Source organism: Saccostrea echinata, unplaced genomic scaffold (assembly GCF_033153115.1).
Source record: "Saccostrea echinata isolate AGI-Se365-2 ecotype Australia unplaced genomic scaffold, CSIRO_AGI_Sech_v1 ptg000038l, whole genome shotgun sequence".
Lineage (NCBI taxonomy): Eukaryota > Metazoa > Mollusca > Bivalvia > Ostreida > Ostreidae > Saccostrea > Saccostrea echinata.
The window spans coordinates 651,494-723,582 of NW_026889787.1; the positions used below are offsets into that span (position 1 = coordinate 651,494).

General features: G+C 34.2%; 4 protein-coding genes and 1 long non-coding RNA gene across 5 annotated transcripts; all 5 read left to right on the forward strand.

The window, feature by feature from the left end:
* Window positions 1-5,306: 5,306 nt before the first annotated feature.
* On the forward strand, window positions 5,307-27,911 carry LOC133200272 (uncharacterized). Its single transcript, XR_009722910.1, has 3 exons — window positions 5,307-5,390; window positions 5,502-5,734; window positions 27,811-27,911. It is a non-coding gene; the product is annotated as an uncharacterized LOC133200272 (long non-coding RNA).
* Window positions 27,912-30,753: 2,842 nt separating this feature from the next.
* Window positions 30,754-33,654, forward strand: LOC133200316 (THAP domain-containing protein 11-like). Its single transcript, XM_061336134.1, has 4 exons — window positions 30,754-31,050; window positions 31,842-32,025; window positions 32,859-33,054; window positions 33,618-33,654. The coding sequence occupies exons 1-4, from the start codon at window positions 30,754-30,756 to the stop codon at window positions 33,652-33,654; spliced, it is 714 nt and encodes a 237-aa protein (XP_061192118.1).
* Window positions 33,655-33,822: 168 nt separating this feature from the next.
* On the forward strand, window positions 33,823-34,741 carry LOC133200317 (uncharacterized). The gene has a single exon (XM_061336135.1). It carries the CDS (start codon window positions 33,823-33,825, stop codon window positions 34,735-34,737), a length of 915 nt encoding a protein of 304 aa, XP_061192119.1. The 3' UTR covers window positions 34,738-34,741.
* Window positions 34,742-40,693: 5,952 nt separating this feature from the next.
* LOC133200273 (uncharacterized) lies at window positions 40,694-47,433 on the forward strand. The gene is made up of 2 exons (XM_061336085.1): window positions 40,694-43,421; window positions 45,600-47,433. The coding sequence occupies exons 1-2, from the start codon at window positions 43,256-43,258 to the stop codon at window positions 46,574-46,576; spliced, it is 1,143 nt and encodes a 380-aa protein (XP_061192069.1). The 5' UTR covers window positions 40,694-43,255; the 3' UTR covers window positions 46,577-47,433.
* Window positions 40,911-41,519, forward strand: LOC133200319 (uncharacterized). Its single transcript, XM_061336136.1, has one exon. It carries the CDS (start codon window positions 40,911-40,913, stop codon window positions 41,517-41,519), a length of 609 nt encoding a protein of 202 aa, XP_061192120.1.
* Window positions 47,434-72,089: the final 24,656 nt, after the last annotated feature.

The window sequence follows — 72,089 nt, forward strand, 5'->3', positions numbered from 1 at the left end:
GGCAAATATGCTCCTTTTTGCGCTATGGTACATTTGATATGACCTTTTTTTGCACTGAAATTGTCTTAATCATAAATCAAATCTTCGAAGTTTTTTCTCCAATATTGAATATGCAAAAAAAAAAAAAAAAAAAAAAAAAAAAAAAAAAAAAAAAAAAAAAAAAAAATCATGTGACAAAATATACTATCATTCTTTCTTAAAAGAGACATATTAAACTTGCGACAAAGAAGAAGTTTCAAATTGCTTTGCATAATTGATTGTTTTACCTTTCTGTACTTAGAATATGTCATTTTTCTGACATTAAAAATCTAACAAGCAAGATTTTTTTTTAAGTCTTAACGTTTTGCTGAATTTAAGTAGATTGATCAAAGTTATCTCATATATTCAGAAAGGAAAATCAAATGTGGGGGGTCTTAGTGTATTTTTTTTTTCTAGATATTACTAAAAATATGTTGTTTTAAGTTAAAAATGAACTTCAATATGATGCATAATTTTGGAAATAAAGCTCCAGGCTAAGATCTGAAATAGTCTGCCTCTTCATCAAATCTCAGGTTCGAACACCCTTAATGGAGTTCGGACATTAAGAATCTATAAGTTTGGCTTAATGGTGGCTTAATGGTGATTTAAAGATTGTCTAGAAGCTACCATTAAACATCTATAAATCACCATTTATCCACTATTAAGCGACCTTTAAGCAACCATTAAGGACTTTGAGGTGACTTAATGGTAACTTAAAGGGCGTGTATTCATTACATAAGATAGTTCAAAGGTGCTTAATGGTAACATAAAGACAACCATTAAGCCATCATTAGGTACCTATGAGCAACCATTAACCAAAGCTTACAGAAAATATTTCATCTTCTGACCCGAATAAAGTATTTTCTCCACCCTGCTGAAAATGACATTTCATAAAGAATCATGGTGACATATTTATTCTGTTGTCCACACAAAATATTGCATCAACATATATTGCTGGTTTTGTGGAGATACACCGATTAATATATCGTCTAGTCAAAAAAAAAAAAAAAACTTTCACATTTTGTTTTGATAGCTATCTCAAAATGACGAGATAATTTATTCTGTGTTATGACTGAATTATTCTGCTTCTTCATAAATACAAGCACAATAAATGTTTAATACATGTACATCCTATAAACAGATGACGTTCTGGAATGGGGTGAGGGGGCCTCGGTCATTTTTGCTGTAACGTACAAGTTAATTTGATAGTTAACAATTTCTTGAACGAGGCAAGCGTTTGATAAACAAAGTGATGAAACTAAGACACCAACAGTCTAAGTTATAGCAACCATTTGCAAGTTTTATTGTATATACAATGACTTTGTCAGCAAATTCAATCTATTATGAAGTTGAGTGCTGATTTTCGTTTTTCATATCTAATTGTTAGGCCATTTTTTCATCGAATTGACTATGAATATTCTGTATGCCAGATCTCATTTCATATCATCGTAGTGCAATCCGATGAAGTACGTTTACTTTTGTAACATTTCAGTTTTGATTTCACAAATGCATGCACTATATCTGATGAAAATAGTTACAAGACATGTTTTTTTAACTTCATACTTCTTACAATTTTCTGCTTCTCAAGCAACTGGAATTTCTAAAACAGTTTTCTATTATTTTTTTTTTTAATCTTCATCATTTAATACCAAATAATTATAAGTAACCTTATATCGCACGTTTTTGAGAAGCATTGCATAAATAACTGTAATATTATGTATGAATGAAGAAAAAAGTTCTTGTATGAACAGTTGGGAACATGTAGAAAAGCACTAAACTTCCGTTTGAATCTGGAATCTCTATAGCTAAATATGGAAATTGAAAAATACCTTCAAAAAAAAAATGAGAAAAAAGAAAGAAAAAATATTTTAAAAATATACACAAATCACTGAATATCAACATTTATAATTATCTAAATTAAATGCATGAAATGCATTTAACCAGATGACTTTTTCAAAATACATTATTATATAAAAAAAGAGGGGTAAATTAAAGAAAATAAAATGCTAATTATTCATAACGAAGATTACAATAAAACACTAATTTCTGTGAATAAATTAACTTTAAATACATTACATTTATAAATACTTTATAAATGGTTATTATTCTAAAAGATTGATAATTTATATATTTTATCTATATTTTCTTTCATAAAGTATATCAGATAAATAATTTCGCTGTAATTCATCTTAGAACAAAGATACTTTTTATGCGTCTGTAATAAAAGATTCGGGAATCTATAGTTTTTTCACTGTCCGTCTGTTTATCTGATTGTTTATCTGTCTGTTCATTATCATGATACATGTACCTTTTTTTGAGTATGAAAATATTTGGACCTCTTGACCTTGACCTTGAAAATATCAAAATTTAACCTTAGCCATAGTTTTTGCTTAGTTTGGTTAGGGCTTTCATACTTCACCTGTGTATTTTTTGTCACATGACCTTGACTGTTTGACTTTGACCTTAGACTTTGACTCATTCAGAAAAAAAACCCTTTTTGAATAATTAGAGCTGGGTCTTTAATAATTCATATGTGTATTCTTTGTCATAAGACCTTCCTTTGGAAACTAGACCCTTTGACCATAGAGTGTGACCTGTGTATGAAAAGCAATAACCTTGTCTATAACTTCTTAACTTTTGGAGCTTGGGCTTTCATATTTTATAAGTTTATTTGCTGAGACAAGTCCTTTCCTTGGGCAACAACTTTTTTGATTTGTTACTCTTGGAGTTTAACTTGCATTTCAGAAACCTTATCCTTCGCCATAGGCTCCCATACGCCATAGGCTACCATTCGCTTCACAAACACCTTTATCAATCCTCTTTTATAATTAAGCAAATTCACACATATGCCTACTTACCCAGGGGGTGAAAAATAGGGACAGTGCATAGTAAATAGTTCAGCATAGTAATGACTGCATTTTTTTTATTTCCTATTTGATAGCAGGAAAAAAGGTGGGGTATATAAAAAAGAAGATTCTCTAATAGATGACCAATATTTTTATGATCCTCCTTTGACATTTCTTCTATTTTTTAATCTTGGCTTTTTATTAGCAAATGTGAAACATAAAATCATGTTTCTACAATTCAGTTTGGCAGCATATCTTCATTTTTTCAATCAATTCAATCACATAGTTTGACAAAAGAAATTCTGAAGTTGATTTTTTTTTTACATAATATTTTTTTCAGTTAAAAAAAGACATTTAAGGGAGCCGACTGGGGTTTTATTGTGTGAAAACTACTATAGAGAAACTCTTTAATTTTATACAATATGTACCTTACATTGACTTCAGTACACATGCCAAGTTTAGTGAAAATCTACCATCTGGTTATATTCTAGGGACCATCTCAAAATACAGGTGCATTTACTATAGGATTATATAGGAAAATACCATTTTTACTTCGGAGCAAATTATACAAATGCTACTATAGACTTTTTGCTCGAATTATATTATTTGATAGGTAATACTATATTGTACATTTTATGCAAGAAACACAAAATTCTACCGTCTGGTTTCCAGAGGGGACATCTCAAAATGTCAAAATTCATGATATTTTCCTGTTTTTATGGAGTACAACAAAACATGACAGATACCACAGATTTACATAAAAAATAATCAAAATGATTGTGAGATTCTCAATTTCCTATATTTAAAATTTCAAGAGCCTGTATTTTATACTTTTTATTTTATGGCATAATTAATGACCCCGCTTAAAGAACTTCAGTTATTCATTACGTCAAAAACACACTATTACGACGTCTATCTACCCATCATTTGAAAAATCGTTAAAAAAATCGGTTATTTAAAAACGTAATTAGATTTTTTATCCTAAGATTTCCTAAAATTGTTAATTTTTTATAAATTATGTAAAAATAGTTGCTTTAAAATAGTAAATACGCTTTATTTTACTATGCTGCGCGAAGTATTGCGCAATGAAAACCCCAGTCGGCCCCCTTAAGTCTTTGTAACAGTATTTAATTAAAGTAGGGCACTCTTTTTGCCAACGCATATCAATTTTAGGGCATTTCAGAAAAATGCAACCATTTAAGTTGATTACATTTGACTGGTGTTTCAACAAATACCATGCACCAACAAGTTAGAAGTCAAAATGTCAAAATTTATTCTTATGAAAATAAAGTTAATCTGGCAAATAAATAATGAATTGCAAAAGGAAAAAGAAGCTTGTAAAAATCCCATTAGTTACAAAATATATTCTAAATATCGTCATTTTTGCTGAATGAATAAATCTATCTGATGCAAGGAATTGTTAATAACTAGAGCGAAGAGTCTCTTGGTAATGAATCAGGTTTCATTTTTCGAACCATTTTGAATGCATTAGTTGTTTTCGGGTATGTTTTATAAACTTAGACAATTATTCCCTAAGATGAAGTCAAGGGGTGTAAGTCAGGTGAGTGCTGGGGCCAAATTCAATGGATTTGAAAGAGTTGAAATGTCCTCCAAACATATGTTCTAACCAGTCCAAGGTTTAAGATTCAAAATAGCATCCGATATACACTTGACTTGCTCAATTTTGAGTCGCATTTGTTCACAAGCTCAGTTATTTTTCAAAAGGATTTCATGTGAGTCTCTAGAACAATGCTCTTTAGTTACATTCTAAATGTTTTCATTTGTTTTAATTGTCTTTTTCTTTCAATTTTTCCTTTTTTTTTTTTTTTTTTTTTTTTGATCATTTACTATTCTCTTAGCTTAGAAATTATACAGATTTATACAACTTCCACTTTGTATTACTAAGTAAGTTTTTTGCATGCTGTAAACATTATTTTCATTGTCCTAATCACAGAGACTGGTGGCATGCTTTGATAAAGTAGTTTCGGAACTTCTGATGATTGCTTCTTATTAAACCCCACATTAAGAATGAAATTATCTTTTTTTTTATCAGTGATGTTAAATATGACATCATCATTAATTCAAATGATAATTATTTCTTAATTTTTTGTTATTAGTAAAAACTTTAAGCCTTTTAGCATAATTTTATATGGAACTTTCACAAGTTTCTGTTTGCATATGAATAAAGTGAGAAAAGTAAATGGTTGCATGTTTTCTGAAACACCCTGTATACGGTTTGCAATTTTTTTTTGTGGCGAAAAATGTATCTAATGACTTACGTTCAACAGATTCTGATTATTATATTCTATTTATAACAACTGTGGGAAAATGATTTAAATCATATTTTTTTAATGTAGAAATTGAATCTTATTATTTAACAAGAGGTGATAATGTAGTAAAGAACTACTAAGAACAGGAAAATTGTCACTTTTTTCAGAACATTTCCAGATGCTGTGATATTCAAACCCAAGCATGGGGTATCTGAAGCATTCCCAAATTCTTTTTCTATGCCTGCTTATAACTTTCGTAAGTTTTATTTACTTAGCTTTGTTAAAATTATTAGATTGTAAAATGTAATGGAAAACTTTTTTTTTAACTCATGACTTAACTTCAAAGCATATTGTTAAAATCTTGTAGCTCACTTTCTTGGCTGCTCAGCGCTGTCCTTTGTCCGCCAGAACAGAACAAATTGTAAAGAAATGTCCAGAAAATGAAGAAGCTACAAATACTAGTGCAGAGATAAAAAAAATGTGAAAGGCTTGCAGAACAGCAGACTTGTACAAGTCCATCAAAGTTCAAGTATCATTGCCTTCCTACTGATCTGTCAGGAACACTAGTTGAAGTATGTGCCGTTGAAATATACATCCATGGTGAGTAAAATTATGAATACTAGATAGAAAAAGATACAAAAAACATGATTTAGTGATTTCATTTGTAACCAGTTTATACATGAATGCTACGTGAAAAAATATATATGCTAGTTTTTTGGTCACCTAGTCACTTAGGTGACCTATTGCTATCTGTTTTTGTCCGTCGTCGTCCGTCGTTCTTCGTGTGTTAACATTTGAACATTTTCAGGTTCTGAAACCTTATCCTTCGCCATAGGCTCCCATACGCCATAGGATGAACCAATTTCAGGCAATTTTAGCATATGGCATCTATTTGTGAAGGGAAACAAAGTTTGGGGGCTGAGGGGTGGGGCTGAAACCACCAAAATTAATGCCATCTTTAAAATTTTCATCTTTACTCCTGGACATCAAACAGTCGCACTGTTGGCATGATTGTAATAAGCAATGAGCCCTCTACCAAACTTGTGAAATTCATGGCCCCAGGGTAAGGGGTTTTGGTGCTAGGGCGGGGCTATATAGTTCATATAGTGAAAGTGCATTATTTCTTTGAAAAATTTTCTTCTCTACTCTTAGGTATTATTGAAACAATTGAAATACATAGTTGTCATTAGCAAGAGCGACTCTATCAAAATTGTGAAATTCATAGCCCCATGGTTTTGCTGCTGGGGTGGGGCTATATTAGTAGATAATACAGTAAAAGTGCATTATTTCTTTGAAAATCTTCTTCTCTATTCCTGGGTATTATTTAAACAATTTAAATACATAGTTATGATAAGAAAGGATGCCTCTTCCAAAGTTGTGAATTCAATGGCCCCTGGATCAGGGGTTCTGGTTTTAGGACGGGCTCTACTTATTAAATAGTGAAAATGCATTAATTCTTTAAAAATCTTCTTCTCTTCTCTTTTCTTCTCTGCTTCTGGGTATTATTTAAACAAACTAAGTACATTGTTATGATACGCAAGGATGTCTTTTCCAAAATTGTGAAATTCATGACCCCAGGGACAGTGGCTCTGTTGCTGAGGGGGTGGGGGGTGGGGGGCTATATAGATCCTATAGTGAAGGTGAATTATTTATTTGACAAGGTTCTTCTCTGCCCCTGGGTATTATTTAAACAAACTAAGTACATTATTATGCTCTGATGAAAAGGGAATGGGGTTACTCTATTGATTATATAGTGAAGATGCAAGATTTCTTTCAAAATATCCTTTTCTGCTTCTGGTTAAAAAAGCAAAGAAGTTAAGTGTATGGTTATGATGAGCAAGAGTCTTTCTTCCATAGTATTGAATTGCATGACCCTTGGGGCAGATATGCTGGTGTAACGGTGGGCAACTTGATAATATAGTGAAAATGCATTAATTCTATTAAATAATCCTGTCTGCTGTCAGAGACAAAAAGAGAAAAAGTTTTCATAAGGAAGGGCATTTTTACCAGATTTTTGAACATCTGGACCATTTGGTCAAGTGTTCTGGTCCTGGCCAGGGCTCTGTTACTTTGTATTATTAGAGTTACTCCCCTTTGCCATTTAGTTTTGATAATTGATCACTGTAAATAATGTATTTGAAAGGTTAATAGAACAAGCATTCTGAGAATATTGCATTAGCAATACTAGTCCCCTACCGGCAAGTGTAATCTGGTTCCCGTTAAGAATTAAAAATGCCATAACTCTGTCAGAAATTAATGAACCGGGACGAAATGCAAACTTGATCTATAACTAATCAAGGTAAAGCCACATACCAAAAATCAGCTCAATATCTACAAGCGTTTAGAAGAAAATTGCGGAAAACCCTTAAAAATTGAAAAGGCCGTAATTCCGTCAAAAATCAATGAAGCGGAAAGAATGATCTGTAACTCATCAAGATACACTCACATACCAAAAATCAGCTCAATATCTGCAAGCGTTTAAGAAAAAAGTGCGGAAAACCAAGTGGGACAGACAGACAGACAGACAGACAGACGGACAGACAGACGGACGGACAGACTCAGAGGAAACCTATAGTCCCCTCCGGTTTCACCGGTAGGGGACTAATAGGAGAATTATGCAAGAATTTCTATTGTATAATACAAAAAGTACTTTCATATTATTGAGGATTAGGTAGACTTGTAAGTAATAGATAAAGAAAAATTAGATAAAAATAACTTGTCTTATTAAATGTTCATTAAAGGCCAAGAGAGGCCAATGTAAGAGTTTTGAAGAAGGAATTAAAATAGAACAGAAAAACTGATAAATTGTTAATATACTGTATGGTGATAGTGATAAATGGGGAATAGATTAGAACCTAATTCATGAACTGTTAATGGATACTAGACTGATTATTTTGTTGATCCCGATCTCCCTATTTTTCTTGCTTTTAGGCAACAAAGGTTCACCTTTCAGTTCATTTTATACTCTATGGATCCTCTAAATTGTTGTATTATACTCAGGTGACCGTTAATGCCCTTGGGCTCTTGTTTATTATGAAATGGTTTACCTAACTTTTATTATTACATGTAAGATCTATGTATTACACTAAGGATTGTTAAAATGTAGAAAATAACAAAAATTTAAATTGCCACATTTTGAGATGATTTATCTAACTTGTGTCAGTATGTTCTAGATATTACACTTAGGATTGACAAGTCATGTAGAGATTAACACAAAGTGTCATAATATAGGACATCAAACTCATCCAGAGAACAAAATAATTGGAAAAAAATTCCTGAGCATTGATATTCTCAATTTTTACACGTTTTTGTCTTCTTTTAAAGACTATAACAAAGATCTGAAAAGTAAATTATCAGAAAAAAAAATCATTGATTTGAATTTTCAATGAATCCAAGCCAAAAAAACGAGATATACTTATCGCTTTCATAACTGAAGTATTAAAATACCTTTGCATAGAAAAAAATAGATATCAAAAAAATGAATTATTTAATGGCTATCAAATTTTCACTGGACGATCATTTGGAATTTTGACTTTAAAAACCTCACATTTTTTAGAACTAAATGAATTTATTTACATATCTGTTAAACTTATTAACTAAGGATTTGCAAATCTTAGGAAACTCGTAAAATTATTTTGGATTTGAATATATGTAAATTACAAAATACTTTTCCTGTTTAATTTTCAAAATAATCTTTTTATTTTAATCTATTTTACAAAAGAAAACAGAGAAGTTAGGGGGAAGAAGGACATAGACCTGAAAACATTTTCTTATTCATTTGTATTCATATTTTGTATATTACTTATTTAATACGTCCCACATATTATAAAGCAGTTATATCATTAGCTATCATATCTTCTTTAGAGATATTGATTGACAAATAACATGCCCTACAGAGTTGATGTGTAGTTTTGATTCTTTATGCTTACAGACCCATTATTCCGTCCATAATGAAAATTTTTAAGCATAGATAAAACATCTGTAAGTGGACATGTATCTTTCAAAACAGGGACAGAATATGGTTTAAAACTACCAAAAGGTCCATGGGCTACATTGCTCAACTAAGCACTTCGGCTAGGACAAAGCAGAAATCAGTTCAGAATTCAAAGTTTTAATATAAATGTGGTTCCTTGGGAATGGGGAGGGAGATGTGATTTTAACAAACTGGAATCTACAATACCTAAGTATCATTTGAATTATAACGACACTTAATGGTTTGCTGTTCATAGGTAGCAAATTTTTATTGTTATTTTACTTATCACAAGATGAAACACTTCCTATAAGCTTGGCCTTGCTGTTCGAAGGAAGCACCTTTTTTTGTTATATCCTTTATCACAAGATTAAACACTTCCTCTAAGCTTTGTTTAATGGTGGCTTAGAGGTCCTTAATGACGACTTAATGGTTATCTTTAAGTCACCATTAAGCACCTTTAAGCTATGTTTAAGTAATAAATACACCACAATTAAGTTACCATCATGGCATCTTAAAGTCCTTAAAGGGTTCTTTAAAGTAGCTTAATTTTAGTTTATAGCTGCTTAATGGTAGGTTCTAGACAATCATTAAATCTTCATTAAGCCATAATTAATCCAGACTAATAGGTGCTTAATGTTCAAACACTAAGCTACCATTAAACCACTATTACATCATCATTACTCAGTCGATAAAACTGCTTGAATGGGTAAAATATTATCTTTATAATAATTTATGGGGTCAAAGGCTGGTAAAGGTCTCGAGGGATGCAACTGATGTCACTAAGTTACACTACCAAAACCTCGAGTTAATGCCTACCGTCTCAAATAGGTTCTGCCAGCTAGTCACATGTCACACCTCCTCGTGGTGACCCTGGAAATGCCTTCAGTAGCTGAGTGACAGTGGCAAAAGGCGAGTCTCCAGCGCCTTTAAATAACTGGAACCCGTGACTAGGGGAAGCAAAACCCCAACAGAAAACCACCAGTCCTCCGGGTCCAGGGTGTTTTGCATAGGGTTAGCAGTCCTATCATGTAAAAACTCTCAACGCTACAGAAACCAGAGCAACAGAAGAAGAAATCCAACGCTTGACTCAGGGAGAAGCCTCACCTAGAGGTCGTAAGACGCAGACTGGTGAAAGCCGTATGGAAACCAGTCAGCCGAAAGTTCTCCTTACGATGAAAGCAGCAACAAGAATAGGAACCTGGAATGTGCGAACCATGTTTGAAACAGGGAAGGCAGCCCAGGTAGCCAGAGAGATGAGGAGATACAACATCCAACTACTTGGAATATAAGAGAGCAGATGGAATGGAACTGGCATGTCTTCATTGACTAGCGGAGAAAAGATCATATACTCTGGACATGCAGATGAAAACCATGAACACACTGAAGGAGTTGCCATCATGATGTCACCAGCTACTGCCAAGGCACTGATTGAATGGGAACCAATCTCAGCAAGGATTATGACAGCAAGATTCCACTCCAAAGGAAGAGAAGTAACTGTAATCCAATGTTACTCACCAACAAACACTGCAGATGAAGAAACAAAAGAAGATTTTTACACAAAACTGCAGGCAGCAGTGGACAAGGCACCAAGGCGAGACATGAAAATCTTGATGGGTGACATGAATGCCAAGATAGGTTCAGACAATTATGGGAAAGAACTCATCATGGGTACCCAGGCACTTGGAAACATAAATGAGAATGGAGAGCTGTTCACAGATTTCTGTGCATTCAATGACCTTGTGATAGGAGGAAGTGTATACCAGCACAAAAACATCCACAAAGAGACTTGGATCTCCCCTGATGGAAAAACCAAGAACCAGATAGACTTTATTACTATCTCAAGGAAGTGGAGACGCAGCCTCCTTGATACAAGATCAAGAAGAGGGGCTGATGTAGCTTCAGACCACCACCTAGTACAAGGCACTATTAAAGTCAAGTTGAAAGCCTTCAAGGACAACTGTGACAGACCACACATCAAGTTTAACACCCAGAGACTTCAGGAAAAAGGCACAAGAGACACCTTTAGCATCACACTGAAAAACAGATTTGAGGTCCTTAACAACGTCTGTCAAGTAACACCACTAGAAGAACATTGGAACTCCATCAAAGACAACTGGAAAGACACATGCGAAGAGATCCTAGGGAAAAGAGAAAAGCAAGACAAGGAATGGCTTTCAGGAGACACATCGAAACTGGTTGAGTTAAGAAAACTTCTCAAACAGCAGATTATGAGCTGTAAGGAGGAACAAAAGAAACAAGAATTAAAAGACAGACACACTATCCTAAACAATGAAGTAAAGAAAAGTGCAAGGAAAGATAAAAGACACTTCTATAATAAGCTAGCTACAGAAGCTGAGGAAGCAGCAGAGAAAAGAGACTTCAGTTCCATGTACAAAATCACAAAAACCCTGGCTGGGAAGAGACCACCACAGACCATGCCAGTAAAAGACAAGCAAGGCAACGCTATAACAAAGGAAGAAGACCAGAGAAAGCGCTGGGCAGAACACTTCAGAGAACTCCTAAATCGCCCAACACCAGAAACAACACCAAACATACCACCAGCAGACTCTGAACTAGCAGTGATCACCGCCCCTCCCACAAGGGCTGAGACCATCAAGGCTCTGAAGAAACTAAAGAGTGGGAAAGCAGCTGGGCCTGATGGAATTCCTCCAGAAGCCCTTAAGGCAGACATAAAGACTTCAGCAGATATGTTACTACCTCTCCTGCAGAAGATCTGGACAGAGGGGAAGGTACCAGCTGATTGGAAAAAAGGACGTTTAGTGAAGCTACCCAAGAAAGGAGACCTGGGACAATGCAAGAACTGGCGCGACATCATACTCCTCTCTGTCCCAAGCAAGATCCTGACAAGAATAATACTGGAAAGACTCAAAGATGCTATAGAAGAACGACTTCGTCCAGAAGAGGCAGGCTTTAGAAAGGACAAGTCCTGTACAGACCAGATCGCCACTCTACATATAATAATCGAACAGTCACTGGAGTGGCAGTCAACACTGTATCTGAACTTCATCGACTTTGAAAAGGCCTTTGATAGTGTTGATAGAAAAGTCATCTGGAAACTACTACAGCATTATGGAACGCCTCCTACCTTTATCAACCTCATACAACAATTGTATGACGAGGCAACATGCCAAGTCATCCACAATGGAAAGCTTACAGAAGCGTTTGAGGTGCAGACAGGGGTTAGACAAGGCTGTCTACTGTCACCAATGATTTTTCTAGTGGTAGTAGACTGGATCATGCGGGAAACAACTAGATATAGCAAGACAGGAGTCCAGTGGACTTTCACTCAGTGTTTGGAAGACCTCGACTTTGCAGACGATCTATGCCTTATGTCCCAGAAGTATGAGCATATGCAGCTCAAGACAAATAGGCTTGCAAAGAAAGCAGCAAAGACAGGTCTACAGGTGAACATTGACAAGACAGAGGTAATGCGGCTCCAAAACAAACAGCAAACACCAATTACGCTTGGAGAGCACAAACTGAAAGATGTAGACTCCTTTACATACTTAGGCAGCATCGTCACAATCACTGGTGGAACAGACGAAGACATAAAAGCAAGAATTAATAAAGCGAGACACGTCTTCATCACCCTCAAGAGCCTGTGTGGAAATCAACAGCACTGTCCACACCCATAAAACTCCGCATCTATAACACCAATGTCAAGTCTGTGCTCCTCTACGGATCTGAAACATGGAGAGTCACCAACACCACCTCCAACAAACTACAAACCTTCGCAAACAGATGTCTGCGCCACTTACTAAACATCAGATGGCCAGAAAATATAAACAACAAGAACCTGTGGGAAACAACAAACCAAGACCCAATCACTAAACAAATAGAAAGTGGCGGTGGATTGGACATACCTTCCGAAAACCATCGGGAGACATTACACGCCAAGCACTCGAGTGGAACCCCCAAGGCAAACGGCGAGTTAGGCGTCCCATGACAACTTGGCGAAGGTCATGTGAAGAGGAAATCAGACAGTGTGGACATAGCTGGGAACAATTGAAAAAGGCTGCTCAAAACAGAGTGCGATGGAGGACTGTTGCCGAGGCCCTATGTACCACCAGGAACCAAAAGGAACCATAATAATAATTTATTCTCACAAATTATCACTGTCGACTTTACACATTTATTAGTTTGGCAAAAATTAATCTAAAAGAAAGAAAATGTATTGAAAAAATAATAAAAAATTAAACAGAAAAAAGAAACCGTCCCCGACAGGACTGGAACCAACGTCTTTTGGATTAGAGGGCGAACGCTTTTTTCCTTAAATCTTTTATTGGTGAACATAAAATATAGATAGATTTATAAACATCTCTTTAAAGTCTATAAATCAAATAAAAACTTAATAAGCATAATCAAACAATAAATAATAAAACATCTTCAGTCAGTTTTACTAGGGGATTTTTATGCAAACATTTCCTTTTTCTTTTTAACAATGCATTATTTGGGCAAACGCTTTCACCACTAGGCTATCGGAGCTGTTATTTTTTTTTTTTGGGGGGGGGGGGGGTTGTGGGGGGTGGGGTGGGAGGGGGGTATAAAACCTTTAATTTACAAGGTCATATAATCGACCATAGAACTTACGATATTTGACTTTAGATAAGATAAAAGAGAAATGTATGTTTCATCTTCAATTTTAACTCCTTTATATCATTATGGGTATCAAAATATTTTTTTATTTATTTATTTATTTATTTATTTATTTTTTTATTATTATTATTATTATTATTCTTTTTTTTTTGGCTTACAATCATAATACGGGCAATTGAGTCACTGTAGTCACCTATTGTTATCCGTTTTCGTCTTCGTCATGTCGTCCATCGTCAGTCGTGCGTCTTACGTCGTGTGTTAACATTTGAATATTTTCGGCTTCTTCTCCGAAGCTGCTGAACCAATTTAAGTTAATTTTTGCATATGGCATGTATGGGTGAAGGGGAAAAAGAATTATGAATTTTATGGTCCCTGTCCCCCTGGAGCCTGAAGGATGGGGCTTAAACCATCAAAGTTAGTGCTCTCTCTCTAAAAATCTCCTTCTCTACGCCTAGACATCAAGCAGTCAAATTGTTGGCATGATTGTGAGAAGCATTGCCCTCTCTACCAAAATTTTGAAATTCATGGCCCCTAAGTTAGGGATGGTTCTTGCGTTTGCGTAGCTCTAATGATTATATAGTGAAAATGCATTGATTCTTTAAAAATCTCCTCCTCTGCTGCTGGGTTTTTAGCCGATGAACTAAGAACATAGTTTTAATGAGGAAGAGTGTCACTTCCAGAATTGTGAATTTCATGGCCCCTGGGTCAGGGTTGCCGATGTTAGGGTTGGGCTCTAATGATTAAATAGTGAAAATGCATTAATTCAGTGAAAATCTTCTCCTCTGCTCCTAGGTATTTAGCAGATAAACTAAGAACATAATTATTATGAGGAAGAGTGCCTATTCCAGATTTCTAAATTCCATGGCCTCTTGCTCAGTGGTTCTAGTGTAAGGGCGGGGCTCTATTGAATATATAGTGAAAGTGCATTAATTAATTAATTAAAACTTCTCCTCTGCTCCTGGGTATTAAATCATTTTACTATGTACATGCAGTGTAGCTATGATGATAAAGGGTGCTTTTTCAAGAATTGCTAATTTAAAGGCCCCTGGATCAGGGGTTCAGGTGTTAAGGTGGGGCTCTAATGATTTTATAGTGGAAATGCATTAATGCTTTGAAAATCTACTGCTCTGACCCTGGGTATTATGCCGATGATCTAATTATATAGTTATGATGAGAAAGAGTGCTTCCTCAATAGTTGTGAATTTCAAGGCACCTGACTCAGGGGTTCTGGCGTTAGGGCAGGACTCTAATGATTATAGTAAAAATGCATTTATTATTTGAAAATCCTCCCCTCTGCTCCTGGGTATTATTTTGATGATCTAAGTATATAGTTATGCCGAAGAAGGGTGCCTCTTCGAAAATTGCGGAATTAATTCATGGTCCCTGGATCAGGGGTACTCTGTGTGTTGTGTGTGTGTGTGGGGGGGGGGGGGGGGGCTAATGATTATATACTGAAATTGAATTAATGCTTTGAAATCTGTCTTTGGGACTAATCAAAGATTTATGATGAGGAAAAATGCCTTTTGCAAAATTGTTAAATGTGATCCACGGGTCAAGGATTCCTGTTGCGTGGGGCACTACTGATTTTATAGTGGAAATGCATTTTTTTTCTTTGTTCCTCAGCTCTGCCTCTGGGAATTCATTAATCAAAGCATGTTAAGAGTATAGTTATGATGGGCAATGGTGCCTCTTTCACAATTGTAGATTTCATCGCCTCTGGTTTAAAACACAAACCGAATTCAATTATTGGAAAGTTGTTGCGTCAATATCAGGTGACCTATTAGGCCCTTGGGTCTCTTGTTTTTAAAAATAATTTGTTATATGCTTGGGATAAATTTCAAGTTGTGTAAAAATGATTGATCATCAAATTCTGTCACTGTAAGTTGCGTATAATTCCCTGTTAGCTGACCAAGGACTGGCGGGGGGGGGGGTGGGGGGAGGGGCACCTAATTAAGGTCGATATATTGTTCATTGATAATTTTACCCCGCTTCCCAATGTGTATAAATCTTGTCGGACGTCATGTTTAATCTGATCGGCTGTTTTTCTGAAAATAGATTTAAAAAGAACAATCATTGAAGACCGACTATATTTTGATGAATACTTGATTCTGCTTTAAGTTAAAAGAAAAAAAGTTAATGGCACTTATCCATAAATTAATTCAAATTATTCATGATGGAATATTCAATGATTGAAAATATAATCTATACTATATATACATCTCTCTCTCTCTCTATTGACATTAATCCACCATTAAACTGCAGATTAAAGGTTGATTAATGGTCGCTTAAAGACGTTTGGACATTAAACACCTAGAAGCTGCAGCTTTAAGGTAGCTTAATGGTGGCTTAGAAGAATTAACTTCTATAAGCCACCATTTAATCACCATTAAGCCACCATTAAGCGATTGCTTAAAGATCGTCTTTCGTCCTGTGTATATTCCTTTGTATAGCTATCATCCAGGGATAGGACAATCTTTATCAGTAATTGCAGGCAGCTGTATTTTTGATTCGTGTTTGCTGTATAATCATGATTAATCAGTAATCATTCATTTTTATGATTACAAGTAATCGTAAGTTAATCAATTTCTCTGAAAAAAAGGTCTGTAATCATTGTTACTTTTCAATACGCTTATGATTACAATGGTATTCATTCTTGAGATTCATTAACTAATTTTTAGTCTAGAAATGTGTCAATATATAGGTAAATGTACATTTATTATCTTCAGATATAATTAAGACTATGTACATTTACCATGCAGAGAGCATTTTCAAAATATTTGTAATTTACTTTATGCCAGAGATGTGTGTATTTATCAACTCAATTTTTTAATTTAATCGTCTTAAAGAAGAATATCTAATTTAACTATTGTATGCATTTTGTTGATCTGAGTTCGTATAAAATGTATATTGCTATGAATCTTTATACAACTATTTTTTTATGAAGACAAGTGTAACTATATCATAATGAATTAGCAGTAAGAATTATACAGGTATGCACCGAGTGAGCTTATTTTGGTGAAGTACCCAAGCTTTCAAATTGCTAATTCGTGTAAAAATATATAGTAATTAGAAGTTCACCTGCCAACAGTCACTTCCAGATTGAATTCTTTAAATTTCAACTATAATTATATGTATCTTGATTAATAAATCAGGCTTCTTCTTTATAATGGTAAGACTAAGATATTAATATGAAACAGAACTCAAATGATGACATTTATATCAGAATTCGTTTTTTAATAAGGCCAAACAAAAAAAAAATATGTTTGTTTACTGTTACATGCTGAAATAAAATATGGTCGATAGGTAGGATTTTTTTTTATTTATTGTTTTTTTTTAATATACACAAATTTACATGAATTTGTTGAATTACAAAACGGCTTTACCATTCTGTGGTGCTTTACTTTTATATGGGCGATAGACAAGATCTTTCTTGCCAACTGCTTTACAACCTAGGGGTATGCAATTAAAAAAATCAAGTACTAGCCCACGGACCAGTAACAGCAATAAAGTTACTAACCCCAAGTAAAACATTACTAGCCTAAATATAGGGGCAAAATGTGAAAACTAATATTGAAAAAAAAAAGCTCATTGTTGAAAAAAGTCAGGGTCCTAAGGTCATTCCTTTTAAAACTAAAGTTTAATTCTTACAAGTGATATTGAATCAAATATTATCATAATATTATGATAGAAAATAAAAATTAATTTAAAGAAATTATCTTTCATTTTCTGAATATAATGCATTGGCTAATCTAAAATGAAGCGAACATCATATTGTTTTCATTTCAAATCATTAAATACACTGGAAATATATTATTGGTTAATCACATAACACTTATCTATCAGTTGATTGAGTGGTCATAAATAATTTAATGAGATATCTGCATGCATTTACCATAAACAGAGGGATTAAGGAAATTCGGATTAGAAAAAAAAGATCGTTTTTAGAAGTAAATAAGTCAGGTAGTACTGGAAACTGGATAAAATTATGGAGATTTATGAACAGCAGGAGCATGCTGTCTGGAAAATTTTCATTGGTTTGAAATTAAATAGCAAAACAATGAGTGAAAATACCGTTTGTGTTTTTCATGTATTACATGCATAGTTTTTTTTACTATCCAAAAAAAATGGTAGCACCGGGCGCCGAGCGATGCTAATTGCACACCCCTGCAACTACAAAAATGTATCACACAACGATAATCAAATTGCAACGAACACGTTCTTGGATTGAACTCGTCATTTTGTTTTTGTACTTTCAATTTCAATTTCAATTTCAAACGCTTGACCGGTTAAGATAAATGTAAAAGTTAAACTGACCGGCCAGTGACTTCCGGATTTTTACGACGAACAAAAATTTGGGTCGGCGATTAAAAATAGGGTCGGTCGGTCAACCGTAAACAAACAGTTTTTTTTTTTATTATTATTAAGCATCATAATTGAAGTGATCAAGTCAATCAGAAGAGTGGATACATGTAGATAATGATTGAATAAAGCTCACCATTTATATCTTGAACATCTTATTCTTACTAAACGTATGAGCATAAAATATTTTTTTTTTAATTTCTGTAATCTAGAGTAATCAGATGTAATCCTGATTACTTAAAAGAAAAGTAATTTTATGTAATCAATAACTTTGAAAAATGGAAGTAATCAGCTTGCAATCGATTACTTTTAAAATGTAAAATAATTGTAATTTAATCGAGTACTTTTGAAAGTAATTAACCACATGCAACCCTGCTATGATACCCTGTTATGGCCCCTCTATGGACCTGGGGGTAATGATTTTAAACTAAATTTGAATTTGCAATGCCTGAGGATGCATTTATATTATTATGACAATTCAAGAATTTGCTGTTCTTGAGAAGAATTCTAGAGATTTTTTTCTATGTTTTCCTATTTAAAACTTTTACCGTCCTCATCGTGGCCCCATCCTATCCCAGAGGGCCATGGTTTGAACAAACACTACACTGCCTAAAGATGCTTTCATAGAAATACATGTATGACCAATTCAGTCGCGTTACCGTGTGTTTGTCATCCCTTGAAATGATAATTTCTGTTTTTCCCTATTTTTGTTCTTGCGAAATGTTAAATTGATATATAATCCTTAATCTGATAAAGTTCTGAAATCCAAACTTGCAAGATGTGTGTACAAAAATTTATATCAAAACAATCTACATGAAATTAGATTTTTGTTTCAATTATGAATTTGATATTTGGAATAATTTTAACCCTTCATAGTAAATTGCATTATCTTCATGTGCGTCACAAAACCAGTCTCGTTTTCAGAAAATACGTTTTATGATAAAAAGACATACACACGTAGAGCATGTTTTGGTATTCAAGAAAACACAAAATGACATTCAGTTTCTATATTTAAGCAAATTTGCAAGAAAAGATATTTTCTATGTTGGAGAAATACCTTATAATATAGTTTTATTATTAGTTTTCATAAAAAAGAATTGCATTCGAAAAAAGTACAGTGGCGCCTTGTTAATCCGGACACCTTTGTTCCCAGCAAAATTGTCCGGATAAATGAAGCGTCCGGATAAGTGATTCGACTTTAAAAATACCTTCTAAAATGTACACATTAAGTTATCAAATAGAATAACAAATAGCTGTGATACCTTTTATGCCTCTACTTTAATGTTCTAAAACAGAAATCAGTATGCATGCATAAAGAGATGGACAAAAAAGATGTACATATGAAGTTTACATGATAAAACAAATACAATGTAGCACACTACACAATTATGTACTTATCAACTGCACTAAATATTTTATGAATACAGGTATACATATTCACAGTGAGAAAGCACTAAATTTTCACTAGCACACTTCACTAAGCACAGTTAGAAATCCACATTTATCACATACTTATCACAAATCACAGAGTACTTTCAAGAAATCTGTTATCTTCTTCTGACGTGAGTCCCGGTCGAGTCTTTCACAGATTATTTTCTTCATTATCCAGAGTTGCTCAAGGGATCTAGTGTTGAGTTCTGCATCCTCTGTTGTCGTTGTTTTCTGCTCAAAGTAGCTGATCAGTTTCTGGATGCACTCCTTGGCTTCAGCAATGGTGATGTCCCTGGCCTCTTCTTCCTCTTTATCTTCCTCACTGTTGCAGTCCGGAACTTCCTCTCCCCTGGACACTAACATTAGGATGTCGTCATCTGTTAGGTGATGCCCTGTTTCTTCTTCAGTGTCAATGTTCACATAGTCCTCAGCTGTCATATCTGTGGCCGATGGAAGTTGGCGCATCTGTTGCATAAGCTGAAGTAGAGGAACATCATCGTCATCATCTTCATCTTCATTCTGGCGGCGTAGGTGGGAAAGTGGCAGGTCATCGTCTTCCTCGAATTGAGCATCGTCTGCTTCTGGTAGAATTTTACACATGTCTGTAACAGTTGGTGATGGTTTTTGTCGAAACACAATCCCAGGCCGTCTTCACCATATGTAGGGCTTGTCGTAGGTCCACAGTTTGTTCCTTGCTTTTCTCAGCACAGTCGATGTAATGGGCCACAAGCTGTCGTCTGTAGTGGGCTTTGAACGCTTTGATGATTCCTGCATCCATGGGTTGTATGTGTGCTGTCGTATTCGGGGGAAGGAAGTGCAGCTTCACATTCCTCAATAGGAGGTCACCCTGATTATGGCTGGCGGCGTTGTCCACTAAAAGAATCACCTTCCTGTTGCTGAGTCTCATTTGTCTGTCGAAGTCTTTAATCCAGTCTTGGAACAGCTCCGATGTCATCCAGGCTTTGGCGTTGTGTCGATATCGCACGTAGGTCTCTGGGTTGTAGGTCTTGCCGAAACATCTGGGGCGATTCACTTTGATAATCACAAATGGTTTCAGCTTTGTTGTTCCAGTGGCATTGGCTGCTAAGGCGACTGTTATCCTGTCTTTGGACTTCTTGGTTCCGCTCACTTTTTGCGTTGCCAGTGTGTAATTTGGTCCCAGTCTGTTAAACAATCCCGTCTCGTCTAAGTTGAAGATGTCATCTGGTTCGTAGTCCTTGAGCACACGTTGTAGATCTCCTCGCCCCGTCTGAACTGCATTCATGTCAGCGCTGTCCGCTTCTCCCTCGTATAATTTTCTTTTGATGCCACGTCGAGTCTTGAAGCGATGAAGATACCCTCTTGAGTCACTTGTCTTTGTTTTTCAAGATGTCGCCGATCGTTGATTTACCTAAAATATGAAAGAAATAAATGAATACAAATGTATATTTATCAGTTGGTGAAATTATGATTTCTTATAAATTAACTATTCTGAATTATTTATTTTTTTCATATATTAAAAGCAAGATATTAAATTTAACCTTAATTCATTTAATCATAAATTTAAAGAACCCACTAAAGTAAAAAGGTTTGTCAGGGGGGGGGGGGGGGGGGGGGCACACAACATAATACTTCTGTGGTCTTACCTATTGCAAGTGATGTTTCATCTATGATGAACTGTCGTATGTCTTGGAGAGATGCATTTGGATGATCAATCTTACGCTGACATATTTTTTTCTTTACACTGACAGGAACCTCGACTCTCCTCCTCTTTGCTTGAGGTGTAGACATCTTGGTAGATGACAGAATGCATTGACCAAAGATCATTCTGTCACTCTTTTTATGCCATATTTTTAATTATCCAAGCTTTATTGACAATACATTCAGTCTCGTCATAAAATATTTTCAGGTTATTATCTGTCCTTGTGTTTTCATTACTACACTGTAAAGATGCGCTAATAGCTGAACACTAATCCAAGCGAACTCAGACACGCGAAATCAGTGCAAAAGTCGTCCATAATCAGCACAAACACAAGCCATCTAGATCTCCAGAATGATCGATAAAACGTTTAACTAATTAAAGCTGGATTTTTTTATTTCATTATTTATTCATTATTTATTATTTGCTACAAAATAAAACGTAATGTGCCTTGATATCCATTTCCAGTAATGTAAATTTAAAAAAAAAAAAAGCAAAGAACGTTCAAAGTTCTTAACACACTTGATATGAAATATTTTCTTCAATTTCATATTATTTAAACGGCACTCAGATATGAAACCTTTTTTGTAAATATTTAAGTTAAATTACTGGAAATTATACCATGTTAAACAGAATCTTGTTAAAAATGCAACACTACGAAACCGATCGCAAGTCAACAAGCATGTTAAATTGTTCATTTAATTTCCAGATCACCATAATTTATTACTATCAGAAATGTTTCTGAACGAATTCAAATTAAACATTTTACAAAGTGTATAAGCTAAATTTCTCCAACATTCCTAATACGCGTGTCAGTTAAAGGAAAATCATCACAAGGTAAACACGCGCTAATTATAGATACCATTGTTTGGAGGTCACAGGTAACCGCCTTCATACGGTCTGCATGGCTAATGTTTTTACAACAATTTACACCATGGAAAAAAAAGGTGTGAAATTGTCTCTCATCGAAAAATACCGTCCGGGTTAATGAGTCATTTTACAATGAAATATTAAGGTTTGTAGTAGAAATCGATCGTCCGGATACGGAACGCGAATTTCCGGATTAATGAGACAGAATAACGTGTAAAAAAATCCGTTCCCAATAAATATCGTCCGGAAGGTGAAGCGTCCGGATTATTGGCGTCCGGATTACCGCGGCGCCACTGTAATAGAGGGAATAACTATTTGTAGAACTTTTCAAATGCACATCGTTAGTGCATTCAGGTTTTCTTCCCTTTCTATAAATTCCTAGACACAAAACAAAAACAAGGCTGGCAATTGTTTCAGTAAATACTGAAAAGTATACCATGGGTATTCCAAAGGAAATATACACTCGGGGTCATCATGTGTTTCATTTGTCTTCTTATTGCGTTCCTGGTAAAATCGTCTTTCTTTCTTCTTTCTCACATTAAATGGTTTTGCTCACTTCTCACTTTCTGTTGGCGCACATCTTTCTTTTTTTATAGGAAAAAAAAATATGCTTTCCAGTGCCTTTAATCTTTAACAGCGCTATTTCTGACTCCAGCGACAAGAAAAAAAGATTTTTTTTTCCTTCGTTTTTTTTTTTTTTTATATCTTAATGACTCATTGTCACAATTAAAGTCCAAACATGGTTCCATATATTTTACGATACAATTTTTCGCTATGTAAATAACTAACTTAAATGTCATAACTGTGTTCCGTAACATTTTATTCGTTCAGTAGAATTTACTTGGGGGGTTTAAATCCCGTGCCGTTTTTTAGTCAGTTTGGGTGTAGCAATTGAGTAGAGCAGACGCACTTGACTTGCTCGAATATTGACAATAGTATTCTTTATAAAGTATTGACCAGACTTTCACATCTCTTCTGAGGTAAGTTTCTTTTATTAATTTAAAGGTTTTTATTTTATAGAGTTTCCTGAAATGGCCAAGGACCTTAGTTCTTCATTTTGATGTAAATTATGTGATTGAGTAATTTGTGCATTGATATCATTTCAAGTATTATTCTAATAGTATACAAGTACATTAAAGTATGTAGTAGCTACAATGTATGGTGTAAAGTACGTGTGTAAAGTACTCAAATATTTCGTATATTTTGTGGAGTATGCAGTAAAATGCTTGAGTATTTGCAGTACAATGCAGTATACAGTAAAATGCTATAGTTTTTGCAGTAAAATGCAGTATGCAGTAAAATGCTAGAGTATTTGCAGTAAAATGCAGTATGCAGTAAAATGCTATAGTATTTGCAGTAAATGTTATGATATGCACGAGCACAAATCCTGTTAGTATATTTTAGATACAGATGTTATAATATATATGATTTACAATAATTTTGTATATCACATATGGTCCAGGAAGCCATTCAGCCCAAACAGCGAACCATCTTGAAATTTTAGATTTTGTACAAAGCTAATAAATGTAATATAGTCAAAGAACAGTCCTTGTATTCCTTTTATGATGCGACCATTCGGCCTGCCTGCGACACTCATCATCAGGATGTCCTACCGTCCACGGTAGCTCAGTCTGTAGAGCGCTCGCTCTGTGATCGGGAGGTCGTGAGTTCGAATCTCGGCCGCGACTGACCTAAGTCGATAAAAAGGGGTAGCAACTGTTCCTTCGCCATGCGCTCGGCACTTTAAAGTGAAAGTTGCGGGTCCTTCGGATGAGATCTTAAAAACCGAGGCCCCGTGTCACTGCAAGCGTTGGCAGGATGAAGATCCCTCACTGCTCAATAGCCCTGAGTGCCTAGTAAAGGTCAAAATTTAAAGCCCTTCATCGGTATATGGTGCCGTCTCTATATGAGTAAAAAATTCTCGAATGGGACGTTAAGCAACGTATAATCAATCATTCATGATGTCCTTAAGCATAGATGATCTCTTCTTTGACGATGTACAAATTTATTTTCTTTTTAGATTTCTAAATTTTCATAACAAAAAAAACGAATTCTTTTGTTCACGTCATTATTTATCTTGACCAAATAATTCTTCATCAAATTATTTTTTTCTCCGAAAAAAAAAAATTCAACCCTAATTTATATATTTATTTTCAATTCTAGATCTGTTCTCATAATCCAAAATATCACACACTGTATTATTTTTTATTAAACATCAATCACGTTTTACTGCTGTATTAGTCTCTAACGATCCATGTGGTGTGCAGTCAATATGAATACATTTGTCTCTCCAGCATTTCTGAAGTTTTTACTATAGCTGAAGTTCTAGACTTTTTCCCATAGTAAATCAAAGCTGTAAAGTTTATTATAGTAAATTAAAGTTCCATTTTTTTTCCTGTAGTAAATAAAAGTTCCAAAGTATTTAATTCGTTACTATAGTAAACAATAGTAAACTATAATTAACTATTTACTATAGTATTTTTTTAGGTATCTTTCTTGTACCAACTTCTGTCGTGACACCTTTTAAAACCAGAAAGACCCACAAATTTCACTTCAAATCGCAGAGCGCTTGGCAAACAACTGCTTCCTATTTTTAGTCCACTTAACGTCAGTCGCAGTCGGGGGTTTGAACCCACAAGCTTCGAATCACGGCGCGAAAGTACATTTAGAAGCAACCACCCTACTGTGGGTATTATTTTCTCTTTTTTTATCGATTTTATTTCTTGTTTTGCTTTGCTGCACTGCAAATAAGGCCAAAACAACATCGTAAGGTCTCATTACGTCGTAAGTGTTTATAGCATCATTCTGAATGAATCATTTGAATATAATTTCGAAAAAAAAAATAGCCCAAAGAATAATTTGTTTTGAATATGGATTTTATTTAAAATCATCAATGAGCTAAATTATCAAGGAGAAACAATTTTGTCTGTGCCTTTTGAAAGTATTTGACATCTTGTAAGTTTAAAACCCGGATGTGAAGTCCCAGTGTAAGCTGCCATTGATCAATCGGTAATCCTCAGCTGACTCAGTTACGCTCCATACAAAGTGCGAGGCACGAGCCGACCAAGGAACTCCGAATGATCATTGAACCAGTGGGTTGAATCGAATTTCTAAATATAGAGAATTAAGCAAAACTGCTTAACTAACCAGAGACTTTATACATGTGCAAAACATCATGATTTAAAAAAAAACTGTAGCTTCTTTGCGATCCATCAGAAGAATAGAAACTTATTGGAATGAGTGAAAATTTAGCTAAGGGTACTTACTGTATCTCAAATAAGAGGAATAAAAGTGAGTTATACATACATATAAATAAAATTTGAAAAAAAAAATTGTATGATCATGAATTTTTCACTCATACAGAGACGTCGTATTTTATGTTGTATTTTATTTATTGAAAAAGAAAATAAATTTATAGATATCTGAACCTTAAGAATGACGTGAAAAGAATATACTTAATAATTTCCATGGAAGTTATCACACCCTTTCAATAAAACATTCCTAGAAAAAAAAGTGACGATTTGACATTTAGCGCGAAATGATTGTGTCACCTCTTTAGTGAAGACAAATAGACTATTGCAATAGTTTAAAAAAGCAGAAAAAAAACACTGTAACACGGAATGTCTGCATACAGAATCGCAAAGAATAAACAGGTGCAAGCAAAAAAAAAAGTCACTGATTTACTTCAGTTATATGATTCTGTTTTATGCGAACTGTTTTTGTTAAAATGCAGATAACAAATTCCGGTGTAAATCAGATTTCTAGTTCAAATCTAGCTCACTAAGTATGATCTCTTACATGTAGTTTCGGACCATGGAAAAAATTATCCTTATACTGCTTGACGTCAGGCAAACACAACTGATGTGAATTAATGCGAAAATTTTACTTTATGTGTACTTTAGTCATTCGATAACAGTGATCTTAAAATAAAACAAATCTTATTCAGTGATTGTATTTTGAGCAAAGAAAATTTCAAAAGTAAAACATATTTTAAGCGGAGACAAAAATATCTCTTACTTAAGAAACAACAGGCAATGGAAGAATGATCTTAAAGAGTTATATTGAGTATTTTAACGCATGATGGCTGCACTATACTATTTTTCTTTAAATAATAATTGTAAGAAATACAATATTGTTACACCTGCATAAAGGACAATTTTCGTTACACGACTCACATTTTAAGATTTAATATTTAAAGCACTTGAAATCATTTTAAATTGTATTGTTTGTTAATGGCCAAAAATGTCAAATTCTTGAAATAAAGTCAACATCATTACTATTTCCAAGATCATCATAAAAATCAAGGTTGATAAATCGGGACTATATTTCATTTTATTTGTAAAATCTTAAATTTGAGTTGATTTAAAACGTTTGAATTTTATTACTTACCTCTATTCATGTGAGCTTTATTATTTTCTATAAGCTATATGTGAAACAGTCGACTATTTGTATTGCAATTACGTTGATGGCATTTTTTCGCTCTTGTCAGTAGAATGTGCATTTACTTATATAAAGCGTACAAAATTTGAATCTGGACAGTGGAAAGTTTTGATGTAAGAGTTATTTATCTTCTCTTATCCCCAGTGGCTTGATAACCAGGTCACTTAGTTAATAAGACTAAGGATAATCTTGGAAATCAAGAATTCGGAATTGAGGGCTGAACTAATTTCAGTTAGAGTTTTAAAAGCTATCAGAGAAAGCGACTGTAAAATAAAAGCAAAACGGACGCTTTGGTTTAGCCCATCTTCTTGTAGTTCTATTGTTTACAAATTTTTGCGAATAATGTTTAGTTTTTCTTTTATTTTTAACACTGTACAAAAAATGAAATAAATAAAAGATATTTCACATAGATTTAATATAACAGGCACGTGTCATCAGGAGGGCTACCCCTTCATAATATTGTACTGTTGCAAATATTCACTGAAAGGCAGCTTCCCCTTCTTGTTATAATATATAATATCTTCCTCAAATAAAAGTGTTTTTCGAAAAGACAAAAAAAAAAAAAAAAAAAAAAAAAAAAGAAAAAAAGAAAAATCTTCCCCATTACCCACAAAATAGGATGAACGAGTTTGGACACTCTCCCTTTTTTATAGTCAAAGATTGTTTAGGTAATTTTTTCCCTAACACCTCCCCCCTCTTTAAAAACGATTCTTCTGCCTGTTGTGTAAATGGAATGCAATAGCCGATAAAAAATGTAACAGTTACATTTCACAGATTTTCTGTGACATTTTTGAAGCCAAAGACATAACATTTCAGGCTTTCTGGAAGGCCAAACTTGTCATTTATTTTCTTGTTTTATTTATTTATTTTTAATATATATTTTTTAATAAAATCGTTTAATTCATAATATTTGTTATATTGAATATAGAAAATTTGTTAAATATTTTAATAAGATTATCCAATGTGTGTCTAAAAAGTTGTATAGATTCATAAAATTGCACGTTGGAACACTATAGATTGGTTGTATGTTCTTTAAAGTCCCATTCAAGAATATTCCACTCATAGAGAGACTTAGAAGTTCTAATATTTATTTTTCTTTATTACAAAATATATCATGTATGTCATTTCTATTCAAAACCAGACAATGTTTATACATCAATAAATGCATCAACTTATTTGTTTGTGTAGTATATCTTTATCATTTTTAATGATAACAAAACATTAAAAATCTAATCCCAAACGGTTGAAATTTCATTAAACAGTTTTCAACACTTTTTATGGCTTAATAAATGTTTTATTTTTTTATAGGTGTATGTGTGCTGTATAACGACACAGAACTTCAAACATATGATAACATTAATTGTAGTCAGGCTTCTACGTGTCCCGACAGATTTTTGTCCTCAGAAGCACACCTGTGTGAGTACATAAAGTAAATGATTTCAATGTATTGTTATCATTTTTAAAACATGAGCATTTCTTGGAAATAATATCTATACGTATTTCATTGTAGATGAAACTTGTAAATTACTAAATTCGACATCAACATTTTCACCAACTAATAAAAATGTGACCTTTGTACCCGAAGAGGACTCCAAATACACCATTGTGTATATGTAAGTTCAGCTTAAAAGAAGACATTTTTTTTTTCAGTATTTAGTTCCTAGTGTACATATATATATTATATAAATTGTTTTTTTTTTTTTTAGATTACTTGCAATGACAGTGGTGATTCTTCTTTGTATTGTATTGCTCTTTTTAATGATTAAAAGACGAAAACACAGACGAAGAAGGAATAAGGAATTTCAAGGTGGGTCAAAAACTTCACGCAACAAAGAACATATCAGTGTTAACATGCAGGACAGTTATGTATGTCCACCTGAAGTTTTGATTTTGATTTACAAAGAGAATGGTTTTTATTTAGAACAAGCATTCTGAGAGTATTGCATAAGAAATACTAGTCCACAACCGCCAAGGTAAATCTGGTTCCCATTAAAAATTAAAAACTTAAGGTTATAATTCCCATTTAATCAGTAAAGCGGGACGAAATCAAAACTTTATCCTTAACTCATCAAGATACACTTATATACCAAAAGTCAGCTCATTATCTTCAAACGTTTAGAAAAAAAGGAAACCCTTAAAAAATAAAAAGGCGAAATTCCCTCAAAAATCAATGAAGCGGAGCGAAATTCAAACTTGATCTGTAATTCATCAATATACACATGTACCAAAAATCAGCTCAGTATCTGCAAGCGTTTAGAAAAATGTGCGGAAACCAAGTGGGGCAGACTGACAGACAGACAGAGGGACAGCTAGACAGACGGGAATTTTAAATGATATAATCAATATCTTTAAAGATTCTCTGGCAAATTTCAAATATATTTTTTTCTCCTTATATCTAACCTTTTTATAAACGTGTACAAACCATTTCATCAAATTTAATTTGATACAAAGTTATATACTCAATCGCTTTTGCTTTAAAAAATATGTTACTGAATACTATGGGTTCAAATGCTAGAGGTATTGTTTGTAATTCTCAGAGTTGAAATTTCGGCTGTTTTCGAGAGAGAGAGAGAGAGAGAGAGAGAGAGAGAGAGAGAGAGAGAGAGAGTTGTGATCCCAAATTTATTCTGTAATTAAAAAGCTCCTATTGTTCCAGTTGTCATTTTTAAGTATGGCATTTTTTGTTATTTAAGCATTGTAAAATTCTCAATGACGGATGTGACGGAGAGATAGGCGGACAGAGGACAGACAGACAAACTCAGAGGAAACCTATAGTCCCCTTCGGTTTTAGGGGACTAAAAACGCCGACGTCGTGTGGTGTTAACTCACAGACACTGCCTAAAGTCTTGGGAACCGCAGCAGTTGTATGCATCGTGTGCATTCGTATAAATTTGAAATTTCGTATAAGAAGGTTGTAACCTCTTTGATCAGTATTCAATTCAGAGAGTTCTGTCTATTAATACTTCAGCTTAAGCTCGTATTAACGTTTTGAAGATATATCAACAGAATTAAACGAAAGTTTTCTTTGCTTTAGGAGTAAAGGGGACATATATAATCTTAATAAGACGTAAAATATTTTTTGAAAAAGATAATTTACCACCTATTCTCCCTCCCCATTTGTAGTTATACTTAATATCTAACCCCTAACCATTTCTTTCACGTATTGTTTTATCGTATTATTCAGATAAATATGGAACTGTATTTTTTCTCTCTAAATTTATATTTCTTGTCCCATTCTTGTAAGATTGATTGTATGTTGTTTAACGTCCCATTCGAGAATTTTTCACGCATATAGAGAGTCACCAGATACCAGTGAAGGGCTTCAATTTCTGACCTTTACTCGGCACTCAGGGCCATTGAGCAGTGAGGGATCTTTATCGTGCCAACGCCTGCCGTGACACAGCTCCTCAGTTTTTAAGGTCTCATCCGAAGGACCCGCAACTTTCTCTTCAAAGTGCCGAACGCATGGCGAAGGAACAGTTGCTACCCATTTTTTATCGACTTAGGTCAGTCGCGGCCAAGATTCGAACTCACGACCTCCCGATCACAGAGCGAGCGCTCTACCGACTGCACTGTAGGAAAGCTGATGACCATAATATAGTTTACGGTCATCAAAACATGTCGGCCGAGCTGATCGGTAAGAATTTTTCTATCAAGATATCAAACATTTGTTAGCATATCTGTGTAAATTTCGCTGAAAATTGAATGTACGCTAATGAAAATTTGCTATTGGTTATTGTAGCTTACTCGAACTTAAGAAAATAAAGCTGTAGTACGACCTCAAAGTTGTTTTTAGAATGATGACCGTAACAAAATATTAAGATGACCGTAATTGAAGTTTATTCAGTGAAGTGGGATGACCGTAAATTTATGATGACCGTAATATCAAACAGAAAGCGTCAAAATAAAGATTTGAAGTGTACACGTACCAAACGTTTTTTACGATCGGCAAAGATTCTGCGTGCGATCACACAACTAAGAAAATATGATAAATTTGAAATTCATTAAATAAACATTTATTGGTACAATAAATTGTTTTATATGCAAAATTTTTGTATTACCAATAACTTATGTAATTTATTATTTAATCATTATCCCTTTGGGTGCCCCTTACACTTACTACTTGGTCTTTACGATATTGACCAATCAGATGAGGTTATGCATATCACGTGGTTAATAAGCCCTTTTTGCTTAACTGCGGGATTAAATATCGCGCATGCGCTGAAGTACCATGGGGTGGCAAAAAGAATCATGGTGAAAAGTTGTTGTGTTGTTGGGTGTACTAACCGAGCCACAAAGGACTGTAAGGTGTCGTTTTTTAAGTTTCCTGCAAATAAAACGAAAAGGCGAGCATGGGTTAATGCTGTTAACAGGAAAGGCTGGTTGCCTAACAGCAGCAGCAGGATATGCAGTGAACATTTCGAGACGGGTTGGCACTCGGATGACCGTGAAGACCGTAATTACAGGCCGACATTATTTTCTTATAAGTGTACAAAGGAACAAAACAGTGAAAGATTTACAAGAGCATTCAGGAGAAATCTGACAAAGGTATGATAATTTGTATTATATAATACGAATATCTTATTTCAACATGCATTACAAACATGTCAACCCGAGATTCCTCTGTTGTCTACCTTATACCCATTAATTTGACGTGACATTTAGCCTGATTTGAGCTGGTCGCAATTCCAGGCTAAATACGTCTTATTGTACCAAATTTATTTATTAAAGTCTATTAAGATTAAATATTTCATCCCATTTCAAATATGTACAAGTCACTGCAAGTCATTTAATATTCATTAATGTGCTAATTTTTCTGGTTATTTAGATTTTCCTGGTGTAAATATGGCACAGTTACTTATTTGTTTTAGATTAGTGATTTGATTAATTGAAACTGTCCTCTTAACAATAGTGCAACTGTCAAACTGTTAAATAATTGAAATATTCAGTGTGCAGTTGCTATTTGTTTTGAAAAGTTTCACAAGCTACCCCATCTTTGCTGGTCAAAGTATGCTGGTCATTTATATGGGGAACCTGGATTCTACTAGTGCCATAAAGTAAGATCTATCCATATACGTTAAATTTGCTGGTTAAATTTGATGGAAAGAAGCACTTATCATATTTATATAACTGCACAGCCGTATTATACATTTAGTGTAGTACATATTTTGTTTGTCAAAATGTGCATTTACTTTGTATATCTGTGTTTAATGAAAAAATATTTAAATTTAAGGAATAAAGCATAAACAATTAACATGAGGTTTATCTTTTGTTTTCGAAGCTTAGAGTTAATTTTATTTGTAATATTATTGTTAGATGTAATTGATTTTTTCCCCTAGACTTTTGAGGAAGCAGCTGCAAAACAAGAACATTTAGAGAGAACCAGACTAGAGGCATCCATAAGAATGCATAGCTACAGTGTCCCTGAAGAGCAGCAGGCATCTCCAGGGAAATTGTACAATGTAAATGTATTTCATGAAGATGATGACATTGACATAGGTGTAGTCCTTACAGCTGATGAAGGTTTGGACTGTTTATTTTCCCAAAAGTATTTGCTTTGAAGTTAACTTATTTCTAAGTATTGAATTATTTTTTGAAAGATATAGTCCCATAACTGCAACAAGTTGAGCAACATGCATTAGTGTGTTATGAAAATTTGTTTGCTCACACCGCGTTGCTGTTATGAGACAATGTCTTTAAAAAGAAAATGATTCAATGTTTATATTTACATTTGTAACTCCTTGTCTTGTGTGCAAACATGATTTTCACTTCAAAACTCCTGTATTATCCTTTCGCTAAGTTACAATTAATGGAAGACTTAGAGCAATTGCAATCTTTTCAATCTGAGTGTGATTTTTAATTTTTGCTTAAATGATATTGCACTTGCATGGCCTTCAACATTTTTAACGTTAAAATAAAATGCATACTTTAATCTTTTGACCCCGTGTCCTGGTTATGGTATTTTGAATGTCACAGCTTTGCACACACTTTATAAGCAAACAGCATGTGGAATGTAAATACAGATGAACTTTGGTATCTCGAACACTGATATCTCGAATACCATGGATATGTCGAAGTGATTTGGAAGTCCCAACCCCTTATTGTTTAAGTATTTTACCCTGGAAATCTTGAATCCTCGGATATCTCAAAGTTTTTCCTCGGTCCCATTGAGTTTGATATAACAAGGGTTGACTGTATTACATTTTGAATACCAAAATTGATGTTGACTTTTTATTATGATGCTTTAATGGCAGGTAGCTGCAGTTAATAAAATCAACATGCTCCTCCTCACACACACAAAAGATACTTATGTTTTAATGTGATGGAGACCAATTGCAATGTATAGTCATTAATAGGTTCACAGTGTGACACTGATCCTCTTCTCCAAGAGAATGCCTTGTTGAAGGAGGAAAACATGCTTCTGAAGGAAAAGCTGCATAAACTACAATGGGGTGTAAACAAAATTAAAGATGATGATGTTGCAACAAGATTCTACACTGGGTTGCCCAGCTTCCCTGTTTTCCTCTGGCTGTACAAGTACAGTATTTTTAGGTCACCTGAGTTGAAAGCTCATGTGAGCTTTTCTGATCACCCATGATCACCCATTGTCCGTCGTCCGTCCGTCTGTAAACTTTTCATATTTCCAACTTCTGAAGAACCGCTGGGTCAATTTTAAGCAAAGTTGGTACAAAGCATCCTTGGGTAAAGGGGAGTGTAAATTGTTAAAATGAAGGGCCAAGCCCCCTTACAAGGAAGATAATCAAGAAAAGACAAAAATAGGGTGGGGTCATTAAAAAATCTTCTCAAGAACAGCTGGGCCAGAAAAGCTGAAACTTATATGGAAGCATCCTGGGGTAGTGTAGATTCTAAATTGTTCAAATCATGACCCCGGGGGTAAGGTGGGGCAACAATAGGTATTACAAGGGTGGAAATCTGGTGAAGAAGATCAAGGCCAAAGTTAATCAGGTGAGTGTTGTGGCCCATGGGCCTCTTGTTTTTATATGTATTAAATGAGCATCCTACATTTCATACAAAGACATGTAATATCAAATAAAATAGAAAAAGAATAAAAAAAAACTTTTGTGCAAGGTTGAAGGTACATGTATCATCTTAAGATTAGAACAGAAAAATGCATGTGCACAAGGGAGCTAATTCCTGAGTACTGTAGAATCAGAAATATTTGTTGGGGATTTAATTTCATTTATTTCTTTGTTAACAATAATCAACGAAATTAAATCCCACAAGAAATTTTATATGACTATATGATGAGTAGGAGTACATTCGTAACAACAAATTTTAATGCACACGAAACCCTTTTAGATGGCAAATCAACAAAATTTTATCCCCATGAAAATTTGTGCTTCTACAGTATATTCCATAATGAATGGACATTCAATTCTCTTTTGCAGTTTCCTACTTCCTAAGGCAAGATCTATGACCTATTGGATTGGTGAAGGTACGTCAGAGACAGGAAGGCAGAGGCCAAACAAAAGTACTCTCCCTCTCATTGATCAGTTGCTGGCCGTTCTTATGCGTCTGAAGGTTGGGCTTTTAGTAACTGATATTGCTGAACGGTTCGGAATCTCAACATCAAGATTTTCTTCTTTTTTCACGACATGGATTTGTCTTCTTCATGCTGAGCTCTGTGCTCTGAATAAGTTTCCCTCAAGAGAAAAAATTGCATCTTGTTTGCCTGAATGCATGAAAAAGTTTCCAAATTTAAGAGTAATTCTTGACTGTACTGAAATATATATTCAGAAATCATCAAGTTTAGTTAACCAGAATTTAACTTTTTCAAATTATAAACATCATACAACAATGAAGTTTTTGATAGGAATTTCACCTGCTGGAGTAATTTCTTTTGTGTCAAATGCATGGGGTGGGAAAACTTCAGACAGACAGATGGTTATTGATAGTGGGTTTTTGGATTTATTAGAACCAGGAGACAATGTAATGGCCGATAAAGGTTTTACAATTAGAGATTTACTGCAAGAAAGAGGTTGTACTTTAAATATTCCACCATTTAACACCAAAGGACAATTTTCAGTTGATGAAATCCTGTACACACAAGAAATTGCAAAAGTTCGCATTCATGTTGAGAGAAGTATAGGTAGGATTAAATGTTTTCATATTTTTGATGGTGTGATGCCACTTTCACTTGCACCTCTGTTAAATCAAATGTTTCAAGTTGCCAGTTTCTTGACAAATCTTGATGTTCCACTTATTGAAAATTAAATGTACAAAGAGATTTCTAGTCACTCTATAAAATGCCAGTTTTGTAGCTCACCCTGATGAAATAGAGATGAGAGTATCTATTAGTTAGGTAGATGCTTGGAAGGTAAGTTTGGAGGTATATTGGGTCCTTGAAAAAATGTATTTGGGAGGCATAAGCTGTTTACATGTTTTATGTCTGGCAGGCATAAGCTGTTTACATGTTTTATGTCTGGCTTTTTATTGAAAGTCATAGAATTTTACCTTTGTAAACTCCAAACCACCTTTAATAACCACTTTACCTATACATGTAAATAGAGAATTGAAGAATGAATCAATTTTTTTTCTCTTTTTTTTTTTTATCATGTAGATGCAATTTGCAAGCCCTGTTTTTGGACAAATAATGGTTGTAAAATGCACATGTTCATGTACATTAGGTCACATGAAATATATTGTCAACAGTTATTAGTTTTAAGTAAAGCTTTTGTATATAATGTCTACTATTCTGAAATCTATGAAAAGAAAAGAATATCTGTAGAAAGAGTTTATATATTTTTAAATGTTTCTGTTTCTTTTCAAAATAGAATTTAAACTTCATATATGTTACAGAAAATGCATTAAAATCAAAGAATACAAGATTCTGGGATTAAAATAAACTGTTTCGCTTATATTTTCTGGTCTTAAATAAATCAGATAGTTTCAGTACAAATGTTTGCAGTTAACATGAAAAAAATTAATTATTTAGGAATGAATTTAATAAGGTGGGTTGGGGCAGTTTAAGCTTTATAAACCGCGAAGCGATTTATAAAACAGCATAAACTGTTCCTACCCACTTTATACGGTAACCGTATAAATTGGGTAGCTATGAATTTCATTCCTTATATTTTAATTTTCTTTCATTTAGTGTAAGAAAAAAGATGATTGCCCTTAAAAAATTACTTCAAATTGTACAAAATTTAAATGTAACGTCAGGTGGAATGATATGTTTTTGACACAAGTCATTGTGATATAGGCAACCCATTTTATACAATATAAAGTAAATTTTTTATGCCCCGGGATCGAAAGATCCCGGGGGTATATTGTTTTTGTCATGTCTGTCTGTTTGTTTGTTTGTCTGTCTGTCTGTTGTCAACTTTAACCTTGCCCATAACTTTTGATTGGTTGGAGCTATGACTTTCATATTTCGCATGTGTATTCCTTGTGACAAGACCTTTCTTTATGTACCATCATATTTGACCTTTTGACCTTGACCTTGGAGTTTGACCCACTTTTGCAAAATTTTATGAGACTTTAACCTTGGCCATAATTTCTGAACAGTTGGTGCTTGGGGTTTTAGACTTCACATGTGTATTCCTTGAGACAAGGCCTTCCTATGGATACCAACAACTTTGACCTTGGAATTTGACCTACTTTTGAAAAACTTTAACCTTGGCCATAACTTTTGAACAGTTGGTGCTTGGGGTTTCAAACTTCACATTTATATTCCTTGTGACAAGACCTTCCTCTGGATATCAATCTCTTTGACCCTTTGACCTTGACCTAGGAGTTTGACCTACTTTCGAAAAACTTTAACCTTGGTCATAACTTTTTAATGGTTGTTGCTAGGGTTTTCATACTTCACATACTTATGTAATTCTTGTGACAAGACCTTCCTTTGATACCAACAACTTTGACCTTGATTTTGACGTTTTACTTACTTTTAAAAAACTTTAACCTTCGCTATAACTTTTGAACAGTTGCAGCTAGGGCTTTCAAATTTCACAAGTATGTTCCTCGAGACAAGACCTTTCTTTAGGTACCAACATTTTTTATCTTTTGGCCTGGATTTTGACTTGCATTTGAGAAACTTTAACCTTCGCCATAAGCTGCCGTACAGGGGCATCAGTGTTTCACAAACACATCTTGTTTATCCAATCAATTTCCGCATTATATCCAGCATTAAATTATACATGTATGTGGATCAATTATGTTCAGGCCCATGGGCCACTTATTCAACATCTTTAAGATGGGGTATTATATGTTTCCCATAGAATTCGTGAAGTTTTGAAATCATACTGGAAACGTAAGTGGAGTCAAAATGAATCCTTTCAATGTAAACATTGCTTTTAGTAGCAGCAGTCCAAATAACGAAGTCAGACCATGGTAAGCCTAAAACAGCCATCTCCCCTTGCACCTGAGCATAATACTTATGTTTACAGCTTAATTTTGCTTTCCCATTTTTCACTTCCATGAAATCCAGATGATCGTATAGCTCGTGCACTTCCTTACTGACAATGACTTTGCCATTAAGTGAATATGGACACTTGATCTCCAGGACACCTTCCTGAGAGCCCTCTGGCATACTCTTGTCCAGGATTTTGCCATCCCCAGATGCTCCAATAAATGGACATAATGCTAGTAAAGTCAAACCAAGTGGTTGGACAGAAACATCTGCAACTCTCCTCACAAGTTCTAAGTAATCCTGCCTGGCCATCTCCTCATGGTCAATTCCCCACTGGACTGCAGGTGGCATTGACGGGTACCTGTTATTAGGTTGTTATTAGCTCACCTGAGCCGAAGGCTCAAGTGAGCTTTTCTGATCAAAATTTGTCCGTTGTCTGTCGGCGGCGGCGTTGTTGTTGTTGTCGTTGTAAACTTTTCACAATTTCTTCTTCTTCTCCAGAACTACTAGGCCAATTTCAACCAAACTTGGCACAGAGTATCCTTGGGTGAAGGGAATTCAAGTTTGTTCAAACAAAGGGCCACGCCTTCTTCCAAGGGGAGATAATCATGAATTCATGAAAAATTAATGGCATCATTTAAAAATCTTCTTTGCAAGAACCACTGTGCTTGAAAATATGAAACTTATATGGAAGCATCCTCAGGTAGTGTAGATTCAAGTTTGTTCAAATCATGACACCCGGGGGTAGGATGGGGCCACAATGGGCGATCAAAGTTTTACATAAAATGCATAGGAAAAATTTGTAAAAACCTTTCTCTCAAGAACAGCAAAGCCATGATTGGTTTTTTTTATGGGTGCATCCTCAGGTAGTGTAGATTCAAATTTGTTTAAATCATGACCCCCCAGGGGTAGGGTGGGACCACTATGGGTGATTAAAGTTTTACATAGGAATACATAAGAAAAAGCAAGCCTTTTAAAATCTTCTTCTGCAAAGCAATAATTAGTCATATATAAATGCAAGCATCCTCAGGTAATGTAGATTCAAATTGTTATACAAAGGAATACATATGATATATCAATAAAAATTGTCTTTCTAAGAACAGCATAGCCATTATTTGTCATATTAATTCAAAAGCATCCCTTTGAAGTATAGATTCAAGTTCAAATTAACACCCCCCCCCCCTCTGAACCACTTTTATATCAAAACTTTTCAAGACTGAACTGATTTCTGCTTTTTCCTAGCCAGAGTGCTCAGGTGAGCGATGTGGCCCCTGGGCCTCTTATTTTTAAATGTCATATATATGCAGTATAATATTGAAATTACTAACAGGTCCAGCTGAACTCTAACATATTTTGCAAGGAAAAGGAGGGTAAGAAAAATTGTATGTAAAAAATGTTTTCTAAAGAGGTTAGTCAAATTATTATTCAAAATTCTAATTTTCTGTTCTTTGGTTTACCTGATAGGCAACAGGATTTGTCTGTATATTTAGAATGTAAAATTAAGTAAGAATGCTCTAAAGTTTAATTTTAATTTTTCTGCAGAAAATGAATCATACCGTTGAAGACTGGAACCATGGAGAATTCCAGAGATGAGGCTCCTAGGATGTTCCCCTGCCCTGATAATGTCTCCAAAGATTGAGGAAGTTAAGCGACCCTTATGGAGTGATATCCATTCTGGACTATTGCGCTGTGATCTGGTTCTCATCTCCACAAAGGACGATAACTCCTCACTGATTGGTTGCAGAATGTTAGCTGAAAGGTTTTAGAATACTGAAAATCATTTTGAAGTACATGCATTGTTTTATCAAAATTTTGATTGAAGAAATTGGCAATAAAATTTTAGTGATCAGAAGAAATTGAGTATACCATGCAGAGATTCAGACAAATCCACCAACTTTTGCAAATCAGTCTCTAGAGGATTCACGTAAGAAGTCACTGTTACTTCACTCACTGGGGTTGGTGTTCTTTCCGGAATATCCCATATACATGCCATTCCTGAATACAAGAAAAAAGAATATGAGTTAACCTTTTACTTTGAATTATTGTCTCCAATATCCCCTAATCTAAATGTGCAGTAGTAATTACCTGTGTTGGGAAAAACATCCCTCAATGCTTGGAGAGCACTTAAATCTGTGTCCCTGTGATCTGGGTGTCTTGGATCAAACTGTATAGTTTTTTTAATTGGTTGATCTCCACCGCTTGCTGAAATTTGTCAGAAACATTTATATCTTAATCCTGATTTAAATTTCTGCAGCTGCTGTCATTCATGGCTGCAATTACCATAGTTACCATAGTTACTTTACCTATTGAACCTGCTTTTCTTAAATTCATCTCGGATAAGGGTGCTGCAGGAAGATTCAGTTGTCTGGGCACATTCCATTTACAGAGTTTTGATGTACAGGAATTTTCTGCTTCTTTCTTGATAGAATTAAGGGCAAAAAGAAGGCTCCCAATGTGACTGCATGACTGAGCCAACCTAAAAGTAATGTGACAATTGTAGTACTTTTTTTTCAAATTTATGTAACAAGTTAATGTCTATTTCTATTTTTTGTGCTATAAATAAAATACTGAGTAATGATTTTTTTTATACATCATTCATATGCAATATAAAATCAGAATGTGAAGGGACAATGGTTCATATTCCTCAAGCAGGAAGCAATTAATCGCTCTGATTATTAAGTTGTGGAACTTGTAGTTTTGATAGTTAAGTACCATTATATATAAGGTGTTTATACTTGTATGACTTATACATACACTGAGTATATATACACAGGGCTTGAACATTACGATATCTGATACATGTATATTAAATGTAATTCCTACCCTATAGGACACTGACAGTAAGCATGGTTAATTGTCATTTCCCCCTCCAGACATCTAGCAGATATGAAAATCTGATATTTAATTTTCTTCATAGATGCAAGGCAGAATGCCTTGAAGTATATGGTTGAGTCATTCACCTGAAAAAAAGTATATTACAAACATGTAAAAGAGATATCATAATATGGACGAAAGTAGTTTCACTTTTTTTTTTTTTTAAAAATTGAAATTTAAAATACAATTATGTTTCCCCTGATTATTGTACTGCTTGGTAATTTCTTATTTTAATTTTGCCAACCTTATTATTATTATTTTTTTTAAAAATAGTTTTGCTACCGTCACAAAATAAAGATTACCTTGGCCATGAGGATTTCCTTCACATCTCCTGCCTCAAAATGTTTTGCAGCACGATCTAGACCACGAAAATTTTGGACTGCACGGCCTTGTACCTGGCGATCGACCATAAAGCGGACGATCGCCGAGAATGGTAGATCAGGTATCGCCTCCGCATCTAACGATACATACTGTACCTCGGTAAAATGGGGCGTATCTAAAGGACTACCCTCGAAATGGATAGGGACATTAAGGTTTAAGATGGAGTTGATTATTTCCTCTTTTGTCTTTTTTTCAAAAACCACTCCCAACTCCTCTGCTAACCGCTGTAAGGAATTTTTTTTAAGTTTGTTTAAACTTTCCCGGGTCGCCATCTTACTCTATGTAAACATTGCCGTAACCAAGGCTTTGCCGGAAATTAGTTACGTATGCACAGTCATATTATTGGAAATTAGAGAAAAAAACAGTCTCATGAAAAAATATAGAATTTATTATCGTAATATTTTACTAAATAATCTGTAGCAAAACTTTTATTCATGTTAATGTCAAAGTACACGTGAATTTATGCCACTCTCTATTTTGCCACCCCATGAGCGTTATGCGCATGCGTGCATATTATCTTGAAAGAGTCTATTCACTCTAGCCATTTTCAATCGGAGAAGAAGCCACGGAATTTTCCAACAAGCGATTATCATACATTTGCAGTATTTCAGCAGCGTTTTGGCACAAACTTTTGCAGTAACGTTCTTATGTTCTATTATGGATTAGTTTTTTGATAATTTAGGTGCGTATTTTTTGCAAATTTGCATTCAATTTGAAGTAAACATTTGGCTACGTCTGGTTTGTTTACATCTATAAATAGACAGACTCAGTCAATGTAAACATGGCTGCGGGACGGGTAAAAGTGGTGATTCTGGGACACTCGTTTATACGCCGTTTGCGAGATTTTGTGTTTGCAACACCGGATTTTTACAATTTGCGGCTATATCCTTCACATTTCTCTGTGGAATTTCGAGCAAGAGGAGGTTTAACGATCAGACAATTAGCAAATTGTTCCAGTTTGATAAACTTTGTGGACCAAGATGTGTGTTTTCTACAAATCGGTAGCAATGACTTATGTGATGCATCATTACCAGTTAAAGACATTGCCAATGCAATAACATCCTTTGCCTCATTTCTGATAATTACAGGAAAAGTGAAAATCGTGATTATTGGCCAGGTGCTTTTTAGGTCATCACAAGTTACAGACCCTTGGTACAACGACAGAGTCACAGAGCTCAATGTGTTGCTAGAATCCCTGTGCATAAATTCAGACACAAAGTTAAAGTTTTGGCATCACCATGGTTTCTGGAGTGATCCGAGTATGTCTCACCTATCACCCGATGGTGTCCACCTACAGAATCCCAGAGAAAATGCCCGTCCCATGCAGAAATATGCTCAAAGTATCAAAAGTGCAATACTGCATTGTGCCCGCACCTTCATGCTCAGATAAGTAATGTAAAATTTATCTATAGCCAGTATACAATTTATTCAACCTTAAATTTTATGGTGGTATGTTTATGGCACAAACTAAAATCATAATATTTTTACTTTGCCATGATTATTCAATGGCCTCAGTATAATTTAATGCAGTGCATGTATATCCTGTTTCTTCAAACTATTAAAAATGCTATATCAATTCAGGTTAATTTGCATCCTGAATTTTATTCATGTAAATTCTTACTTTGACAAACAATAACACCACCTATCATTTTTAACAATTCTATACCATGTCATTTAACTTGGATTCAATTTCTTTCAAGCAATTATACGCCATGTCAAGTATGGCAGACACAAATTGTTACTATGCATTTTTACGCCATGTCAATTATGGCGGATGCATTGTACTCGGCATGTTTACACCATGTCTATTATGGCAGATGCATATTTTACAATGAAATTTTATGCCTTTCAATTAGGGCATGTACATTTTTACAATGCATTTTTACGTCATATCAATTATGGCGGATGCAATTCTGTTTACAAGCATTTTTACGCTTTGTCAATTATGGCGGATGCTTAAATTGTATGTGCTTCAAATATTACAAGCATTTCAGGTCATACTGTTTGTGACCAAAGCTTGTAATTAAATAAGCTCAAATTTTGCAATTATATGCCATGTCAATTATTGCTAATGCAATTTTTACAATGCATTTTCACGCATGTCAATTATGGCGGATGCATTTTTGTTTACAAGCATTTTTACGCTTTGTCAATTATGGCGGATGCTTGAATTGTATGTGCTTCAAATATTACAAGCATTTCAGGTCATACTGTTTGTGACCAAAGCTTGTAATTCAATAAGCTCAAAATTTGAATTTACATGCCATATCAATTATAGCTAATGCTAATTTTACAATGCATTTTTACGTCATGTCAATATGGCGGATGCATTTTTCAAGCATTTTTACGCCATGTCAGTTATGGTGGATGCTTGAATTCAATACGGTTCACAATATTATAAGCATTTAAGGTCATAATATTTATGACCAATGCTTGTAATTACATAACCTCAAGAATTTGCATTTTACACCATGTCAGTTATGGTTGATGCTTACAATATTATGAACCTTTTGCCATGTTAATCATGGTGGTTGCTTTTGATTTTAATCATGTTATGTCGTGTCAGTTATGGCAATTACTTTTTCACATTTGATTTGGCTTCTTGTCTTATAATTTCTAAGATAAATGCATTGAATAGGCTAGTGTCCTTTATTCAATTCAATTTGCAATCATATTAAATTACAACATTTCCTAAATGTTGAGAGATGATAGTGATCTATACCCAAAGCTGTTAAAATTAATTGCTTCAAAATTATTACCTTATTGGTGAAATCAAATCTTAACAACATACTGTTTTAATTTCATTTAAATGATATATCAGCATTGTTTCTAATGGATGCCAATTAGTTATTTATCACTCAATTTTTCAGTATTTCACCATGGGTCCAAAAAGAAAACAAATCTCGTCTTCAACAACTTCTCAAAATGATGTGTCCAAGCAGGCCAAGCGTTCTTCAAATAAGCGTCAAAAGCAGTCATCTCTACCTGTGGACAATCAACCTAATATTAATTATGATTTATTAGCTGAAGCCATTTTGAAAAAACAGCAAGCTGTAAATGTCAACCTACTCAGTGACTCACCCATACAACAAACAGTAAATCCTACTCAAGATTCATCATCAATTGATGTTACTGAACCTGCTGTCTGCACCATTTCCCAAACTTATCTGCCAACCCAAACAGAAGCAGCAGGCCCTTCAACTACACAGACACCGACTACTACAGAACCTCCATCTACAAGTGTCAACCACATCAACCATTTCTCATCTTTTTTTGCATGAACTATTTGCAGGTGAGTTGGGGGCAAACTCTAATGTAAATGTGTCTACAAATCCACCATTATCAATAGATGAGGGTATTCCCCTAGGTGCAAACACCCCTCACAGAATCAAACAAAAAATTTGGTCTGATCAATTTTTTGACTTCCGTTCCCTGCTTCCCAATTACAAAGAAAGCACTGTCTCCATTCAAATTAATCAAAGTTCTTTAAGTTTCTCAAACCAAGCTGCTTCAAAATTTCCCACCTCTTTGTCAATAGAACAGTGGACAACTGCATTCCACATCTTCATGGCCATCTATATTGAAAAGAAACCAGAAGATGCCCCTCATTTATTGAAATATGCTTCTACTATTAGAGAAATTGCCGCCACCAATGGAGACGCAGCATGGCGTCATTACGATGAAACATTTAGAAAACTTCGCCAGTCGCATACTCTACCTTGGCAAAGAACCATTTCAGAGCTCATGGTCTCTGCTTGCACCATTCATCGTTCAAAGCAGCTTTTTCGAAACAATTTTCGTTCCAAATTTAATGACAAATCCCCCAAAGTGTGTTTCAACTTCAACAATGGCACCAAATGCAGATCAAACCCTTGCATCTACAAACATGCCTGTCAATCTTGTGGAGACTCAAATCATCCAAGAATTAAATGCTCAAAAAACCAAACAACCAATCCAAAATACCCAAAACAAAGTTCCTACGCCAATAAACGTTCCGAATCTAATTCATGAGTTACAAGGTTATGATCAGAATCTGTCTTCCTATTTGGTAAATGGCTTTCAGTTTGGCTTTAAATTAGGATGTGTAGGTGAGCCAACCCATTGTGTACACAAAAATCATAACTCTGTTTTCAAAAACCCAAGTATAGTTCAAGAAAAATTAACCAAAGAATTTACATTAGGTCGAATCTCTGAAGCTCACAAGCAAATACCATTTGAGAATTATGTCTGCTCCCCATTGGGTTTAGTTCCTAAGAAAACACCTGGAGAATATCGCATAATTCATGACTTGTCCTTTCCAAAGAATCAATCAGTCAATTCCTATATTCCAAAATGCAATTCTCAAGTTCAATATGAATCTATTGAACATGTAATTCAATTAATCAAACAATTTGGCCCGCATTCTTTAATGGCAAAGATGGATATTGAGGACGGGTTCAGGAACATTCCCATTCATCCTACTGATTACCACTTGTTAGGTTTTAGTTGGGATGGGGCTTACTTTTTTGACAAGTGCCTCCCAATGGGAGCCAGTAGCTCTTGTCAGATTTTCGAAAAATTAAGTACAGCCCTTCATTGGATAATGATTCATAAATACAATGCTTCAGGTATGTCTCATTTGATTGACGATTTCTTTTTCATTGGTCCCCCCAATTCAGAAAAATGCTTGCAAGATGTACTTAATTTCGAAAAATTGTGCAAAACTATTGGTATACCAATCAAACAATCAAAAACTGTTTTTCCTACAACTACTTTAACCATTTATGGAATCGAAGTTGACTCCGTTAAGATGGAAAGCAGACTTCCATCTGAGAAGTTAGTTAAACTCAAAGGTGCTCTTGCAGCTACCAGCAAAAGAAAGAAAATTTCACTTCAAGATTTACAATCCCTTATTGGATTGTTAAATTTTGCATGTTCTGTTGTGGTGCCTGGTCGTGCATTTCTTAGACGACTTATAGACCTTACTTGCAATGTATATAACCCAAACCATTATATCAGATTGAATTCAGAAGCAAGATGTGATATCAAAGCATGGCAAGATTTCATTGTGGATTTCAATGGCAAGTCAATTTTCCTTCAAGAGGAATGGACAGCTTCCTACAAACTTAACTTGTTTACTGACGCTTCTGGTTCATTAGGGTATGCAGCCGTTTTAGGATCGCAATGGTTCGCAGCATCTTGGCTGGAAGAACACAAATCATATCAGATTGCAATTAAAGAACTATTTCCAATTGTCCTGTCTTTGGAATTGTGGAGCCAAAAATTGAGAAACCATAAAATACTGTTTTTTTCTGACAATATGGCTGTGGTTGAAATCATCAACAAACAGTCTAGCAAAGATAAAACCCTCATGAGATTAGTGCGTCGTCTTGTGCTTGCAGGTCTAAATTTTAATGTTCTCTTCAGAGCCAAACACATTCCAGGAAAATCAAATGTTGTTGCTGACCACTTGTCACGTTTTAAATTTCAGGAGGCCAAAGCAATAGCCCCATGGTTAAATCCTCAACCAACACTTCTCCCTTCACAAATGGTGTTCATTTAACCACAGAGAGCCTCCAGTTACTGGTAGCAGCCATAGCACCATCTACTCGAAGAGCTTACTTGCGGAGTTGGACCTTGCTTTTAGATTATTGCAGCAGATCAGATTCCCCATTCACATTTCCTTGCTCACCAATTTTGATTTCCAACTTTATCAGCCATTTACATTTCCAAAATCTTAGTGCTTCAACAATTACATCTCATGTGTCGGCCATAAGCTATGTGCATAAACTTTGTAACGTTAATGACCCAACACATCATTTTGTGGTTCGCAAAATCTTGAAAGGCTGTCAACAGTTAAAAACTTCTCCAGATACTAGAATGCCCATTACTAAGCCCATCCTGCTAAAACTTTTATTGGCTTTACAAAACACTGTATCTGATAACAACAATATCATTATGCTTCGTGCTATTTTCCTTTTGGCTTTTCATGGATTTTTTCGCCTAGGAGAATTAGTTGTACAAGACAAAGAACACGTTACTAGAGTTCTTCAAAGGGCTGATCTTAATTTTGTCAAAGATCAGGGTGTACAAATCAGGCTCAGATATTTCAAGCACATGAAAAACAACCAACCTGTAACCATTTTGCTCTCCCCTAGTAAAGATGTTCAAATATGTCCTGTACGTGCCCTGTATTTGTACACTTGCAGTTTCAGCCACAAATCTGGTCCATTTTTCTCCTTTAAATCTGGTGCACCAGTTTCCCGTTCATTTGTAGTGTCAAACTTGAAAGCAGCTTTGACATTTTGTAACTTAAATCCAAACCTTTATAAAGGACACAGTTTTAGGATTGGTGCGGCAACAGAAGCCGCCCGCCTGGGTTTTTCTGAAAGTTATATTCAGCAGCTTGGTCGATGGCATTCAAATGCCGTTCAACGGTACATAAGGATCAATTCATTTTCATTATAAACATTGAAGCAATCCGTTTAATTTCCATATTACATGTACAATTACTCCCATTTAATTACACCCTTTTATGAATAATGATACAGGGGGAAACAGGCCAGTATTTGACTGCTGTTTCCGGAAATAGGCCAGTATTTGACTGCTATTTCCCATAACATACCTATGTTAGCAGGATATTTTTGCTTGATGAATAGTTTTTATGATTGATTTTTTCTTAGTTGAACAGGCCAGTATTTGACTGCTGTTCTTATGTGCCATGAACATTGTTGTAGGCCAGTATTTGACTGCTACACAATGTATGCTTTACTGTATATAGACTATACATTTAGTTTTGCCCCCAACTCATGACATTCACTTTGTGACACTTTGTTTTAGATATTTTCAATGTTCTTGAATTTTGTTGTGTTTGTTAAAATTTAATTTGTATCCATTTTACACGGTATTGCACAGGCCAGAATCTGTCTGCTGTGCTTATTCAGTCATCATTGAAATTGCAGTTTTAATTGTTTTACCTGGCTATTCTTGGGTGGCGCAGAAAGTCACTTACTGAAGGCAGCATGTTTCCTTTCTTTATGGCTTTTTTGTGCACCACCTTTTTGCTTCTTAAGTGTTTTTTACCAGTTATACTATTGGCTGGGCTAATTTTGTCATGTGTTTAGCAAGAATTATGTCATGTGACTAGTCAGCATTTTTAACTAGTCAATTTGTCATGTGACTAGTCAGCATGTTTATCTAGTCAATTTGTATGTACTATATATTTTGTTTTAAGCCCAGCCAATTAATTGTGATATAAGTTTATGTAATAGTTAAATGTAGTTTTTAGTCATTTGTTAGTTTCAATAAATGACATTTTCACTCAATGTTTCTTTCTTAATACTGTATATAAGAGGTTAAGCAAAAACAAGCTGCGAATAGCCAGAATTGTCCCCTCTCACTACAGGGAAAATTTGTGGATATAAATACCCTTAACAGTTTAATGAAATATAGTAAGAGTTTACCGATTTACATGGGCTGAAAGTCTGTCGAAACAGAACAGGACACCGACCATTTGATTTTTTAAGAAAGGTGGGGGGGACAGATTTTCGAATTTTCTGCTTGGATAATGTCCACATTTTAAGACAGCAAAATCAAAATTCCAGAACTCTTGCTTTTAATTGTCTATTGGCACTCGATTAAAATAAATCAGATACTAACAAAAAGTATTGAAAGGGCCGAATTTTAGGATTACAGAAAAGCAGGTTTTATTGTCTATGGAATGGCTGTTCAATCACAGGAGTTGGCATACCTATAAATTTTACCGAATTTTCAGTAAATAAAAAAAAATAAATACACTATACTATAAAAATAACAATTACAGGAGTTGGGATACCTATCAATTAAACTACAATAACAAGTGTTATCATTTTACAGAAAATTGATATCATTATAGTATTTATATTGTTTACTTACGGGATACGGAAAATTTCGGGGAAATGATAGGTATGTGTCTTTTTTGACATATTTTATTGCTTTCTTACAAAAGTCGTCATGTTACAAATTTTATCTAAGAAATAAATTATGCCAGAAAGGCCATATTCCAACTCCTGTGGTTCAATTAATGATAGCTTACTCTATTAAACTCAATTCAATTCAAATCTTTATTGCCTCAGAGTTGTACAACTCATCGGGATATCACAAAATGTGACGGGGGGGGGGGGGGGGGGGGGTTGTGAGGCTGCCTTCCCCCCCCCCCCCCCAACACACACATTCAATTTAGGATTTTTCGAATTCGAACAATTTTCCTGTTTTATTTTGCTTGTCAAACTTTCTAAGGTAATTTTAGATTTTTACACCCCCCCCCTGCCTTTTTAAAAAACGATACTACGTGCCTGCAAATAAATTTTATTCTGTTGAAATATATCATATGAGATATTATAACTGCTATAATATTGAGGTAAAATTTTGCGAGCCCTCCTGTTCGTTTTCCGTAGTATCTCCTTGATTAACATAGTAAAGTTTAATTTCTGATATTTATGTGGGTCAATTTTAAAGGTTAAAAACGATATATCACAATGACCGATTGCCTTATTTGAATTTAATAATATATTATACATCGAAATAATACTTCCTAAACAGAATTTACTCTGATTTGTGCTTTTTGTTTTCATGCGTTTAATTTATGATCGCTATTTCCCAGATATACGATCGCTTAATAAACGATACATGTCGTTCACGATCGCCTCGCAGTTGTCAAAATTTCCAATTAAAAGTTGTTTTGATGCTAATGTATACAGTTTTAATTTTAAAATTTTAGTTCATACCTCTAAGAATGACCTTCAATGTTGATAGATGATAACAATCTAAACTATCTCAAAGGATGGAAATTCGATGTTTGGAGCATTGTCGATTTGATCCGTAACATTTGCACAGAAATTATTTTCCAAATTTAAATCTTTTCTAGCATTATTTACAGCTGGCTATACTCTAGGACATACAAAACTGCTTTAACTTACTCCCTACGATACTTTCTTCTTCAGTGATTTTATCAGTGTAGCAGATCGCATCAGAGTTGTTTACAGGGGTGTTATAGAACATGTAGAATTGATGTTAAATAAGATAAAAAAAAACATCCAGTAACATGATTTTGTACAAAGATTACGGTCATCTATATAACTATTTTAGTCATCATCTTCTCGCTGGAATGTGTTTGTTACGCGGTCATCATACTGCAAAATTTCGAAAGCCTTTATCATTTCATTTTCTTTCGTTTGGGTAAACAACAACTACTGGTGTGGAGATAACATCGATGTTCGTTTAACCATTATCTTAAATTATTCAGTTTTATTGAATAATGTTTATAATCGCCGTCGAAAATTTTCAACCGATCCTCTCAGCCGACATGCTTGGATGACCGTAAACTATATTATGGTCATCGGCTTACCTACAGTGCGACTAAGCTACCATGAACGGTCATTCTGTAAGAAAACAGTCTCTTAATCATCCTAGGAGTACCGTACTTGTACGTCTTCCATCCCTTTCTTTCTCTCTAAGTTGCAGTTTAAATCCGCTAAATACATGTACATGTAGTAACCTAACAAATTAGACATTTTTGCCTAAATAAAACATTTATGCATATAAAATATCACAAATATATACATGTATCATAAATTTCTTTCTTCTTTCGAAAAAAAATAATTCTGGTTATAACGCGGTATTTGATTGGATAAACAATTTACTTTTTATTGTATAAATAGGGTTGCTTTTATGGCGTCGTTCTGAAAAAAATGTGACAAATTTCGATATAAAAGCAATTATTCACATTTAAATTACGAGGAAACTAATCCGAAGACATATTAATTTTTTTACAAAGATTTATTTCAAATCATCCCTACGTTAAATAACTGGAGAGAAAACAATTTTGTCTGCACCATTTGGAAGTTATTGTTAATTTTTCTGAAACTAATTCTTGCCCCAAAACGAGTCAAAATGACGTTTTCCCCACAGAATTCAATAGAATAACTTCGAAAATGTTACAAATGGATCTTGTATACTCAGCATAACATAAGTGAATACTTTGAAACTTTACGATGATACATTGCTTCTGTTCTAGCTTTAAATACGGATTTTTCTGTTTAACTGACCAATACAAAAAGATATATCATCTCTTATATCAAGGATGTTTGGTCTGCTACCCAGAACCATGGAAGCAACATCTTCAGAACGTACTGAATTTAAATTTTGCATTTTATTTACTTCATAAGAAATTAAAGCTTTTGAATTGCAGCCGGGAATCAATTTTAAACAAGACATCGGAGGTGTAAATGAAAGCAGCGATAGAACAACCCAAGTTAATAAAGTTTAAATTTATCATCGAATGGCAATTATGGTAAAGTGAAATATAAGCGTATTGACTGAATACATATATTCTTTTGCTAAATACGTGCATTCTTTTTAAAAAAATAAAATAAAATAAAATAAAAAAGGACCAGTGTCAACGTCCCACAGTGAGATTCGAACACGTGGCGTAAGGATCAACTCTTTACTCCGCAACTCTAGAGCAAACGCTCTACCACTGCAGCACGCGGCGACTATATGTTATGTGATCTACTAAAATGTATATTTGATTGCGTATTTTCCACCATTATTAAGCGTTTACTTTCATCTTTATAACAAGTTATCTACGAATTTAGTTCCACATCTTTGTACATGAAATTTATTTGCAAAATTTGAGGTAAAAATTTTTCGGGGATCATACTTTGAAATCAGAGGAATGTCCCTCAGTATTATCCCCGTCATCACTTATAATTACAGTATTCCTTTCTCTAAGGCAAAAAAAAAAAATGATGAAAATGGGGAGGCATTTTTACTTCATGTTTGAAACAAAGTGAAGAAGCAGTAACCAGTCGGACCCAGCACTGACATATTCAGACAGGACCCCTCACCCCCCACCCCTTTCTTAGGGTTTTCTTTTTTGTCATAATTTTTAATTTATTTATTATCCCCTCGCGCAACTAGTTGCGGAAGATATAGCATCGGTACTGTGCGTATGTGTGTGTGTTAGTGTGTCCGTTACAGCTTGTGGGCAAGATTTAAAGAGAACCTTTGCACTATCATTTCTCATCCTTCGCATACTTAAGGACGAACCCTATTCATTTTCAAGTTAATCGGTAAAATAGTTCTTAAAATATCGCGTTTTTACTACCTTCAAACCCTGCAATTTTATGTACGAGTTGACAATACTCACTTCCAGTAAATTTAACAGGTTAAAATTCGGATCGTTTCGATAGAGCCGCTTCGGTAAGTTCTACTTTGTAGTTGCGTCTTGTCATATTATTGTGCGTATCATGAGAAAGTTTGTATGAAATAAAAGCGTCATCTCCGTTACTGAGTAACTGAAATAGTTTGATGAACGTAGCGGTTTCAATGCCAAATTACCACACATGTGTGATTACAATAGGGGCCCGTGGAATTTAATCTTAAGGCGCATGTAATTCTTGAAAGCTATAAATATAAAGTTTCACAAGTTTCATTGACATTTCAACACCGGTATATTGTCATTTTTCAATACTAAAAAATATTACTTCCGTGCGTATTTTCAGATTTGATGCTTATTGCATGCTACTGTGAGGTTTACTCAGGTAGGTTAATTAATGAAATTTAGAGCATACGTGATATGTTTCTGCTAGGAATAAGGGAAACTGCCTTATTAGGTATGCTTGTTATAACCCAACCTACCCCCCCCCCCACCCCCCCACCCCCCCCGCCCGGAATATATCCACCTTGACTTTTGTTGAAATTTAATTAGTGTTGCAATACATTTTAATTTCTTTACCTAATTTTAAACTTTATATAGTAATACTGGGTACCCTTGATTACTAGGCCTATATGATTGTATTTTGTTTAACGTCCCTCTTGAGAAAGAGCTAGGTTCACTTTATGCATAAAATGGCCCTGTAGATATACCAGTTTATTGACTTACACTTTATGTTCCTTTTTAAACATCAAGACAAAGTAGGGACTTAGTGCTTTCATTTCCTATTAAAAATTTTCTCCTTAAAGCCAAGGTCTTGGAAAACAGGCTTCATGGAATTGCAATGTTCTTGAATTTTAAGGACAACAAGTATCTTTGAGTACTTTCACAGAAGAGAAATAATATGAGCGCACCCTCTGATCTAAAAAATAAAACATGTTTTGTAATCCTCAGGAATAGTTCTATCATTTAATAGTTGCATATTTTAGATCAGAGGTTGCGCTCTATATTAAATATCGAAAAATAGCTTTAAATATTGGCTGTTTTTGTAGAATTTTTCAGGATATGAGGAAAATGACGCATTTCATGACGTCATAATGCATTGGCTATCCAGAAAATTACGTCATTTTTTGATAGATATGCAGTCATCAAAGGTCTAAATGATATTTAATGCATTGTCAACTAAAACCAAACAGTTTCAGTTTTGCTGAAATTCACAGGGCCAAAAAAGGCCCTAAGTGAACCTTGTTCTTTGGAGACATTGCCATTACCGGTAAAGTTCCTGGCACGAGGGGGCTCCGCTTAGCGGTGCTCTTATTTATTTATTTATTTTTTGCTCTTGTACATTATGTTTTCTAAACTTGAATGCACTTTTACATTTTCTACAAACGATCAGGCAAGTAGTATCAGGGTTAATTCTGGCATCCCCTCCCCTGCTTTATGAAGTAACGTTTTTGAGTTTGGACAAATTTCTCTCTTTTTGGGATTCTCTACTGGTAGCTATACGTTGTAAAATTTTATCCTTATTTTAACTCATATTTTGAGTAATACTACGAGCGCTATCTATTCAGACTGAGTGATCTGAATGAACCTTTCCATCATCGCTAAATAAACCGTTCTATCGTCGATATTTTGTAGTTAGAGTACAGTTTCTGCTCATTTGTATACGGAAATGCCGACAGAAAGATTTTTTTTTTTTTTTGCGCGCGGTTGACTTTAAAGATATACACGCTATATAAACACGATTTTTTTTAATGTGAAACAAAATGATTAATTGATTTGAGAAACATGATGTCTAATAAAAAAAAATACTTTTAAGTTTAACTAAATAAGTTGTTGTAAACACAAATTAATTAAAGCAAGATCTGCAATTAAGAATTCAGCCTATTCATGAATATTGATGAAGGAAGTGCGTAAACAGTATATAGACACGCATGTTCGCGGGAAATCAAAGACAACGAGGTACGTTGCATTTTGGCTACGATTTTGAATAAAAGTTAATATCTGTCATTACAGAGTAGATGGTTAATACTGGTTGTTTTCAAAGATAAGTATCTGTAAGCATAAAACGTATGTCATGCGTGTCAAAAGTTATTTTGTATACCAAACGGCCTACCTCGTTTTCTTGACGCCATTTTTGTTTATCAATCTAAAAGTAGCGACGGCGTCACATGATGCCTGCATTTAAATAGAGGCATTACTTTCCTAGTAGGATAATAAATAATTATAATTTGAGATCTTTATAATGCGTTCATTTCCAACTGTGTAATTTCCAATATTTTCGAACTTTATTTGGTAAACAAAATAAATGAATTTCCAACTTTATTTTTAACTGACGCAAGTTATAGCGTGTACATCTTTAAAGAAAAACTTGTAGGATCATGTCACGAGAAATAAAAGAAACCACAGAGTCTGACAAATCTGTTTCATATTTGGAAATATTACGAGAGAGAGAGAGCAAACAAACCTTAAAACTTAAAATAACTATATTAAATGTGAAGACCATAACTTTTTCTATTGTCAAGTTGCCGTGTTTAAGTAGCAATAAACATGTATTATGCAGTGTTTTATCTCTGAAAAAAAAAAAAAAAAACCCCAAACAGATTGGTTAACTAGTTTTTTCATAGAAAGATATGCCTCTTTTAATAGGGTTTTTTCAGCTTTGCGCAGTTGGAATACTGGAGGCTGTAATAGTTTCTCACCAGAACGTTTTTTAATCACACGAAGGTGTCGAAATCAACTTCGAAAGGCACAAGACATTTCACGTTTTCTTTGTGTCACATCAGTAATCGATTTTCAGGATTTCTTATCGACAGCATTGTTTTTCAGTACCATAAATTTCATTTAAAGGTATATAACATACTACATTAAAACAAGGCAAAGCCGATAATTCTGCTAAGCTGTTTTACATGTACTGATCTTTAAAGCTGGACACTACTCATTAAGGACACACGATACCTTCCTCAATAATATATAATTTTTTGGCATTGAAATATGCTTACTCGCAAAACATTGAGGTACCTTACCAGGCATTTGTGCAAGATACCGGAGGGTGTTGTTTCCTATAAAATCCTTTTGGAAAAAAAACTTAATTTGCCAATATCACATTTTTTAGTGTTTCAATTTTGCAAAGACAATTAGAAACCAGCTTAGAAATCAGAAAGTATTTAAAATTTTTAATATTTTCCATACAATATGAAGATATACAAAACAGATTTTCGTCTGACCTTAATAGGCACCGTCACACAGGTACATAAACCGTTCGATTTCGTTACACCTGATTGCACACTTGAAACTTGTGTCCGACGTGTAGTATTCCTTTAGTGGTCTTAGATATTTTTGCGTTAGATAAGTGTTTTATGCAGTGTTATGTACATTTTCTGTTTGTAAAAATGCATTGTCTTGTATATTTGATGTTAATTTTCTCCTGGCTCGGAAAAAGTGCGTAAAATTTGATAATTTCATCGCGACCTAGTAATACGACAATGTGAGGCGTCTAACGCGATATACTTTCAAATGTTAGAAGGTCTGCGGCTTATATTAGAGTTGTATGGATAGCGACGATGAAAGAGAAATATGGCGGACAATGCCTTTTACGAGTAGTGTTCAGCTTCAACTAATTGAATATGTTTGAACATTGTCTACGCTACCATTGTAATTATACCCCCGCAAACAAAGTTTGATGGGGTATATAGTAATCATCTTGTCAGTGTGTCCGTCCGTTTGTCTGAGCAAACGTGTCCGGTCCATATCTTTCTTACGGAGGAACATTAGAATGTAGTACTTCACATAAAGATTGATGATGACCTGAAGGTGTGTCATGACCTTGACCCAAGGTCATTTCGGCAAATTCAAGGTCAATGAAAGAATTTCATACTTCGTCTCCCGTCCATATTTTTCTTACGGATAAACTTGAATCTGCTTTGTCCCACGAATATTGTTCATGACATTAGGGGGTGTCCTGACCTTGACCCAAGGTCATTTGGGGAAGTTCAAGGTCACTGAAAGAGAGAAGTTCATAATTCCTGTCTGATCCATATCTTTCTTATGGATAAACTTGGTGAGTTCCAACTTTAAATAAAGATTGCTTATGACCTGAGGGTGTGTCATGACCGTGACCCAAGGTCATTCGTGCAAGTTTAAGGTCAATGACAGAAAAAGTTCATATTTTTATCTGTTCTGTATTTTTCTTATAGAAAATAATGTTGGGATGTTGGGAGTTTTCACTTCACACAAAGATTGCTTATGACCTGAGGGTGTGTCATGATCTTGACCTATCGTCACTGTAGAAAATATGGATAAATAATGTATCCATATTTTTCAATAGGGAAATACTTGACAAAATGTTATTTACTTTTTCAATTTAATAAAAACATTTTTTTTTATTACTATAGATGTTTTGTTAGGCAGCGCCTTAGTTTCATTCATTAAAAATATATAATGAGCAATTACCGGTAAATTTTTACAAAAATGTTTGTTTAAACAAATTGTGAACATCCCTTAGATCCATCTAATACTAGTATTAGTGACTTGGCACCTTCTCTGAAAAACACAGCAGGGTATTTGTCCACTTTGGACAGTTCTTATTTACGACTTATATTGCTGAAATAGATAGGAAACGGATCACGTTTTGTAACTTATCCCCAAAGAATATTTTTTGACTGATAAAAAGACGTCTTTTTCGAACGTTCATCAGTTATGATATACAAAAAATATAGACATTGAGAAACTGACTTTAAAACTTATCAGAATTCTTTCAATTCTTTCAATTAGATCTTAATTAACATACGTGCTGCAGTAATTTCTGTCATTATTGTTTGACTGAAATGTAAGCTTTTTAATCTTTATGAAACTAAGTAAATGACATATCGTAAACCTTTTTATACCATACCTAATATTATTTTCTTAGAACTTCCATGTGTCAGAGGGTGGTTTGCAGCTTCCAATAACTCAAGTCAATTTTGTTGAAATTATGTCCTTTATTTACATTTTTACAAACATACAATTTCTACTCTGTGATGGCACATAACATGGACTTTAATGGGACTATAATATAAATCAGAGTAAAATTTATACATAATTCACTGTGCTCATTCTAGAACAGTTTACCGTATATTAAGCTAAGTTGCATTTTACTGCGCTGTACATATACTGGTGACCGCCCGGTATTCCGACGGTCCGGTAGTCCGACGGTCCGATAATTTGTGGCCACATAAAAGAGATTGCTTTGCTATAGTCAGCCTAAAACAGGAATAAGTGCCATGAGCCAGAGCTTTTTTTACGTCCCAAAAGCAAGACTTCACACTATTGGAAAACTATTGTCAGGTTCGACGTACATCTACATGCATGAAGTTTTATTTTTTATCGATGTTCAGCGTCGTCTCAAGGTACGGTTCGGAGTCCGCATATATTGCTCTCTCCTACCAGAATGGGAGAGGATCGTACAATTGGCCGTGGTTTGCGACGATTGATGTTCAGTGACATCAACAAATTTCAATTGCAAATAATTTCATTATTCAACGTATTGAACGTATTTATAAATCTAAGGTTGGTTGCAAATGAAGGATAATATAATCGAAAGGGGAAGAATTCCACCCAATTTAAATTTTAAAACTATTTGAGGTAAAGTTTACGGTTTGTTGAAAAAAAAAGAAATATGACGCCATAAAAAATTAGTTATATCCGTTACACTTTTTGATGTATCACTCACAGTTCGTTAACGTTGTATGACAGAAAAGTTTCCAGTATTAGTGAACTTTGACCTTGAACAAACAGCATTTGAAAAAAGTCATCAAAAGAAGATCATCCGGTGAATTCATCAACAAGTTCCTATAAGTTGTGTCGCATAATTTTTGTTTTTGAGATTAATTTAATTGTGTTCTTGTTTGTTTCCTCGCATGGTTGGTACATGAGTACATGAGTACCTTTTCAGCATTTTCAGCAATGTTTTTTTTTTTTTCTTGATACAAAGGAGATTCATACAGATATTTTGAACGTAGAGAAACTGCAAAGAACACAGTTCAGATTGATTCTATAATGTAGGATATATACCTTTTAACATGGACCGATACATATTTCTAGTAATGAATTCAGCATTTGTTTATCCAACAAACTATCAAGACCGAAAATTTGTTCAAAGTCAGTAGTCAAAATTCATCAAAATTAAAGCTAAGTGATGTGCTTTAAAGACTTTTTTCCCCCAAAATTTCGAACATCGTTTTATACCTATAGATTAAGATATTCTTAGAAATATAAATCAACTATAAATAATTTCAAGGCCCATGACTAGTAGGGATGAAATTAAAAACTCGTATGACTGAATTATTCCGAGCTCTCTAACTGGCTGAGATCAAACTTTGTAAAAAATAAAAATAAATAAATAAATAAGTAATAGAAGTTGTGTTCACCGGACCTTCCGGGTAACATAAGGATTTATTTTTTCTTCATTGGACTAAAATAGATAGCGAAATTTCAAATTGATACAGATATTTTTGAAAATTTATTACACTTGCACCTGACTTCCACTTAGGTAGACATAATTTTTAGGCACATAAAATTGGGGGTTAGTGTTGTGGGACTGCAGGGTACCTGCCCCCTCCCCACACCTTTTTTTCTGAACGTAATATTTTACTTTTGATTTAGAATGAAAATGTTTTTTGAAAGGTTGTCCCTTTCCCCCAGATTAATGGAACTTAACGTCCCAAAATGAAACCTAGAGGTACGGGAAATCTCTCCTTTTTTTTTTCTTTTTGTTTTTTTTTTTTTTTTTTTGGAGGAAGGGTGCCTAATTGAAGATTTTTTTTCGGAAAATTTACATTTTTCCCCCAAGTTATGACCCCTGGCCTTTTAAAAGTCTCTCCTACATGCCTGACATTTGATGATTTTTTCCACATCGCACCTAAAATAGATTTTAAAAATAATATAACTGCTAATGTTTATTTTAACTTAGCCTGTCTCAGTTGCATTTGAGTAGGACTTCAATGAACGTAAACAAGTAAGACTGCATGGATTACATAATGAGTTTGCATAATTTGATCATTAAATCATATAAAAAGGTGTTTTTTTTTCAGTCAATATGATTATTAAGGCCCCGCAATACACAATGAGTTATGATTTTATTGAATTCTAAAAACAAGATATAGATAAAGATATCCTTTTTATTATCCTTTTTATTATCCTTCTTATTATTATTTTATTTTTTATTTTTTCTTTCTTTTTTCGGCCTTATGTTAATTGGTGATTGGTGAGATTTCTAGTTTAGCCACCGTCCTTCGGGCTTAGTGAATATTTTACTATTTTTTAATCGATTTGTTAGTCACTGGTATCTGATAAATACATAACAAAAATTGCATATTAAGGGAAATTTTTTTTCTTTAATTCTCATTTTTACTAAGAAATCAAAGAAATGGAAAGTTGTTTATGAGTAACATTCTCGTCTTTTTTATCCTAAAAATAACTTTGATATAAACTAGTTTAAACATTTTCTTCGTCACGGACGCCATTTAATGGCATGGAACTGCAAGTTACAATATTATTAGGCAACTAAAGTGATATTTTGAGCTTTATACACATTTTTGGGAGGGATATTTACCAGCACAATACTTTATTTGTAATTAAAAAAAAATGTTTTAAATTGGGGTATATTCCATGTCTTATCCTCGTAAATCTCGTAAAACAACAATCAATCAATCTTCTCCTGGGTATTAAACAAACTAAGTACATAGTCATGATAAGCAAGGGTGCCTCTTCCGAAATTTTGATTTCAATTCAAGGCCTCGGGGTCGGGGGTACTGGTAAAAAGAGGGGGAGGGTCTCTACTGATTATATAGTGAAAAAGTATTATTTTTTATTTTCTTTTTTGTCCCTGATTATAAAGCAAAAAAAAAAAAAAAACTATGGTTATGATGCGCAAGAGTGCTTCTTTCAGAATTGTGAGTTTCATGGCCCCTGAGTCAGATGCTCTGGTGTATGTAAGAGTGGGGCTCTATTGATAATATAGTAAAAATGCATTGATCCTATTAAATATCCCTGTCTTCTCCTTGGTGTTGAAGAGATTAACAAAGTGTGTAGTTATGATGAACAAGGATGCTTCTTACAAAATTTTTAAAACTTGTGGTCCAAGGGTCAGGGGTTCTGGTGTTTCTCAGTGTGTGTGTGTGGGGGGGGGGGGGATGGATCGGGGCTCTGTTGATCATATAGTGAAAATGTGTTAATTCAATGAAAATCTTCAACAAAGTGCATAGTTATGATGATGAGGGTATTTAGTTTGGGTAGTTTATAAATAAATTATTCAGTTAGTAAGTAAGAAAGTTAGTTAGATATATTATAGGTGAGTTAATTTCTAAGTTTAGTTAGATAAGATAAGTGATAATCAGTCAATCATCCCGTAATTTATTCAGTAAATAAATCGGTCAGTTAGTTTGTTCAGTAATTGCTTAAGATAATTGAGTGAGCTTAGTTAGTAAGTTTAGTAACTGAGATAAGATTAGGATGTCATCTTCGTTGTAAGATAGTTTGGTTACTAAATGCATAGTTATGATGATGAGGGTACCTCTTCCAAATTTGTGAATTTCATGACCCTGGTTCATGGCTTCTGATGTTTTTTGTAGGGCTGTGTTGAATCTGTGGCCGTACAAATATTTACATTACGGAAAAAACATTAATCAAGGAAATTTTTAGAAAAAAAATTGAAATTCGGAAGGATGATTTTATCATAGAAACAATGTACCTGGATAATCAAGAATACGAAAAATAATTTCAATGCATATTTACATATACATGTATATACACATTTATTTATATATTTCCCCCTTTTCTTAAAGTTGACATTTACTACAGAATTGGCAAAGAGACGGCAAAACAATATGAAAACCTGAAGAGCAGAGATAAATTACACGAGCCGCATGATTACCTGTTATAAGATGGAGGGAGATCAATCAAATTTTAACTTTTTAGTTTGGATAATATAGAGTAATAAGAGTATATCTGAAAACAGCAAAGCGGAAAAACATGGGGAAAATCAACCAAATCCAATAACGATACAAATCTGTTCTTATCATTTTGTTTCGTTTTATTTTTGGAGATGGACTAACAACCAGGTGAAGCGACTTACAGGCAACATCTGCCTGAACTTCCCAAAGAACACCATTGACCGGCCGATACATATACGTACCATACATAGCATAGCTTAATAGAACATCATTTAGTACATCTATATTGATTGTTTGGGATATCCCTCCTGGGAATTTTAAAATAGAAAAAAAAGGATCTATGTATGATACAAAAATATCAAACCATAGCAGTTTCCTTTATTTTGAATCATGCTATAGAACAAGGCTCAATGAGGGCCTTTTTGAGCCTATGAACTTTTGAAAAAAAAAATATCTGCTCAATTTAACCTGAAAATAAATTAAATTTTATTGGATCCTTGACTGCATATCTGCTCAAAATGACGTACTTTTTTCACAAGTCCATGTATTATGACGTCATTAAGTGTGTCATTATCCTCAAATCCTAAATTTATTTTTGGTCCAGAGATCTGGAGATTTGGAGATCTGGTCCAAAATGTCCAATTAAGTTTCAGAAGAATATAATCCATGTTTTATGTTTTGGATGAATTGATAGTCTCATTTTTTTATTCTTTGCTGAAGGTATTCAAATACACCTGTTCTCTTCAAAATTGAACAAAAGCATTGCAAATTTACAGAGCGTTTTTTTTCTAGATATATGGACTCTCAGCGGCAACAATATTAATACGAAATGAAAGCACTAAAGCACTTTAAATCAATGTTTGAAATTAGAATTGGGACTTGGTTAGTTAATAAGTATACGGGATTTATGGATTAAGTTAAACTAGTTTTTTTTTATCTGCATTGAATACCCTTTAAATTCTTTCACTTTATTTCTTTTTAATTTCAGACAGCGAAGAAAAGGAATATTTTTGGACTCTAACAGGTAAGATGTCTAGATTATATTTTTTGCAAGTCAAAAGTCAGAATTAGTAAGTTAGTTCAGTTGTAAGTTAGGAAGTAAGTTAGTTAGTAAGTTAATTTGTTAGTTAAGGTAATTTGTTAATCATTTAGTAAGTAAGGGAGTGAGTATGTTAGGTAGGTAGTAAGTCATTTTTTTTTAGTTTGGGTAGTTTATAAATAAATTATTCAGTTAGTAAGTAAGAAAGTTAGTTAGATATATTATAGATGAGTTAATTTCTAAGTTTAGTTAGATAAGATAAGTGATAATCAGTCAATCATCCCGTAATTTATTCAGTCAATAAATCGGTCAGTTAGTTTGTTTGTTCAATAATTGCATAAGATAATTGAGTGAGCTTAGTTAGTAAGTTTAGTAACTGAGATACGATTAGGATGTCATCTTCGTTCTAAGATAGTCTGGTTACTAAAGTAGTTTATAAGTAAGTTTATTAGTTAGCTATTTAATAAGTAAATTTAAATAGAAAATTAGGAAATAAGCTAGAAAAGAAGTTTATAAAACGTAAGTTAGTAAGTTACCTTTTTAATAATTTAAGTATTATAAAGTTAGTATTTTGGTTTAAAAGGTAGATTTTAATTAAGTTGGTTAAGAAACTTTGTTAGTTAGTTTGCTAGTTACTAAGTAAGTTATTTAGTTAGTTAATTTAAATACGTGTAGTACTGCGTTAGTAAGTTAGTTCAAAATGGTAGTTTTTTATTTAGTAATTTGGTTGGTTGAAAAAAAGTAAGCTAGTGTGTTACAGTTAGTTTTCTAATTACTTATTAAGCTACTTTTAAGTTAGTTACCTAGTTAATTAGTTAATGTGATGCTTCTAGGATTGTTACTTAATTGACTAGTTAATCATTTATTTATTTTTGTGCGTTTATATTTTCAGAGAGAAGTGAGAATGAAACATTTTTGTTTAAAAAAGGTAAGAATTTTTGATTAATTTCTATGTTTACGGCCAGTAAGTAGGTTTGTAAGTCAATTTTAGTTAGTAAGTGAGTTAGTGAATGAGTTTGTTGGTTAATTGAATAGTAATTTATTTTGTTTGTTGGTTAATTAGTTGGTTTGTTAGTTTCTAAATTGATAATTTAGATGGTTAGCAAGTTATTTTTGTTTTGTAAGAGTTGTTAATCAAGTTATTAAATATAATAATGTTTAATCAGTTATCTTAATTAAGGAGGTTTGATAATTTAGTGAACTTTGTAGTTGGTAAGTAATTTGTAAGTTATTTGATACAAGCTCTATCGGTGGGTGCGTTATCGTATTGAAAACGACAGGCTTTATTTAAGAAATGTCGGACATTGATCTTCTAAAATGGCTTTGTATTTTACTGCATATTTCCATTGATCATACAAAGTGTACCGACCCTGTGGTTGGTGATGCATCCCAACAAAATCGAAAACCTTCTCTGCCGAGTGGGGCACATTCAATGAGGCAAGTCGGATTCTTTAAATGTTCTCCACACGTACCCCCAATGACTCTTTCTTAAAACTATCTTACTTTCATCAGAAAATATAATTGTGTTGAAATAATTATTTACTTTGATTTTTCTTTTTTTTTCTAAACACCAGGCAACACGCTTTTTCTGTTGATCTCTTAAAATACCATTATTTTTCTAAAAACTCGTCGCTTAAAATCATGATCACGCAAAAATCTTTGGACTGCCCGTGGATGAACAGGGTTATTAGCATCCCTGCTTTCATTAAATTCATTAGTAATGTCATTTAAACCCGTCCTCTTTAGTTTTAAAACGTCTAATAATCTGATACTGATATTGTCTGTCGTCGTCGGCGTTGTCGTCGTTCTCAGCGTTGTCGTAAACTTTTCACATGTTCATCTTCTTCTCAAGAACCACTGGGCCAATATAACCGAACTTGCCACAAGATATCCTTGGGTAAAGGAGATTCAAATTTGTTCAAATAAGGGCCACGCCTTTTTCCAACTGGAGGTAATTATGAATTTGTGAAAATTAAAGGCATCATATAAAACATTTCTCTTAAGAACCACTGTGCTTGAAAATATGAAACTTATGTTGAATCATTGTGAGGTAGTGTAGATTCAAATTTGTTTAAATTATGACCCCCGGAGGTAGGATGGGACCACGATAGTCAATCAAAGTCTTACATAGGAATGTGTAGGAAAAATCTTTAAATTCTTCTCAAGTCGTTTCCATTTTCAATCAGGTTTATCGGGTAGTTTTGTTGCCTCAGGTGTAGTTTAGTTTTGGAGTCTTTTTCAATCGTAGAGAAGGATCGGTCACAATAGTGCAAATACGTCTGGCCATATTGTATGGAATGCTCCTTTTTGTATGTGAGGAATGACAGGAATGAAAGTCAAAGTATTGGTTATTATCTGTTTCTTTACAGAATAGGTATTTAGAACTATTTTCCCCGTTTCTTTACTATGAGAATAACAAGAAAAGGAAGTGAATCAGGCTTTCTGTCATTTGTGAAATTAATTAAATCGTATAAATCATAAATGAACGAATGGAATTTTGTAAGATCCTCTTCATCCTTTGTCTAAAAGATGAAGCAATCTTAAAAGTACCTTCTGCAATTCTCTTTAATGTACTGCGTAATGTAAAATATTTTTTTTCCAATAACAAATTAAAACAAGCATATGTAGGGGCAGCCGTGGTGCCTATGAAAGTACCTTTAATTTGTAGATAATTTTCGCCATCACAGAGAATATTATTATTCTCTACTACAATTCTAAGCCATTCTAAGATGGACTTTGCCCGAAAACTATCGCCGACTTCTTCCGGATATTTATCCAACTAATATTTGATCGCCTTAATTCCTAGATCATGCGTTATGTTAGTATATAAGCCTGGTAAAATCAACACTAAGAAGTAATGTACCTCTTAGTACTGTTTGTGGAATATAGTTGAGAAATCCATATCATCACCAACGTAACTGGTAATTTTAGTGCACAGTGGTTTTAAGTTTTTATTTTATCAAACTGCTTAATCTTTAGTACACAAAGATTTGTTATGTTTCAGATTGTTCTGATATTGGAAAAAAATCTCTAGTACACAAAGATTAAGCAATCTCCTAAATATAATTTTAAAAACAATTGTGCACCATATTGACCAGTTAAGTTCGTGATGATGTGGATTTACAGATTTTATATTATTTCTTAACGTTAATTAGGGCCCCGCAAGGATTTGCGGGTGCCCTATAGTAATCACTGTCTGTCTGTCCGTCTGTCTGTCCGTCTGTCATTCTTCCGTCCACAAATTTTCTGTTTTTTTTTCTAATAACTTTTTTTGTAGTTGACCAATTAAGTTCAAATTTGGTATGTTGGTTGAAGAGGCAGTAAGACATATTTTGATGCTAAGTTTGGTTCTCTATGTCATCCAGTTTTGAGCTGGGGTGGTGGGGTAGATTCCTTAACTTTACATGAGAATGAATGCCAGGGCAAAGAGAGATAACTGCTGAGAATGTTCCAATTGTAAACTATGAAAGCTGCAACTAGTCCCATGGGATTAATTAACTTTCCTCTTGAAGAGAATCCAAAGCATTATCTGTTTCTGTCAAATTGAGATTAATTAACACCTCTGTCTGCAAATGAAGTTTGTTTTGAAGTTAAGGTCAATTCTGAATGATGTTTACATTCTCTGAAATGTGGATTTAAATAATGTTCATACTTTATATTGGTAAAATATACAATGAGTTATGATTTTATTGAGTTCTAAAAACAAGATATACATAAAGATATGTTTTTTATATTTTTGTTTTTATTTATTTATTTTATTTATTTATTTTTTTTTTGGCTGCCGTATGTAAATTCAAGAATACTATTAATTTTAATGGGTAGTCCAATAATAAACTCATTCTATCATTACTGAAAGAGTTCTTATTGTAAACTTGGAAGAAAAGGATAAGAGAGCAGTACAATTAATCCCTTGGGATTAATTATCTTGTCCTGGGCAGAAAATTTTCCAGACTTATCTTTATTTGTCACTTTAAGATAAATTAACCTTTGTCTGTAACTGATGTTTGTTTTGAAGTTAAGGTCAAGACTTGGTGATATTTGAAAACACATGCTTTATTCTTGTTTGAATATACATTTAATTGAGTTATTATAGATATTATTTTTTTTACTGCCTTATGTAAATACAGGGATACTCTTTACAGGTTGTTGGATATTTAGGAATTATCTTAATAATAAATAAAGTTGTTATTGCATATTCTTCATATATTTTTAAATTTTCTAATCAATTAAATAAGCTGCACTCATATTTCTACCCCTCGGCGGGGCCCTTGCTGACTGGTCAGTTTTCTAGTTATGCATTTTATTACATTTTTAACAATGAAATACAAACCGACCGATTGGCAATCTCGGCTCTGAAGGAAAGCATTGTTTTATTTTAAAAAAAGGGGGGAGGGGGGGGGGGGCTGAACGTATCGTGATTAGAGGAAACTTAATCACTTGTCAGAAGATTTTTTTCAGACTATTTGTATACAATTGCATGGCTTTCTTAGAACCAAATTAGCATTTGTTAGAGAAATAAAATAATTATTTAGCTCTTTAGGTGTTTAAGACTTATTACATATTTATAAGAACCACTTTATTTACAAAACAAAGTTCCATCCTTTTTAAGACGCCGTGATATATTTGATAGGCAATATATTGCCATTCAAAGCATTTAATCACAATTCGAATATATTGACATTCAAAGAACCAAACTGGCCAAAAAATCCAGGGCCTTGTCTAATACACATTGACAAACTCAGACCACGCGGTTTTTCTTTAGAACACTAAATCTTGCAGAGTGAAATGAAAACGTTCTTTGAATAGAAGTTAACTTGGAAGAAAGTCCGAAAACCTCGTTCGGTATAATTTACAGTTTTTTTTCATATTTGAGAAACGCATGAATTGCACGGCGAAGGATAAAAAGAAAGATTGTTGATCACACAAGTACAAATCATTGCTAGTGTATATTTTATTGAGACGGTTTTTTTTTTAAATTTCTATTATATTATACCAAGGAAAAATATTTTATTGAATATATATATATATATATATATATATATATATATATATATATATATATATATATATATATATATATATATATATATATATATATATATATATATATATATATATATATATTGCTTTTGCTGTTCCATTGTCAGCTTCCTTTATTTGTGATATTACAATATCCCTTACTTATAGTGAACATGTTTCTAACTTGTTCTCTACTCAAGTGCTTGCTTTAAAAATTCTAAATGCGAGGCAGGCCACTCACTGAGAAGTTGAAGTTACAGGGCTTTCAACAGCCTAAAAGAAGTCAGTATTTCGTAAATTTTATGGTCGTTATTTTGACCTTATTAGCAAAAATAAACTATCATTGGGTCGTATGTTTCATATCAAATGTTAGACCTTTGACTTTATACTGCATGAACTAGGGAAAGTTCCGTCTACCTGAACAATACGTATCGCTAACGGCGGGTTTGACCGATCAACAGGGGATGCTTATTCGTCCTAGGCAGATGATCCAGGGATCCGTGTTTTATTCCTTTTTCACATATGTGTATTGTTTATGGATATTTTGAGATCGATTACTGTCTGTTTTCTTTACCCTATACATTGTTAGATACTCAGTTTAGGGAAAACAAAGGAGTGGAGCTATCTTTCTCACAGATTGTTTATATTCATGTGTTGTGGAACTTTGAAATATTTTCATAAAAGATGATAAAGCACAACAATTTGTACATCAATTAGAAAACTATTTGGAATTTAAATAAAGATTTAGCATCATTATTAATTAGGGATGTCAACGAATAGTCGACTATTCGACTATCAGTCGAATGGACCGACGATCAAATAATGAAACGACATTCGAATATTATAATTAAATAAATGCAATATAAGAGATGGAATTCTCATCAAAAAAATAAGAAACCGTCTTTCCTCAGACACAGTCGATGAGATCATTTTCATTAACAAAAAAGGGTCGATTTTTTATGTACGTATAGAAAGTACAGTAATTATAAGTGCTTCACTACTGTGAAAATTATTTGTCAGTGCTTGTATTGTTTTTGTAATAAATTACCCACCAATATACTGGGCTTTGTTTGTTAAATTATTAGTTGGACTTGATCTTATACCAATTATCTTTTGTTATTTTGAGATTGCTCAAATGCAAGGAACAAACCATTGCTGTGACATGTTTTGACACTTGAGTAATTATTAAAACAATTTGCCTACATTTTAAAATGTTTAAGGACATTTTGATAGCAAGATCAATCAATAATTGAATAAGCAGTATGTAACTGTTTAAAATTTCACAGACCTCTGACCTGTGGAATAGTGCCGGTGAGATTACCAACCCCCCAACCCCAACCTCAATCCCCCCCCCCCCCCAATTATTTCATACTAAGCTTTAAAAAATATCGGCAATTTTTAATGCTTATTAAATAAAACATGGCTGCATGTACAGACCAATTTATGAATTCGATTGACAGGGATATCACGCATTTTGGGGAAATAGGTTTCTAAATTTATTTCATATAACCATGCTATCCACGTGTTACATTGCATTAATTTTGATGTTACTTTTTTAATAGTTTGAAGTTTTAGTTTTCTGATCAAAATTTGTCTGTCGTCGTCGTTGTTGTCGTCGTTGTAGTTGTTGTTAAGTTTTCACAATTTAATCTTCTTCTCAAGAACCACTGAGCCAATTTCAACCAAACTTGGCACAGACTATAATTGGGTGATGGGGATTCAAGTTTGTTCAAATGAAGGACCACGCCTTCTTCCAAGGGGAGATAATTACAAAATAGTGAAAAATTAATGGCATCTTTTAAAAATCTTCTTCTCAAGAACCAATGGCAGGAAAGATGAAAATCATTTGGAATCATTGTCAGGTAGTGTAGATTCAAGTTTGTTCAAATCATGACCCCCGGGGTAGGGTGGGGCCACAATGGACAATCAAAGTTTTATATACGAATATATAGGAAAAATCTTTAAAAATCTTCTCCTCAAGGACGGCAATGCCATGATTGGTCATATTTATGTGAAAACAACCTCAGGTGGTATAGATTCAAGTTTGTTCAAATCATGACCCCTGGGGTAGGGTGGGGTCACAATGGGTGATCAAAGTTTAACATAGGAGTATATAGGAGAAATCTTTAAAAATTTTCCTCTTAAGAACAGCAAAGCTATGATTGGTCATATTTATATGAAAATATCCTCAGGTAGTGTAGATTCAAGTTTGTTCAAATCATGACCCCCGGGAGCAGGGTGGGGTCACAATGGGTAATCAAAGTTTAAAATAGGAATATATAGGAAAAATCTTTAAAAATCTTCTTTACTAGAAAAGCAAAGCTATGATTGGTCATATTTATATGGAACATCCTCAGGTGGTGTATATTTAAGCTTGTTCAAATAATGACCCCCGGGGGAGGGTGGGGGCAAAATGGACGATCAAAGTTTTACATAGGATAATATTGGAAAAATCTTTAAAAATCTTCTTCTCAAGAACAGCAAAGTCATGATTGGTCATATTTATAGGAAGCATACTCAGATAGTGTAGATTCAAGTTTGTTCAAATCATGACCCCAGGGGGTAGAGTTGAGCCACAATGAAAGTTTAAACTCATAGGAAAAAAAAGCCACAGTTAGTCAAAGAAATATGTAAGGATCCTTAGTTAGTGTAGATTCAGTGTTTTTTTTTTCAAATTATACCCCCCCCCCTTTTAGGGGTAGGTCAGGACCACTTAAGCATTTACGACTTTCAATACTGAATTGATTTTTGCTTTTTTTTCCCTAGCCACAATGCTCAGGTGAGCGATGTGGCCCATGGGCCACTTGTTTATGTTTTGCTTGCTTTCTTAGCTTCTACCATCTTCGCTAGCCAAGGGTTTCTGATATGCTACTCTCCTCATAAGCCCTTGGCATACGGTGTTAAAAAAAAGTTGGGATTTTTTTCTCAAGTTGTGATTGGAGTTGATCGACATCGTTCGACCAATCAGCAATTGTTTTTTGTAAATGACGATATTTGCGTTCGGGATATATCTTGACTCTTTAATATCGGTAATGTAAAACGCAAGTAAACAAAGATCCGTAAGATAACATGCCATTCTATGAATAGCTATATTGTGTCATCCAATATCTAAAGCTACGTGCAAAATATGTGATTAAGAATCTATACTGAAGATGTAGTTTGCATTTTTACATGTTTAAATAACAAATTAACATAACTCAATACCTTCTTGTTAATTATTCTTTAAAAACATTTTTTTTAAATAGCTTTTTATTTCTGTCGATGACACAATCTGCGTACCTGGTAAGAATCATGATCACGTGATAAAAACAATCCCGTCTTTTGTCTGCACCGTATGCCAAGGGTTTATGAGGAGAGTAGCGAATCAGAAACCCTTGGCTAGCGAAGATGAGCTTCTACATGTACACTGTAATTAAGTTTTCATGATATCAGATCAGCACGTAGGAACCGGCACGAAGGACACTCCGTCTCTCAATAATTTGCAATTATATACGAAACCGTACAAAACAAGGCTTATTTACAGGTTTCTTCTTATCAATTTTGCTGGCATACATTGTATTCCTTTTTAGCTCACTTCGACGAAGTCGAGATGAGCTTATGCTATACCCCCGGCGTTGGCGCCGGCGTCGGTTTCGGCGTTAGCGTCAGCATCCCGGTTAAAGTTTTAGGAGCAAGTCCATTCCCAAGTTACTATAAGCCCTTCCTGGACCATACTTGCATGGATGATGCATCTACGGATGGACACTAACCACACTTGCTTCGGATGCTGGATCAGATTTAGATTTACCTGTTGAGTGACCAGGTTAGTTTTTGGAGCAGGTCCATTCCGAAGTAACTATAGGTCCTATCTGGACCACAGCGTCTAGGGATGGACACTACCACACTTGCTTCGGATGCTGGATCTGACCTAGTTTTTCCAGATAAATGATGAGGTTTAAGTTTTAGGAGCAGGTCCATTCCCAAGTAACTATAAACCCAACTTGCACCAAACTTGCATGGATGATACATCTAGGGATGGACACTACCACACTTGCTTCGGATGCTGGATCTGGCCTAGCTTTTCCAGAAGAGTAACCAGGTTAAAGTTTTTGGAGCAGGTCCATTCCCAAAGAACTATAAGCCCTACCTGGAACAAACTTGTAGGTATGATGCAGCTAGGTATGGACCCTACCACACTTGCTTCAGTTGCTGGATCTAACCTAGATTTTCCAGATGAGTGACTGGGTTAATGTTTTTGGAGCAGGTATGTTCCCTGGTAACTACAAGCCCCATCTGGACCAAACTTGCATGGATGCTGGATCTAGGGTTGTACACTAACCAACCTGCTTTCGATCTAGATCTGATGTAGATTTTCCACATGAGTGATTTTAGTGCATCTAAGGATGAAAAGGACAAGATAGGCTAAGACCCCTTTTGGCCCCCGGTTCGGGGTGTCTTTTAGTGTGATGCAACAGTTTATCAGTTAAAAACCTGTTGTCACCCCTGACACAAAATGAGCATTGGTTCTAAGTTATGGGATACACAGAGGTCACAGGAAGGTCAGAAAATGTCAATTTCCGAATCTTCTCATTTTTATGCAAATTTTCATCGATTTTACAGCACATTTCGGTTCAGAAAACATAGAGCACAAGCTTGCCTATCTACCAAATTTATATATTTCAAACACTAGTATCAGATGCATCTTATGTATAAAAATCTCGGATAGGCAAGCTTGTGCTCTATGTTTCCCGAAGTAAAAAGTATCTCAAATTTGACGAAATTCGACCAGAATTGAGGAAATTCGGGAAAATGTCCTACTTTTGCATCCTCTTGTAGCCTCTGTGTTTGCTTTGAATCAAAATTAGTGCTGGTTTTAAAACAAGCATCATTTTAATTTCTTAACTTCAGACTATCACAATTTTTACTGTGTTCTAATTTTTACATCAAATACGGGGCCAGATTCGGCCGATACCATACCTTGTCCTTTCAGACTTGCTTTGGATGTTGGAACTGACCGAAATTTTCTTGATTAGTAAACAGGTTAAAAGTTGTCTGGAACAGGTCTATTTCCAAGTAACTATAAGTTCTACTTAACCCATACTTGCATGGATATTGATCATGGGATGTACACTAACTAGAAAAAAATATGATGAGAGATTTGCCTTACTAATAGATAACATTCGTCGAGGTGAGCTTCACCTGTGTTTTTTTTTAAATCTTATCTACAGGTGTCCCTCCTCACAGACATGGACATGTAAACAGAAATTCTGTTTGGAATCTGACACTTCCTTATAAGCATATATTCAATAGAAGTAAAAACTTACTGTTTTTACAAGAAACGAATACATATATGTATTCCTCATAAGGGATGATGAACGTCTTTTCAAGTAATACAGATTGATCCATAAACTTACCTTGAATGAAAATTAGGGGAAGGTGGGCGTGGAGGAATATACATTAGGGGGACAAAAGTGTTGACAACAAAAAAATCGTCGCGCAACCGTCGTAAGAAAGATAACTCATATAGAAAATACTAACTGCTTTAGTAGCTGAAAGAAAATGCAAAAAAAAAAAAAAAAACAAAACAAAACAAAACAAAAAAAAAAAAAAAACAAAACAAAACAAAACAAAACTAAACTAAATACTAAACTACTTGCAGAATTCTTCGAGGAATGGATTGGTAGAGGTTCCGAACGTAATTTTGAGTAATATCTTGCCCAACGTTGAGTGCTTGCTGGTAGATCTCTTGATACGAATCTATATATTGTATCCGTTGCTGGAGTTTCCTCTTAATATACAACCAAATATTTTCAATCATGT

What these genes read in the sequence shown, in the direction of transcription:
- LOC133200316 (XM_061336134.1), top strand. Translation starts at nt 30,754, where the DNA reads ATGGTGAAAAGTTGTTGTGTTGTTGGGTGTACTAACCGAGCCACAAAG. An exon ending in TCAGGAGAAATCTGACAAAG is followed by an intron (nt 31,051 to 31,841) that starts GTATGATAATTT and finishes TTTTTCCCCTAG; the next exon opens with ACTTTTGAGGAAGCAGCTGC. An exon ending in AGTCCTTACAGCTGATGAAG is followed by an intron (nt 32,026 to 32,858) that starts GTTTGGACTGTT and finishes AGTCATTAATAG; the next exon opens with GTTCACAGTGTGACACTGAT.
- LOC133200317 (XM_061336135.1), top strand. Translation starts at nt 33,823, where the DNA reads ATGGCAAATCAACAAAATTTTATCCCCATGAAAATTTGTGCTTCTACA.
- LOC133200319 (XM_061336136.1), top strand. Translation starts at nt 40,911, where the DNA reads ATGGCTGCGGGACGGGTAAAAGTGGTGATTCTGGGACACTCGTTTATA.
- LOC133200273 (XM_061336085.1), top strand. Translation starts at nt 43,256, where the DNA reads ATGTTACTGAACCTGCTGTCTGCACCATTTCCCAAACTTATCTGCCAA. An exon ending in TTTGCATGAACTATTTGCAG is followed by an intron (nt 43,422 to 45,599) that starts GTGAGTTGGGGG and finishes TTTAAATTTCAG; the next exon opens with GAGGCCAAAGCAATAGCCCC.